The sequence below is a fragment of the Solanum lycopersicum genome, chromosome 4 (assembly GCF_036512215.1).
Source record: "Solanum lycopersicum chromosome 4, SLM_r2.1".
Taxonomy (NCBI): Eukaryota; Viridiplantae; Streptophyta; class Magnoliopsida; order Solanales; family Solanaceae; genus Solanum; species Solanum lycopersicum.
This window is the reverse complement of record NC_090803.1, coordinates 54,314,182-54,386,270: the sequence shown is the minus strand read 5'-3', so window position 1 is coordinate 54,386,270 and position 72,089 is coordinate 54,314,182. Positions and strand designations below refer to the sequence as shown.

At 31.2% G+C, this 72,089-nt stretch overlaps 5 protein-coding genes across 6 annotated transcripts; 3 read left to right on the top strand and 2 right to left on the bottom strand.

Moving 5' to 3' along the window:
* The first annotated feature begins 14,365 nt into the window (after positions 1–14,365).
* Positions 14,366–19,211, top strand: LOC101267799 (sulfate transporter 2.1-like). Its single transcript, NM_001287374.1, has 12 exons — positions 14,366–14,785; positions 14,854–14,902; positions 14,972–15,179; positions 15,268–15,439; positions 15,524–15,592; positions 16,385–16,615; positions 17,104–17,230; positions 17,850–18,136; positions 18,214–18,407; positions 18,544–18,635; positions 18,738–18,814; positions 19,068–19,211. Exons 1-12 carry the CDS (start codon positions 14,366–14,368, stop codon positions 19,209–19,211), a joined length of 2,070 nt encoding a protein of 689 aa, NP_001274303.1.
* Positions 19,212–21,878: 2,667 nt separating this feature from the next.
* LOC101257464 (protein NEN4) lies at positions 21,879–23,519 on the bottom strand. The gene is made up of 6 exons (XM_010321449.4): positions 22,987–23,519; positions 22,864–22,910; positions 22,717–22,780; positions 22,547–22,624; positions 22,295–22,474; positions 21,879–22,208 (listed from the first exon to the last, which is right to left on the bottom strand). The coding sequence occupies exons 1-6, from the start codon at positions 23,437–23,439 to the stop codon at positions 22,122–22,124; spliced, it is 909 nt and encodes a 302-aa protein (XP_010319751.1). The 5' UTR covers positions 23,440–23,519; the 3' UTR covers positions 21,879–22,121.
* Positions 23,520–25,465: 1,946 nt separating this feature from the next.
* Positions 25,466–31,580, bottom strand: PAT (prephenate aminotransferase). The gene is made up of 10 exons (NM_001247680.1): positions 31,444–31,580; positions 28,928–29,162; positions 28,736–28,829; positions 28,554–28,657; positions 27,656–27,904; positions 27,439–27,552; positions 27,216–27,299; positions 26,697–26,867; positions 26,403–26,516; positions 25,466–25,606 (listed from the first exon to the last, which is right to left on the bottom strand). Exons 1-10 carry the CDS (start codon positions 31,578–31,580, stop codon positions 25,466–25,468), a joined length of 1,443 nt encoding a protein of 480 aa, NP_001234609.1.
* Positions 31,581–40,784: 9,204 nt separating this feature from the next.
* LOC101268093 (general transcription factor IIH subunit 2) lies at positions 40,785–52,971 on the top strand. 2 transcript variants are annotated; one of them, XM_026030744.2, is made up of 6 exons: positions 40,789–41,019; positions 42,078–42,142; positions 44,409–44,673; positions 45,631–46,092; positions 46,307–46,679; positions 51,936–52,971. In XM_026030744.2, exons 3-6 carry the CDS (start codon positions 44,413–44,415, stop codon positions 52,082–52,084), a joined length of 1,245 nt encoding a protein of 414 aa, XP_025886529.1. In that variant the 5' UTR covers positions 40,789–41,019; positions 42,078–42,142; positions 44,409–44,412; the 3' UTR covers positions 52,085–52,971. The 2 variants fall into 2 exon arrangements, with proteins under 2 accessions (XP_004237420.1, XP_025886529.1); XM_004237372.5 differs by lacking the exon at positions 42,078–42,142 and having other exon boundaries at positions 40,785–41,019.
* A 10,241-nt stretch (positions 52,972–63,212) lies between these two features.
* AO (ascorbate oxidase) lies at positions 63,213–65,599 on the top strand. Its single transcript, NM_001247900.2, is given in 5 exon segments — positions 63,213–63,562; positions 63,657–63,749; positions 63,840–64,052; positions 64,142–64,321; positions 64,478–65,599. Coding segments are annotated over 5 exon segments (1,737 nt in total). The 5' UTR covers positions 63,213–63,268; the 3' UTR covers positions 65,435–65,599.
* The last annotated feature ends 6,490 nt before the right edge of the window (positions 65,600–72,089 follow it).

Here is a 72,089-nt window from a genome sequence, read left to right as displayed (position 1 = left end):
TGCTAGTCATTAATATATATTTATAATAATCAAGTGGGAAAAAGGTCTGATATACCCCTCAGCTTTGTCATTTAGAGCTGATATACCCCTTGTTATGAAAGTGACACATATATACCCCTACTTGTAAACAAATGGCTCACATATACCCTTTTCCTCTAACGAAAATGAAAAAAAAATAATTTTTATCTAAATTTTTATTATTTTTTTCTAAAAAATATAATCTCATATGAGTAAATTTAATCCTCGTCAAACATATTTTTTTTTGACTTTTTTTTGTTTCAATGACTAATTTATAATTATTATTTTGATAATCAAATTTATTTATGTTTCACTAATATTCTTGTAAAACTTATTGTAGATGATCAAATTTTTTCTTCGAATACGAAATTAAATTATAATACACACACAAAAAAATAGTTTAATTTTTATTCATTAAACTAAGGAATGAAAGAAAAAAATAAAATAAGAATAAGAAATTCAAATAATTATAATACAAGAAGTCAAAAAATAATTTATGTATGAAAAAATTAAAATATACCTTGAATTTTGATAGAAGAATCATATATACCCCTATATAATTTTTTTAAAAAAAATTAGAAGTAATAAATATGAATTTAAAACTAATTTTTTAACTTCCGTTAAATGAAGGGTATATGTGAGCAATTTTGTAACGGTAGGGGTATATGTGAGCCGTTTGTATAACGGTAAGGACATATATGAGCCACTTTTATAACGAGTGATATATCAGCTCCAAATGACAAAGTTGAGGGATATATCAGCTCTAAATGATAAAGTTGAGGAATATATCAGACCTTTTTCCCTAATCAAGTTGATTACTTATTATTATATTCTAGAGTTGATATAGTTCATCCATAGTGGAGATGTGTATAGAGACTGAAATATGGGGAAGATGAATTAGTTGGTCATGATTTGAATAGGGAAAAAGCGAACACCATTAATTTAATGGAGAAATGTGGTAGGTTGAGGAAATCACACGACGTGAAGTGGAATATATAGTATTTAAACCTTTTGGAGGAACCAAATTAGATGGTCAATTTGTTGCTTGTACTATCAATTTACCTGTCATCATTTAATTTAACAAACAAATTTGAGAAGCAATAATTTTTTCGTGGTCCTAAATAAATTTTAGACATTTACAAGTATAAATCATTTCATAAAGAATAAAAAAAGTCATAATACTAAATATGATTTTTAATTTGGCTTTAGTCGATAATTATAACCTTTAATTTTATTTTTTTGATATATATAAATAGACATTTAAATTAATATAAAATTGAACAAGTAGACACATTCATCTTAAATGATAATTCTGTGTTCTATATGGGCATCCTACATGTATTATCTTATGTAGGACATGTGTATGTACTTGTTCAATTTTATAAAAGTTCAAGTGTTTATTTGCGCACACTACAACAAAAATAACTTTTAGCGACATTAAATATCGACATTAAACGTCATTAGAACCAATGTCACTAAATATTTTAGAACATATACAAAGAGTGTTAATTGCTACTAAAAATTAATTACCGCTAATAGTCATTTTTAATGTAGTGACACAATCAATATTGAAGAGAATAGATATATGCAAAAATAAAATTAAAAAGCATATTAAGTGTTATACTTTTTTTAAAAAAATTATGTCACATAATTGGGACAGAGGGAGTACTATTCGTAGATTCTTTCTTCTGGTAAACCACAAGAATAGAATACCATTACAATCGTGAAGATACCTCATAATTAACCCTAGTGGGTTTTTTTCTGGCTTTTACGTATTGTTCAGTATCCATATTGGAATTTGATTATTTTCGATTGGTGCTGCGTAAGGCCTCACTAAGGGGAATACACTCTCTACGAAAGATCTTTTCATATCCAAAACTCAAACCTGAGACATCTGATTAAGAAAGAAACTGTCTCATCCCCTACGACACATCATTTGATGGCATAATTAACCCTAGTTAAGTCAATCTAGCTCATATCTCCAAATGCTACAATTATCCCTCAATTAGCATGTAGGTTTGGATAAAGTTGACTAAACCCTTGGTATGTATAATTAGTTCTTCTCTTTTTCTCAAAAAAAAAACATTATTATATACAGTCTACCATTAACCTTGTGAAAATCATGCTACTTCATCCATGACATATCACATCATGACCAACCTTAAAGAATTGGTAAATGAATAGAGCCTGTTCAATAGGCAAGGTGATAATAAATCTTGTATATGGACAGGATATTTGGCTAAATAAGTAACATAGGGTTCACCAATTCCACAAAGTAAAATAGTTGTCCTCTGACATAAAGGTATTTTAACTTTTCATTAAACTAGTAGCACTTTAAATTATTTATTCACTAACTAATAGCGTCATCAGAATATTGTGGACCATGGAACACCAAAAGAGAGTTGATTTTAGAATAGTTTTACTCATACATGTACTAGTGATTAATAATTGAGCACAAACAACAGTCAATTTTTAAGTGCTATATTGTTATTTGAAATGTAGCTTCGGATTATGCATGTCTATGTGATCTATTTTGACTTTAAAGAAACACCATCAAATATTTGTTCCTTTTATCATTATATATTCTTCGTGAAATTATATATTGAAGATATAATCGGAGTATCAATCGATTAGGATTGTGATAGAATGGTAAGTACTTTTCTTTAACCAGTTTGAGTATATGAAGTTGTCTTTATTAGAAAGTATTTTACCTGAATATGAAATTTTTCAAGACAAATTAGAATTTAGTCGGACCCCATCAAATCAAATGAAAAAAAAAAAACAATGCAACATATTTGTTATTTTTCTATATCCTTGATCAGATTTAAGAAAACAGAATTTGCAATTAAATAATAGCTTTAAATTAATTTTGAAATTACACTTTGTGTACTTTATTTGTCTAATGTTGGGACTGATTCCTCACATGATATCGAATGGAACAAGTAATTCTGTAATAGCGGTACTTCAAGTTAACAAAATTTTACTGAACTCAAAGAATGATGCAAATCACACTAAACACTTTGACTTTATTTTTTTAAAAAATATAGAAGAAGAAGGGAACAGGATTTCAAATCCTTTTTCAGTGAGTAAAATTCGAGATAAGACCTCTAAATCAATTCCTTCATTCTTCATTCACACTATCAAACCATCCAATCCTTTTCTTTTTTTAGGAAAAAAAAATTTGAAATATATTCGAACTTTGATCGAAATTGCTATAATAATTTCAAATTTTGGGAACCTTTTACCCCTATACTATTTAATAGTGTATTTTAAAGGTATACATGTGTCCACGTGGATATCATAAATATTGCATCATTATAAATTGTAACTTGCCCACATAGACACATATATACCTTTAAAATAACTATTAAATAGTGCAAGGGTAATAGGTCATGCTCAAAATTTGGGAATGTTACAACGATTTCGGTCAAAGTTCAAATATATTTCGAAGCTTTTTCCCTTTTTTTCTTATATGGTGCGCATTAGTTAATAACCCTCCATGTTTGTAACATTAGAGTACTTTTATCTCTCTTTTCAACTTCTCTACTGTAGGATTTTTTGTTTATAATCAACAAAGAGAGAGAACTAAGCATTTCATACACTAGACTGTGGAGGAAATCAATGTTAAAAAATGACTAACGTTTGGAAAAAATCAAATTGCAAACATGGAGATGTTATTAACATAATATATACCATGTGAACGAACAAAGATGACTTTGAGTATAAGCTCAAATATAAGAGACTATTTCAAACCTTTTCTCCAAATATTACAAAAAAATGTTTCTATAGATGCATAGCATTAGAAGTGCAAATACTTATTCTTAGTCCTTCATAGTTGTAGCATACTTTTTTATGAGCAAGACAAGAAGATTAACTTGAAACTTGTTTCATGTGTGCTTAAGTTTGAATGAGGAAATGGTAGGACTAATTGGACAATAAAAAACTTTAAAGGAGATAAGAATTCGATGAAGCAATACATCAATATCCAAATGAAAGAAGCAAAAATTGAAGCATTGCATCATTATCCCTTGGTGACCTTTGCATAGTTGCATTCTAGGCACTAGTTAAGTTGGTAGATGGTACCATTACTATATTGTAATTAACATTTTGTGGGTGGAGAATATTTCACTTTCTTATAAACTTGTAGAAAAATAGAAATAATAGAGAGGGTACACTTCACCTTTTCTACATTTTTTCTAGGATTGACTACCTCAAATTCACGCAATGCATCATGAAGACAATATTACATTCCAAGTGCTCAACATAAGTCGAAGAATGAGTTTTTTCAAAAAAGACGAAAATGTACTACCTACTGAATATTTTGTTGGGTTGGTATATTGGATACAATTGTTTGTTTCACAATTTTGAATTTTATTATATTAACTAAAGGAAGGGTTAACTTCGATCGTACAATTCTATTTATACTCTATATTTCTTTCACTCACACTTTAAAAATCTTAGTGTTAGAACGAGAAAGATTTTGATAATTGACAAATAGAGGAACAAATGAAAGAAACAGGTTGCGCGACGTGTTTCTTTCAGACCGAATCCGACTTGGATAAGGAGAACGTCAACCACGCGAATTAGAAGTTATAAAGTTGTGAAAGTATTGCTTTTTCGACAAGCAACCAGTACAGAAAGTTTTCTTTTATAAAGAAGTTCGCAAGCAAAGTAGTTTTCTTAATCAAATAAGCGTCCTAAATGAAGAAGGAAATCTACACAAAGAAAGATTTAGCGACCAATAAAGTTTTCTTATTAACTTAAGGAAAACTGCTTTGTTATTTAATTAAGGAAGAATATATGGAAGGTTTTCTCTATCCAAATCCTACGTGAAAAAGGATTTCGAGTAAAACAATGTTAGAGGCATTTCGAGTAAAACAATGTTCGAGGCAGTGAAAACAAAGTTTGGTTTGAACAAGGAGTTGAAGATGCGGCAAAGTCAAGTTCGAGTTGAACAAGACTTTGAGGGGATTTTTATCTACAAATAGGGTGTTAGTTTCACTTGAGAAAATTACGCACTTACATAAAGAGAAGATCAAAAACACAATCAAGAGTTTGAGATAGTTTTGAGATTTACTGGGAGTGTTGCCTGTTTGTAAGGAAAAAATTGTAAGATTGTAATTAAGAGTTTTGATTACAATTGATTGTGTGTAGGATTTGTCTAACAAGTTTGAGAAGCTTGACGGACAGTAGAAGACTTAAACCTGGGGTTTTTTGTCGTGGATAGCTAGAAATTAGAGTTTATAATTCCTTAGGTTACATAGGTTTGTAATCATTTGTTGAGACTTGGAGTTTAATAACGTAGAGTTAAATCCTACAGAGGTGTAGGTCGTAGTTTTTACCTTTCATGAGTTGGGTTTTTTCGCGATAAAATAATTGTATCATTATTTTACTTGCTTCACAAAATGTAATTGTTGTAATCACTAAAAGAAAACTATGAATTATATAGGGATTTTTCTATGAATTAGTATGAAAATTTGCAAGAAAATAAATTTCCTACGAATTTTCATGCTAATCCCCAGAAAAATTCCCATGTAATTTACAGTTTTTTTTGCGGTGAATCTGTAAAGAAACATATAGAATATATGTGTTCCTTTCGCAAATTTGGGGGTCAGAATTCCAACACTTAGTGTAACACCCCCAAAATTTTTAATTAAGTTAAGATCCGATTCATTCTTCATTTATGAATAAAATTGTACCGGATGATTCCTAAATTGTTTATATATGTAAAAGTATATTCTTTAGTGTGTGAATGATTTTGGATATCAATTAAGGTCACTAGAATCTTGTAGCACAGAGTTGAGTTGAAAGTTTTCTTGCCAACTAATTTTTGATGTAAGATTCTAATTGGGTTAACTTTAAATGACCATATGTCTTAGTTACGTGGTCGATAACCTATCACAGTAAAGATATTTAAATCTTCTTTCCAACGCCACCAATTTCGCAACGATTCAAGTTTTGAGTAAAAAGTTAGGACCATTTTAGTAACTTGATATAGTGCAATGACGAATTAGCAGATGGGAAAACATTAAAAGAGATCCTTTTTGTATTTTTAAATCCTAAACGAAATTCATGACTAGTTATAGACCCAAAACAATCCGGTTTTCATCTCTTAATTCATCATTTTCTTCTCTCTCAAACCCTAAGGAAAAAAACAAAGTAGAAGACTCCATTCAACATTCTTTCAATCTTCTTCAAAAACCTTATTCTTCTAGTTATGTAAGGCTATCATAGTGTTGTACTAGTTCGTCCTCACGTCCTACATCTATTTTAACATCAGTGAAAGAGTAATCTAGGATTCTACCCCTAGATTTTAGTATCTTTGAGATAAGTTGATTTTGAGTTCTTGAGTTCCTAATTCTTTTTGAAATTCTGCTCTAAATTATTGAATTTCTATGAGTTATGCATTAAGATTTTTGACAAAAAAATTTAATGTCTATATTCAACATAAACCCTAGGAATTGAGTATTCTTGAGATGAGGAGTGTCCTTGAGTTATTGCTTTTTTGAGTTCTGAATATTGAGTTTTCATATTGCTATTAAGGCCCCAGAGTTGAGTCATTCTTGTCAATAATTTTGTATGAACCCTATGAATGAGTTATAAATTTTGAGAATTTTTTTCAAGCCAACATTTAAGTTATAAACAGAGTTTTTTTAGAAAGTAAAGATTAGTTTTGAGAAAGAGTTTTGTGTAATATGATTAGTATGATAATCCAGTTTGTCATCAATGCATGAGCAATATGGTATCTAGATATTGTTGGGAAAGACAAGGCACTAACAAAGAATGTCTGACAGGATAACAGCGGAAGAATACCCAAGTCTATACTTTCCCTTTTTCAATTTGAACCAAGAGAAGACAAACAACCACAAGCAATATGATAGTAAGGCAGCAAGTAATTCAATCAAACAAATATAACAAGACAATAATAAACCAATCACACAAGACACCAAGATTTACGTGAAAAACCCTTCGATGTGAAGAGTAAAAAATCACGTGACCAAAAGCTCCACTATAATCACCAAGAGTTACAATATTGTTCTCCAAAATTGGCCACAAAACAAGTGCCAAAAAACGAGCAACTACAAAATAGGATTGCACCAAATCTAGAGAATTAAAGGAGCAAAATCACCAATTTCGCAGCTACTGTTCACGACAAAAAAATTGAAGCTGCAGGCCACCAAATCCAACTCTGTCAGTTCTAATCAAAGATTGAGATGAAGATAATATGCTGTCCAAAAATCAGCTCAATCAGACAAGAAACGAAGCGGGAATCGCAATTTGAAGTTGGCTGTTAGGGCTGAATTTTGACTGCGAAAAACTGCTCTTTTTCTCTCTTTTTGGCTGCTGAAAAAAACTCTTTGTGTATATGAAAATAAGACCTAAAATAGGCTTATATTTGCCTAATAAGAATAGGCCTATGGGCAAAAATGGATTGGTCCAAATTGGGCTTTTATTTATCCACATAGGAAGGGAAAAAAGACACATAACCCAACAATTCTCCCCCTCACGACTATGTAGAGGAGACCGCCATCCCGGCGACCATGCAACAATCTTCAAACTTCCTTCTTGGCAAAGCTTTAGTCATCATATCGGAACCATTGTCATTTGTTTGAATCTTTTCAAGCTCAAGCAACTTAGAATCCAACACATCTCGAATCCAATGGTATCTCACATCAATGTGTTTAGACCGACCATGGAACGTAGAATTCTTGCCAAGATGTATAGCACTTTGACTGTCACAATAAAGCACATACCTCTCTTGAGCACAACCAAGTTCCCCCAAGAATCTCTTCATCCAAAGCAATTCTTTACAAGCTTCAACGATAGCAATAAGCTCAGCTTCTGTAGTAGATAGAGCAACACATTTTTGCAACCTAGATTGCCAAGACACAGCTCCCCCTGCAAAAGTAACCAAGTACCGTGAAGTAGACTTGCGAGTATCAACATCACCAGCCATGTCTGAATCAGTATAACCACAAAGAATATGCTTCCCTGTACCAAAATACAAACTCAGACTAGAAGTGACACAGAGATATCTCATAACCCACTTCACAGCATTCCAATGTTCTCTTCCCGGATTAGAAAGAAAACGGCTAACAACTCCAAAAGCGTGAGCAATATCCGGTCTTGTCCAAACCATCACATACATCAAACTACCAACAGCTGAAGCATAAGGAACTTTCTTCATATCTTCCTTCTCATCATCACTAGAAGGACACCGTTTCGTGCTCAATTTGAAGTGCATAGCTAAAGGTGTACTGAAAAACCTTAGCTTTGTCCATGCTGAATCTGCGAAGTACTTTCTGAATGTACTTCTCTTGTGATAATACCAATTTCTTGGCCTTTCTATCACGGACAATCTGCATTCCAAGAATCTGCCTTGCTGGTCATAAGTCTTTCATAGCAAAAGACTTACTCAACTCTTGCTTCAACTTCTGAATCCTGCAAGTATTATGACCAACAACAAGCATGTCATCAACATAAAGCAACACAATAATAAAGTCACCATCAGAGAACTTTTGCACAAAAACACAATGGTCCGAAGAAGTCTTCTTGAAGCCCTGCTGACTCATAAAAGAACCAAACTTATTGTACCACTGCCTGGGAGCTTGTTTCAAACCATACAAGCTCTTCTTCAATTTGCAAACATAATTCTCTTTTCCCTTGACTTCAAAACCTTCCGGTTGCTCCATATAAATTTCTTCATCTAAGTCACCATGGAGGAAAGCAGTTTTAACATCCATTTGCTCAACCTCTAAATCTAGACTTGCAGCCAAGCCTAGAACCACACGAATGGATGACATCTTCACAACTGGAGATAATATCTCATCAAAATCAACTCCCCCTTTTCTGATTAAATCCCTTGACAACTAATCTAGCTTTGTACCGTGGAACTGGATTACCATCTTCGTGTTTCACCCGAAAAAACCCACCTGTTTTTCAAAGCTTTTCTGTCTTTAGGTAACTTAGCCAAATCAAAGGTATGATTATCATGCAAGGATTTAATCTCATCTTCCATAGCATCAAACCACCTTTCTTTTTCTTCACTTTCCATGGCCTCATCAAGACTCTCAGATTCTCCCCCGTCAGTCAAGAGTACATACTCATTGGGAGAATAGCGAGATGAAGGAATTCTCTCTCTACTAGATCGTCTGAGAGAACTCTCTGGAGCATCTATAATTGGTTGTTGGACAACCACATTATCTTGCACTGGAGCATCAACAACATCATGCCGGTCATTCTGAACATGATCACCATCTTCATTATCAACTTGATTTTCATCATTATGAAGATTTTCTTCCGGTGTAATAGTCAAAGGAACTGGATCAACATCAACTAAGCTCTCACTACTCTGAAAATCAGCCTTGTCAGCTTTGTCAAAATCTTCAATTGTTTGGTCTTCAAAGAACACAACATCATGGCTTCTAACAAGTTTCTTCTCAACATGATCATAGAAATGATAGCCAAATTCATCTTGACCATAACCAATGAAGATACACTGCCTAGTTTTAACATTCAACTTTGACCTTTCATCCTTAGGAACATGTACAAAGACTTTACACCCAAAGACTCTAAGATGATCATAAGAAACATTCTTACCAGTCCAAACTCTGTCAGGGAAATCACCATCTAAAGCAACAGCAGGAGATAAATTGATAATATAAGCAACAGTATTAAGTGCTTCTACCCAAAAGGAATCTGACAACTTAGCATCTGAAAGCATACATCTAACCCTCTCAACTAGAGTTCTGTTCATCCTCTCTGTTAAACCATTTAAATGAGGAGTCTTTGGAGGAGTTTTCTGATGCCAAATACCCTGCTCTCTGCAATATCTATCAAAAGGACCAATATACTCACCACCATTATCTGAGCGGATGCATTTCAATGTCTTCCCTGTTTGTCTTTCAACCAAGGCCTGAAAACTCTTGAACACATCAAGTACTTTATCCTTGGACTTCAAAGGAAATACCCAGAGTTTGCAAGAATGATCATCAATAAAAGTCACAAAGTAAAGTGCACCACCATGAGATCTTACCTTAAAAGTACCACACAAATCAAAATGTACCAACTCCAGCAAATCAAGCTTTCTTGAAGGCGGATGACTCTGAAAAGAAACTCTTTTCTGTTTACCGGCTAAACAATGAACACATTTCTTCAACTTTGCTTGTTTCACTCCAGAAAGCAAATTTTTCTTAGCCAAACTATCAATCCCCTTCTCGCTAATATGACTCAGCCTTCTATGCCATAACTCTGATGAAGTATCATTCTCCACCAAATTTACTGAGTCTCTGGACATGGAGCCCTGAAATACATACAAGTTAGACAACTTGTCACCACGGGCCACACCCATCAAACCTCTAGTAAGCTTCCACTGGCCAACACCAAGTGTATTAACATAACCCTCATCATCAAGATATCCCACAGAAATCAAATTCAAGCGAACATCTGGAGCATGCTTGACATTATTGAGAACTAGTTTGGAACCATTGTTACTTTCCAAACAAACTGTCCCAATGCCAATAACTTCAACTTCATGATTATTGCTCATTTTCAACGTTCCAAAATTACCTGGAGTATAAGAAGAAAATAATTCTTTCTTTGGCGTGACATGAGAAGTAACACCAGAATCCACAAACCAGCTAGACTCATCACGAACAAGATTAATGGCATTTGCATCACGAAAAACAAGAAGATCATCATTAGCAACAACAGCAACACGATTTTCATTATCGCCTTCTCTCTTTTGTTGTCTCATATCTCTCTTGTGCTTGTAACAATATTTCATGATATGCCCATTCTTGTGGCAATAGTCACATGTAATATTCTTGTATTTAGACTTTGACTTGCTTCTACTTTTACCTCTATCATTCTGACCTCTGGACTTGTTTCTCCCCCTATCTTCAGTAACCAAAACATCGGAGTGTGAAGCTGAAGAAGATGAGGCTTGAGATCTTCTTCTCATTTCTTCATTCAAGACACCACTCTTAGTATATTCCATAGTTACAACACCACTGGGAGCAGAATTAGTCAAAGAAACTCGAAGAGTTTCCCAAGAGTCTGGCAGAGTATTAAGAAGCCAAAGTCCCTGTATCTCATCATCAAACTTTACACCCATTCCGGACAGCTGGTCAAGAACACCCTGAAAATCATTAATATGATTAGAAATAGAAGTGTCCTCTTTATACCTGATATTCATTAATTGTTTCAATAGGAACAACTTGTTGTTGCCAGTCTTCGAAGCATAAAGTGTCTCGAGCTTGTCCCATAAACTTTTGGCATCTGTCTCATTCACAATATGATTTCTAACATTATCTTCAACCCATTGTCTAATATATCCACAAACCTGTAGATGCTCAAATTCCCATTCTTCATCATTCAAAGACCGAGGCTTATTAGAAGCAAACACAGGTAAATGCATCTTCTTGACAAATAGAAGATCTTTCATCTTACCTTTCCAAATATGATAGTTACTACCATTTAAACACACCATTTTTCTCATATTTGCCTCCATCATTCAAAACGACAATCAACAATAACCAATGCTCTGATACCACTTTGTTGGGAAAGACAAGGCACTAACAAAGAATGTCTGACAGGATAACAGCGGAAGAATACCCAAGTCTATACTTTCCCTTTTTCAATTTGAACCAAGAGAAGACAAACAACCACAAGCAATATGATAGTAAGGCAGCAAGTAATTCAAATCAAACAAATATAACAAGACAATAATAAACCAATCACACAAGACACCAAGATTTACGTGGAAAACCCTTCGATGTGAAGAGTAAAAAACCACGGGACCAAAAGCTCCACTATAATCACCAAGAGTTATAATATTGTTCTCCAAAATTGGCCATAAAACAAGTGTCAAACAACGAGCAACAACAAAATAGGATTGCACCAAATCTAGAGAATTAAAGGAGCAAAATCACCAATTTCGCAGCTACTGTTCACGACAAAAAACTGAAGCTGCAGGCCACCAAATCCAACTCTGTCAGTTCTAGTCAAAGATTGAGATGAAGATAATATGCTGTCCAAAAATCAGCTCAATCGGACAAGAAACATAGCGGGAATCGCAATTTGAAGTTGGTTGTTAGGGCTGAATTTTGATTGCAAAAAACTGCTCTTTTTCTCTCTCTTTGGCTGCTGAAAAAAACTCTTTGTGTATATGAAAATAAGACCTAAAATAGGCTTATATTTGCCTAATAAGAATAGGCCTATGGACAAAAATGGATTGGTCCAAATTGGGCTTTTATTTATCCACATAGGAAGGGAAAAAAGACCCATAACTCAACAGATATACCATCAATGTTTATTCAGTATGATTTTCCGAGCCACCATAATCATATTAAAATTAATTTTGATATGTCTTTTAGAAAGAGTTTTCTAGTATAAATTGAGTAAGAGCATAATGGGATCATGTATTTTCAGAGCTGTCAATTTTTACATTGATAAAAGAGAAACTGAGATTTCTAAATGAGTTATAAGTTCAAAAGATATTTCAAGAACAGTTACCTCTTTTAAGAGAGTAGTTTGAGCTATTATCTCAAACAAGAGGAAGAGTAGTGTTTTTAATTAAACATATGAACATGAATATATATTATTGAGAGTAGTATTGAGCATTAATATATGATGAGTCATAAACCATGTATATATGCCAACTTGGGTAAAGGACCATACTTTTTGGATGATTCTTTATTATTTTTTAAGTATAACTTAGTGGATCTACTTAGTTGAGGTGTCTTATATCCCGGCATGGTACAAAACAGTTCTGACAGTGTGGGCAAGGCGTTGTATTATCATGTAGCTCATTGTGATGGTTGTCGGTTAGAGAATCTCCCAATAGAGTTAAAGTGTATTGATATATATCACTTATTATGTTGATTTTAGAGATGATAAAGTATTTTGTAAAGCTTTAAATGATTTAAAGCCTTTATTTCGTTACATTCAGTTTAAGTACATTACTATCTATCGCAGTCTTTCCTTTCAGTTATTTGTTATTCAACTATATTACACATTCAATGTAGTGATGACATTTAACCTGCATCTTTTAATGATGCAGATACAAGTTCTTAGGATCCTGAACAAGAGTTTGTTGAGATCACTTCATCCGCCTGTCTGCTGAGTGAAACCTCATTGCTTTCAAAGTACTCTAGTTTTATGAGTTGTTAGTAATAGTTCTTTTGAAGAGTTGTAGGTCTTGTTCCAACACTCATCTTTGTATATTAAAGGCTTCATAGAATAATAGTTGAGAGTCTTTCAGTTTTAGAGGTTTTCTTTAAAACTTATATTTCATACTTAGTATATTCAGTAAAATTTTGAAATTCAATAAATTGTTTTAAACGTTTCTTTAAATTTGATGTTTGTGTAGGCTCAAGTTAGTCTTCTGCTTGTAGTCAATCAGAATGAAGATTCTCTTGAGGTATAGGAGTGGTTCTCGAGTGCCGGCCAGGTGTAGGCTCGAATTGTGACACTTAGCTTGTTTGATGCTCTCTAGTATTTCTCACTTTATCTCTTCTTTTTTTTTTTTTTGCTTATTTTGTTAACAACTAAAATATCTATTTTTATTTATAAGTGGTGATGAAAGTATCTAATGAGAAATATTACTTTTCTTTGGCAAATGGTGTATCGTGTTTCGCAATTCACCATGTTTTTTTTTATATAAACTAGGAGCAAGCATAACGTAAAGTAACAACTGTGCTAACCATTTTGTAGTAAAAGCAGGTGAAACATATAATAACTAGTTAAAATTAGGCATAATAGATAAACATGACTTTTAACTTGACTTCAGTTGACAAGTATAAACTTTAACTTTGGGTGTGACTAGTAGACACTTAAATTTGTATAAAAATTGAACAAAGGGATACATTCGTCCTACATGAAAGTCTTTTGTCTTGCATGACGTCCTACATTTATTATGTAACATAGGACACGTGTGTGAACTTTTTTCAATTTTACACAAGTTTAAATGTCTATTTATGCACACACAAAAATTGAAGGACATAAATATCAGTTAAAGAGCATATTTTTCTTATTTGTTGCGGTAATTTACCTTGCAACTCATTTCTGTTACGCGCAAGTCAAATCCCTTTACTAGCCCTGAAAGGATGCTAAAGTAAAAGAAAAAATACGTTTTTTTAATAAGTGAAACACTTTTGTTTAGAATAAATTTTATTCAGAAAATTAATAAAGCTGATGAAGCCTTTTAAATAGTTGGAAGGTATGGTCTGAAAAACTTGAGCTCTGTTAAAGGTTTTCAATTCACTTTGAAGCCTTAGCAAGCTATTAACTTCATCTTGCAACTTATATTTATTGTGTAAATAGAAACGAAACGAGACGAAGAAAAATGGCGGTAACAAGAGAAGGTGAGACAGAGTCTTCACAGTTTACACCAATTACTGATCCATCAAACACAAAAGAGTTCTCCGGAACACTTCAGTCTTTTGCTGATAGTGAGAAAGTACAACTTTCTGTGTTCTCCCAAACACTTCAAACACCCGTTGCTTCTGATAGAAGGCGCGATTGGGTACTTAATGTGCCCGAACCACCAGGACTGTTATCTAATCTGAAAACTTCATTCAAAAAAACACTACTCTGTCCTCTTGAAAACAAGATTCAATGCCTTGGAAAGCATCCTGTTTCTGCACTCGTTTCGATTCTGAACGTTATATTTCCACCACTTTCTTGGTGTAAAGAATATAATGTCACAAAATTCAGAAGGGACATCTTGGCTGGTTTAACTCTTGCAAGCCTTTGCATCCCTCAGGTAAACTTAATTTACTCTAATAACATCTGTCCTGTTTCAACATATTGATCTTTTCGTTATTCATGTAGAGCATTGGCTACGCGACTCTTGCAAAACTTGATCCTCAATATGGCCTGTGTAAGTGTGATTCTTTATGGTTATGAATTTAGACTAAAAACATATTACTCACAATTAATTCCTCATCAGACACAAGTGTTATTCCGCCGCTTATCTATGCTATGATGGGGAGTTCAAGAGATATAGCAATTGGACCAGTTGCTGTTGTTTCATTACTCTTGTCCTCAATGGTTCCGAAACTTGAAGATCCTACTACTAATCCAATTGCATATCGAAAACTCGTGCTCACTGTTACCTTCTTTGCCGGTGTTTTTCAAGCTGCTTTTGGACTACTTAGGTAAAAAGAATTACACTACATATATAAGGTCCAAAATACTTTTTTATGTTTACCTCCAAATTCTGACTCGGCCACTGATTAATAACAGGTTGGGATTTTTGGTTGATTTTCTGTCACATGCTGCTATTGTTGGTTTTATGGCTGGTGCTGCTTGTGTCATTGGACTACAACAGCTCAAATCACTGCTTGGGATTTCAAATTTTACAAACAACACAGATATTATCTCTGTCTTGGCTTCTATTTGCAAATCAATCAACACTGTAAATTCTCAATTACAATATTTTTTATATTAGCTATACAATATATTAGAACAGCTAATTTTAATGTTTGTGTTTTTTTGGCAGTTGAATCTTCATAGCTTTATAATTGGGAGTTCATTTCTGATCTTCATCCTTTCTACCAAGTACTATCTGGCAAGTAGCTATATCCTTTTTTATAGCTGTAGTTTCACTCACCCTATTTTTGAATCCGAATATAATTATAAAATTTTAATAAATTTCAGTAAGAAAAATCTTAAAAGATTAACTCATAAAATTTAAATTTTGAATCCGACTCGGATCTTATCTGTTACTCTTAGTCCATCACAGACTGAACGAAGAAGCTCAACTTCAGCGGATTAAATGTAAAGTTGTGATAGTATTGGCGTAATTCTTAAAAAGTTGTAGGAAAAAAAAATACTATCAAAAATTGTGATAATTTAGTTATTTGGAATAGGAGCAGGGATAGAGTTGATCACGAGTTGGAATGAATCATTAATCTTTGCTTAAATTTTGTATTTTTATTTAAAAAATCACTCTATATTGTGACTATATGTGGCAAATTTAGAAGGAAGAACCCATAAACTTTAATGGGTCGTTGTGAAAATTTCAAGATTAAGTTTGAGATTAAAACTATACTTTGTTTGGTTGAAAGTATGAATTTAGTCTGGGATGAATTTATACATTCATCCAAACGTGTAGGTACAAATTTAATCCCAACCTTAATCCTTAATATCCCACCTTATCGCACTCAACTTGATGTTATTAGTCCAAAAATTATAATATCAGGAGTTCAGGACTATAATCCCCGAACAACTTTGTCCATCAATCAAATGGCCCCAAAATTCTGGCTTCGCTTCTGACATAAAATATTATCTACCTTGTGTTTTGGTCTATATATACTTGAGAACATTTATCATTTTTCGAACACAATGTTGATATTTTCAGGCAAGAAAGTACAAGAAACTGTTCTGGTTAGCCGCAATGGCACCACTGCTGTCTGTAATAATGTCAACATTACTAGTTTTCTTGACAAGAGCAGATAAACATGGAGTTAAGATAGTGAAACACATCACTGGAGGGTTGAACCCAAGTTCACTCCATGAGTTGCAATTCAATAGTCCACATACTGCTGAAGCTGCCAAAATTGGGCTAATTGTTGCACTTGTCGCACTCACGGTACGAAGCATTGTTTTATTAAGATTAAGATGCTTGAATCTGAATATATATCTATATGTTAAGAATTGTCTACTAAAGATGGTTTGTTTTTTCAACATTAGAATGTGCAAAAAAAAAAATATATTTATTTAAAATTTAATAAATACTACATTAATTGATAAAATATTTTCCAAAAATTATATGGTTGTTGATGGTGGTTAATGGTTGTGAGTGTCAATTTGAAATCAATGGTATTAAGTATTGACTAATGGTGGTGTTCTGGTGTTGATAGTACTAACTTGACTAACATTAGTGGTTGATGATAGTGATAGTTAGTGATGGTGGTGAATGATGACAGGCGTAGTTGGCGATAGTGATACTAAATGATCATTGGTGGTAGTTATTGTGGTAATATAAGGTGGTTATTGTAAATGATGACTAGTGATAGTGAAGGTTGATTGTAGTTTTGTAGTTTGTTAAATTTCTAAAAAATAATGTTGAACGTACAGGAAGCTATTGCAGTTGGACGATCATTTGCAACTATGAAAGGATACCGTCTTGATGGAAACAAAGAAATGTTGGCAATGGGTGTTATGAACATTACTGGATCATTAACTTCTTGTTATGTTGCAACTGGTCAGTTTTTTATTTATACTTATTATTATTACTATTATTTTCAAACAACAATGTTTGTAATTGTTCAGTAATATTTTTCCTTGATATTTGTTACTTACCAAAATTTGTCTAGTCCCAACTTCAATGAAATGCATAATCAAGATGATTTAAATGTAAAATTGCAAAAATATAATACAAGTACTTTTAAGGGAATTTTAATGATATAGCAAACATATTGTATTACGTATTTAATAATCACAGTTATATTTTTTTTAAAAATTACATTCTATATCTATACTTCACTTTTTAAAAAATTACTACATTGTATCAACCTACTATCTTGTATTATTTTGTATTTTTATACTGTGAATGAATATATACAATACAAGAGCTAATGATATCCAATTTAATCGCACTCACTTACATTAGTTACCTAATTTAAATAATAAATGGAGGTGATAATATATGTTAATAACCATAAATAGTCATGACCTTGTAGAAACAGTTTGGGCTAGGACCTTTTGTTAGGATACATGGGGTAAAAATTAGGTGTAGATTCATTGTATCCAAATAGATTCATATGTATTTGTGATAGATACAATCTCGCTTGGGTCCCTAAAAAGTTGCATGGTGCATGCAGGGTCATTCTCAAGAACAGCAGTGAATTTCAGTGCTGGTTGTGAAACAGCAGTGTCGAACATAGTGATGGCTATAACAGTGCTAATATCACTTGAATTTTGCACTAGGCTATTGTACTTCACTCCAGTAGCCATATTAGCTTCTATTATTCTGTCTGCTTTGCCTGGACTCATCAACATAAGTGAAGCAAAATACATATGGAAAATTGATAAGATGGATTTTCTTGCTTGTGCTGCTGCTTTTCTTGGTGTTCTTTTTGTATCTGTTGAGATTGGCCTTCTACTTGCGGTATGTAATGTAAGCTTTCTTCGATAATCACAAAACTAAGAAACTTGTGGTGTTTTTAAATAAATTTTTTGATTCAGGTTGGTATATCATTTGCAAAGATAATTTTGAACTCAATCCAGCCTGGGACAGAAAAACTAGGAAGGCTTCCAGGAAGTGATTTGTTTGGAGATATGGAACAATATCCCATAGCTACAACAACTCCTGGGGCTCTTATTGTTAGAGTCAAATCTGCTTTGCTTTGTTTTGCAAATGCAAACTTTATTAGAGGAAGGTATGCATGCCCCAAAAATATTATTTACAAGTGTTATTATAAGTATATTGACACTAACAAATAGTAACAAGTAAAGAATATAGTTGCCATTAAATGTCTGAGATCTAATGCCTTCAATTTGTTGTTTATTTTCCAGGATATTAAACTTGGCACTGGAAGAACAAGATACAGGTGCCATAGAAAGTGCTAATCACAATAGAGTGCAACTAGTTATTCTTGACATGTCAAGTAAGTATTGTCCAAGCTAAAGTGTAATTTATAATGGCATAAGTTATTGTCTATATATAGTTCTTGACTAACGTTCAATCAATTAAATGTTGATGGATGTAGATTTGCTCAACATTGACACATCTAGCATAGCTGCTCTTGAGGACCTGCAGAATGACCTAGAATCAAATGGAATGCAGGTGACCATCAATCCTCTTCAATTATATGTCTAAAAAAAATGAAAAATAAGTATGTATGGTCAAATCTCTCCATAAAATTCATCCTCTATAACAACATTTCACTATAACAGCGTCAAGAATTCTTTGAAACCGATTTGACATGTTACATCTATAATTAACATTATTTCGTAGTAGCAACCAAAAAATATCTGAACATATGACATTGTTGAATATACACAACATGAATGAACTATTGTTTATGTTTGTTTTGCAGTTGGCACTAGCTAACCCAAGGTGGCATGTGATACACAAATTAAGGCTAGCCAATTTTTTGAAGAAAATTGAAGGGAGGATCTTTTTGACCATTGGTGAAGCCATTGAGGCGTGTTTGACTAGTAAGAACATGCTTCCTATTTGAAATGATCTGCCCAAAGTTAGAACACCACAATGTTCGTCTTTTTGAAGTTAATGTTCTCAATGGTGAATCGATCAATAATTGATTCTCCTTTTGCGTGTGTATATTCGACAGGACACTAATAATAAGGAGCTAATACTATTATTGCTCCCTGTCATTGTATTGTAAGAACAAATTAAGTTGTGGTGTTCAATCTAGCTTGAATTGAACACTATCATATCATGTTGTAATATGTGTGTGTTTGAAGTTTCAATCGGTAATAGATGCTTTGAGCACTGCTCACTGTGCACTTCTGCTGAACATATTGCGCTATACTTTCACAGTGACAGAGCATATATATATAAGATCAAAAACCATATATCTGAATTCTGATGTTGATCAATAGGCTATTCAACATGGGAAAAACTCCTTGAAATCGTCTGTCATAAAAAACTAAATCAAGTATTCCCTAATTATTTTGGTTCAATCATACAACCAAAATAGGAAAAACAAAACAAGAAAAATGGTAAAAGTTCCTTTAGTTGAAATGAATATGCAAAGAAAAATGGTAAAAGCTCCTTTAATTGTTTTTTTCAAGATTGGTTCAAATGGTACAAAATGTGAAATTCATGTGTAGAAGAAGCAGGCAGCAACAGAAGAGAACAAAGAAGAAAAAAGGAGGGAACTTTTTAGTATTTTCCATTAAAGAGAATTTTTTTCTGTTACTAATAAGAGGGGCAATTGACAAAAGGGATTTTGACTTGCAAGATCTAAATGTGGAGTAAGCTATAAGAAAGAAGAAGAAAAAAAGCATATTAATAATTGTTGCAAGTAAAATAGACTTTAAGGTAGCTTTTGGTGCATTATTGAGACTCGATCTGAGGGAGTAATAAAAAGCTTTGTGAAGATATAAAGACTGTAAATAAGAACAGGATTTTTAATGCACACTAGGCTACTTCTTGCACTTGTGTAAAGACATTTAAGGCCACTTGGATAAAAAGTCTTGAGAATCATAATGCACAACTAAAAACAGTAATTCGACTGAATCTCAAGATTACAACTACAAAAGGTTTCAATACATTTTTGCAGTCTAATAATATAAATACATTATATATATATTAATTTAGTATCAATTAAGCAAAATTATCAGCCTTAATGATATTGATTTAGTATCAGTAAAGCAAATTAGTTGGTGTTACATAGTGTAATTATGTAGTGGTTTGTGAATTAAAGGGGTTTAGGTTTGTAATTTTTTTTTACATTATGGGGTATTTGCTTAGTTTTCCCTATATTATATGCTTAAAAAGTTATAAATAAGAAGATGATTTTACTAATTCACCCCAAAAAAAGTTTCTTGAAAATTTTATAAATAAATTTCAACACTTACAAAAGAACTAACTGCAAGAATAATATGGGAAAAATCAATAATAAGAGACGATCAATTTTAATATAATTATCAACTAATATGGGCCAGGAATTGAGTGAGTAATAAAAAGTTTTGCAAAGATAAAAAGATGGTGATAAAAATAAGATTTTTACTTTCAGAAAAACTACATAAATGGGTTATAAAACTCAAAATAATTATATGTACATACTCCAATATAAAGTAATTCAAAAAAGAAAACTCATTCTCTCAAAACCAAATTACAATTCATACCCCTCATTTATTATGACTGATAATTTTCGCTTAACAATATCATATATTGTATTAATATCATTAAGGCTGATAATTTCGCTTGACTGATACTAAAATGCATAAGATGTGTTTATACATACTTTATATATTCGCAAAACATTTTACAAACTTGTATAAAAACTGGAATTTGGCCTCTTATGAAATTCAACCCTTGAAATCCACCAAAATTGGTCAAGAACATTGCCAAATAGTTTAAATATGCGTTGAATAACTTTATTTTAACGACAACTTCAAAATGACATCCTCAATCGTCAATTCTAAATGTTGATGGATGTAGAGTTGCTCAACATTGACAAATCTACCATAGCTACTCTCGAGGACCTGCAAAATGACCTAGAATCAAATGGAATGCAGGTGACTATTAATCCTCTTCAATTATATGTCTACAACGTGAAAAAGAAAAAATGAAAAAGAAGTATGTACGGTCAAACCTCTCTATAAAATTCATTTCTCTATAACGACATTTCACTATAACAACGTCAAGTTTTCTTTGGAACCAATTTGACATGGTATATCTATAATGACATTTTGTTGTAGTAAACAAAAAATATCTGAACAAATGATGTTGTTGAATATACACAACATGAATCAGTTAATGTTTATGTTTGTTTTGCAGTTGGCTCTAATCAACTCAATGTGTCATGTGATGCACAAATTAAGGCTAACCAATTTTTTTGAAGAAAACTGAAGGGAAGGTCCTTTTGACATTAGTGAAGTCATTGAGGCATGTTTGACTAGTAAGAACATGCTTCTTGTTTGATCTGCCAATGTTAGAACACCATAATATTCGTGTTTTTGCAAGTAAATGTTCTCAATGGTGAATCGATCAGTACTTGATTCTCCTTTTGTGTGTATGTGTATGTTTGATGCTTCAATCTGTATCATATGTGAGTCAATTTCGCCTACATTGGGGCTCAGTTACATACATCTAATGCCAGTTTAACGCGATCTTTAGAACGTTAGCTAGCTTTTCACTTGGCTCAAATCAAAGAATATCAGCTGAAATTTATTCATTGAGAGGTACAAACATTTACAGAGAACTCCACAACTTGAAGAATCAGTTACCAAAGAATATAGATTCGTTAACTTGGAACTGAGTGAATTTTCCATCAAGAGGCACATAGTGGACCAAAAAGAATTCCTCCAGGCATTTTCCAAGAAAGTGAACTTGTAGGTATATATGCACCCCTTATGCTTGAATTCCGATAAATGAGAGAAGGATCGATTCTTCTTGTTCATCAGAAGAGAGTCTGCGAATGCTTTAGTAAAGTATTCAGAGGCTTGTTTTGAGCTTTACACAACAAGTTCCTCACACCTGCAGTCACCTAATGAATAGTCCAATAATTCCAAAGTCAGAAAATGAACTAATACCATCATATGCATATAGTAAAGAGTTAAACGAAAAATGAACCTTTCCCAAGCTCTGTCTTGCATAAGGAACAGTTCTTTGATATCCAACAGCACTTGTCGATGGAGGAGATTTCCGGCTTGTTTCTTCTCTGCACGGAAATTTCCCTCTGCTACTACTCCTTGTTGTTATTGAGGAAGGACTACTCTGCCACTTATCGATCGGAGAACTTGGAATATTTTGCTGATAAGAAAAAATAACCTCATAAGTTTTCTTTTCTTAGATCAATTTAATTTGATCAATATGCATACATACCACTTGGCTTCTACTTCTTGTAGTAATGCTGGTTGTGCCTTGACAGTTCCCAATTGACAAATCTGGTAGACTTGATTCCTAACAGTAGAAATGAATCGCGATTAAGCAAAATATATATAATCAAACTTGGAAGTAGTTTTGCCACGATAAGATAAGTTACAAAAACATACAAGAAATAGAACTGTTGCACAATGTTTTAGGACTTCCAAATTCATCCGAACATCGTCTAAGCTCCTGCCATTCACGTTAAACAATCCAAATTAGGATCCATTTTCATAATTTTTTTTAACCATAAAGTTTAAGCTTTTGAGTCTAACCTGTGTTTTTGCTCCCCGAGATCAAAGTAAGCTGCTAACGAAGCCATCTACAATAACGAATAATTTAAGAAGCAATAATCATCAAAACTGAACTTTATATCGAGTGAAATGTACATGGTGTACCTTCATGTTTCCAGCTCTTTTACCAAATTTCTCAGATAAAACACCTAAGGAATCGATAATTCCAACAGGCACAGGTGCAGGGTAACCAATTTCAGCGAAAGCAGCTTTAATACGAACACAATCAAATCTCTGTATGTTATGACCTGCCCAAATCCTACCATCCAAAATGTTGAAGATCTTTTGTGCAACATGTTCAAATGAAGGTGCATCAGCAACTGCTTTTCGCGTAATACCACCGACTCTCCCTGACTTTAATCCAACAACTGACAAATCCCCTGGCCTAATAAGGGTGCAGTAGCTCTCAAGTTCAACGAGCTTTCTTGAACAAACTACCATTGCACCAAACTCCAACACCCAAAATTTCTGTCCAGGTTTCGATGGAACGTTTGTTTCCAAGTCGAAAAACACAATCTCTGAGGACCTTTTGTTGATTGATATGTTAGGAGTTGCCATTTTTTACTCTCTTTTTTTGCCTTTTAGGGGTTGAACAAGTTGTTATTTGATGAAAGTGATGGAAATGATGGTCCATTTGTGTTATATATATATATATATGGAAAAAAAAATCAAAGAATGTAAAGATTGAAGAATATTCTTTCATGACATTAATTGGTAGATTGTATTGTAAATCAAGTTAGATTAAGTTTTGGTGTTTGTACAAAGTTGTCCTTAGCTTCTACTTGATGATATCCTTTTAAAGGGAATTCCAGTTAGATAGGTATCATTCCCTCTCCTACTCTCCATGGTTTTGTCAACCTGATAGTAGTTTGGAGAAATTATTACGTATTATTTTATAATGTAACATATTGTATTGTTAATTTCATGCTTCTTATTTTATTCTTATTGAGAAATTTGATTTCATTATCGCACAAATGTTATGACATGTTTAAGATCGCAAGTTTCAATACTTTTATATATAGTCACACACAAATGTTATGTCATGTTTTATATCAAAATTTTCAAAAATCATTTCTTTGTTAAACTCTTCGTCAATTCAAACTATGTCACATGCGGAAGAAGTATAGTACTTCCTCTGTTTCAGAAAGAATGTTCATGTTTTCTTTTTAGTTTATTTCAAAAAGAATGACTCATTTCCTGTTTTGATGACACTTCAACTTTAACTTTTCATGTGGCATGTTTAAGACCACAAGATTAAAAGGCGTTTTGGTATATTTGACATAACTTTAATTTAGAACCACAAGATTAAAAAGTCTTCTTCCTTTTTTTAAATACTGTTTCAAGTCAAATCAGGTCATTCTTTTTAAAACAGAGAGAGTATAAAGAAAGTACAACTTTATAAAAGTATTTCTGAAAAGTTAAAAATGTTTGGTTAGGCTAAATAAATTTTAACTCGAGAAAGTATAACTTTACATTGGACTCAAAATGAACATAATAAGAAAAGAAAGATTACACGTTTTGAATAGTAATATAAAAACATTCAATCAATATTGCCTTTTTGGGGGGTTTAAAAATATTAAAATAGTTTTTTTTTCTTTTATCAATTAATGAGAAATTGAAACAAAAGGAAGTCCAATAAGATAAGTAATCCCCTGTTCCCTTGCGTTAGTTAACAGAAAAAGTTGGCAACGCATGCTCACATGGTACCTTATCACACGTTAACTCTTTTTTGATCCGTTAAATTATGTCTAAATTTTTTATAATTCATAAAACTACTTCCTTTAACGAAATATAAGATAATAATAAATAAAAATATGAAATATATAAATTACATCTATCAAATGAGATGTCGTCAATTGAATTTTCATGTCACACCACAAAAGCTGTGGGATTGAATAGGATTTGGCAACTCTTAATCAAAGGTCTCACGAGCCTTATGAAAAAAAAATAGTAAATAGTGGTGAAAGTGAAAAGTATTTTTCATATAGTTTTTGAATGTCTCACATTTTTTTGAATGTCTCACATTTTATATTAAGTAACCTAATTTAGCTTTAAGAATTTGTCAATTTAACTTAAGAAATGCACAACATCACATCTACGAAGGAACAAAGGAGTACTATATATATATATATAGAAAGAGAATTGTTCTCGAAGTTAATAGGTGCGCGTGACCCATTCCTCGCCATGTCGCATGTCGGTTCTGCTGGTAAGGAACCTTCGGACACTATAACGCCCCAGCATGAACATAATTAGAAAGCTACAAGGTTGAAACTTAAGAACATATCTAACACGTTTAAGGGCTACGAAGGGCATAGTTAAGTACAAATTAATAGTTGAGGGGCAAGATTGTGACTAATTCTACATCACTGACTCATAAATTTTTTTAGAGATAAATATCACTCGATTATTTTCATTTTCAATCATCAACTGAGAAATTGCACACAAATTAACAATGTCAGTGTACAGGAATGCACTTAAGAATACATAAAATGAGAGAACATGGAGGGTTGGGTCAGACTACATATTATTTATGCATGTTTGGCTGTAGCACATCCCAAATAAGCAAATATTAGTAATTCATGTTTTACACTGGGACAGGAGGTCTGAGAGTAACCAATGCTTTCTTGATTCTCTCCACAGCTGCCTGCAAGGTCGAAAGCGATGCTGCATAGGAGATACGGATACATGTGTCATCCCCAAATGCATCCCCGGGGACAAGCGCAACCTGTTTAAGGTAAGAGTGAGGCACATGCATTAGGGAAATGGAGAATAGAAATGAGAGGCAAGGAGCAGGGGCGGAGCTAGAACTTTTTGTCAATGGATTCAAAGAAGTAACAAGAAGGGGAGCCTTGGAGTAACTCATAAATCTGCTGCCTCTTGCAGAAATGCAAGGTAAGGCTGCGAACAATAGGCCCTTGTGGTCGGGCCCTTCCCCGAACCTTGTGCATAGCGGGAGCTTTTAGTGCACTGGGTTGCCCCCCTTTATTCAAAAAAAAGTAAAAAGAATATTTCTCTAGAGAGAATCGAATCTGCAACAATGCGCTAAACATTAAGACCTCAGCTGCTGAGCTAAAGTTCATATTATGTGAAGGGGATTCAAAACTTAATATCTATACACTGACAAATGAATTGACCTTATATATACCGTGTAAACTTTCTAACGATTAACCCCCATAGTTCTGCCCCTAGTAAGGAGCTACAGCAGTCAGATTTTTCTAGGATTGTCTTTCTGGATTTTGACCAGATTATATTTGCCTAACAATCGAGAATGACATAGTTAAGAAGGAAAACTTTTCTGCAGAATCCACAGGTTAGATGCTCAAGTAGATAATGCTCTCATGGTCAGTATTAAGAGTTGTTTGAAAGCTGCAGTATCCATATTTTCTGAACCAAGGTCAAGAGAGTGTATCCTCAAATTTATTTTTAGTGCAAGCAACTTTGGTCCTATAGGTAACTAAAAATCCTGCTCATACATTGTTTTGTGGCTATGCTTATTAAAGTTCATAAATGATGAATCTTACTTGAGATTTATCCAGCAAATATCGGCAAAGAGATTCTGAGTTGTTGATGGTGCCAAATCCATCAACCTCTACTCCGTAATAAGAGCTTAAATCAATAAATAGATAAAATGCTCCCTGCAAAAGAAAACAGGAAGTTTGGGCTCAATATATCAGGGGTAAGAGTGCAAAAAGGAAAAAAGTGAGCAGAGTTTACAACTACTCGATGCATATAATCCTGTTTCTCTACTTTTGAAGTCCTCCGTGAAGAAAATTTATTATTAGGTACACTCATAATTCATACAACTGGACTGTTACCCGAGGCTCTGAAATTTTGACACCATCAATTTCCCCAAAGCTCTTGACAAGGAAATCTCGCCGCTCACGAAATGCTTTTACCATAGTTGCAACTGCTTCTCCACCAGCATAGCCCAGTCCCAAAGCAGCCACAGCTGCTTTTTGTGAGATGCTACTTGCACCTGACGTGAACTGCAACAGCAGAGAAATATATTTAGAAGTGAACTCTCGCATAGGGGGAATAGACACTGGATAACTGTTATTTAGACACACTTCTTTTACTATTATCCATGGGTCTATATTGAATAGGTATATATTCTGGTCAAATAAAAGACCACATTCAAGGAAAGTACTTCAACGGATACATTAGACACACCAAAATAAGTATGGTCGGATGAAAACTGGTTTTGTCAATCATGTTAAACAAAATCCAACGATGAAACTCAGTTTCCAGACCAGTTAACTTGTTAACCAGAGTTCCTAAGGAAAAATACCACATTCATTTAAGTCGATAAACTTATTAAGAACAAAATATATTACCTGGCTCTGTAACTTATTACATGCAGAAACAAAGTGTTTAGGACCAGCAATATAGCCAAGTCTCCAACCAGTCATCGCAAAGGCCTACAAGAATGCATAAATTATAAGGCACACCTCCAGAAATATATTCCCATAATTGTAAAAGAAATAGTCATTGCCAAGGAATTCAAAAGCAAGGGAGAACTAAGGAATTATAATGTTCATATAATAAGAGCTGCATTACCTTAGAGAAACCATTTACAGTGAGAGTCCTATCCCACATACCAGGCAAAGATGCAAAGCTGGTATGAGTTGCTGGTGCATAAATAATGTGTTCGTAAATTTCATCTGATATCACCTGCAGACCAGAAAGTATTTTTTGTGGGGCGGGAAGGGGGTAGTTCAGATTCAAAGAACAGATTCGGATCATATTTAGGACGAGTTAGACATGATGAACCTACAAGAAGCCTCGGATGCCTAGCCACAATCTCAGCAATCTCCTCAAGCAATTTCCGAGGGTAAACAGACCCTGTTGGGTTGGATGGAGAACAAAGAATCAGAAGTCTTGACTTTTCAGTCAGTTTAGATTCAAGAAGCTTTGGATCTAATAGAAAATCTTCGGATATGCTGGTCGGAAGAATCACAGGCATTGCATCTGCCATCCTTGCCATTTCAGGGTAACTCACCCAATAGGGAGCTGGAATAAGAACCTGTGCCGTGTATGTGCATTAATAAGCCAACAAACTTCAGAAGTGAAGTACTTATATCTCAGAGCTAACAAATATAATCTTCATTACATAAACTGTCACTATGGCAATACTAATTGAGTGATTATTATTATTGTAAAATTCCATCTTAACATCCATATTTGAGGAGGAAAAACGAAAGAGTATCAAACCTTATCTCCTGCATCTGATACTTTAAGATAGAGAGAAGACAAACGGAAGATAAATGAAAGTTTTCTTTTCAGGGGGGGAGGGGAGGAATGCAGCAAACTGATTTAACTAATGGTACTAACATTATATTTCCCATCACAATCAAACCAGCTATAGTATTTTTCTACCAAGAGATTAAACAATAGACAAAAGGTGAAATATGCTGGCGCTTCCTTTTATGAAAACAAAATAACTTTTTGAGTTAAAATTTTGTATCCATACAATGAGTGCAGCAATCAAAAGAAAAAGAAGCTTTGCTTAAAATCAAACAGTTATTAACTTTTTAAGTCATTCACCACCAAAGTAAAATTGTGGGAAGACCCGTTATAACAAAAAAAAATTATAAAGAAGACATGTTATAACAATTCAACATGGAAATGACAATTATGTGGAAAGTTAATAGTCCTTGGATGTGTAGATTTACCTCATCCCCTGGAGAACAAACTGCAAGCACTGCCTGAACAATACTTTGTTTTGCCCCATTGCTTACCACAATCTGATCAGGAGTGTATGATAACCCATTCTCCTCTACATCAAGAAATCAGATCAGAAAAGCAAATAGAAACAAAAACCTGTGTAATGAACATAAACTAGAGAAATTAGTACCTTTTAATTTATGACAAATAGCCGACCGAAGTTCCATTGTACCTGCATTTGGTGTATACCTGGTATGACCTTCACGAATTGCATTTATGCCAGCCTGAATAAGTGAGACTAATTTAGTGAACAGAGAAAAGAGTAGAATATTGATTTCCTCAGAATAGGTATAGATCAGGTTACGTGATTAAGAAGTATTACCTCTGCTATTGGGGCTGGAGTATCAAAATCAGGTTCACCAGCTGCTAATCTAATAACAGGTACACCAGCTTGCACGAGGGCAGTTGCCTGATCAGTTATAGCAACCGTTTTTGAAGGCTTTACTGAATTTACCCTGGGGCTGAGAGAGAGATCAACCTCAACTCTGTCCATGTTCTGTGCTATGACAACTGAACCTGTTCCACGTGAGTATAGCTGTCTCTTTGCCCCTGAAGATCTGCCAGACATATATAAACAAATATTCTGATTCAGCAAAAACATAGAGGGGGAGTATTTTTTACTGAATTCTTATCAAGGTTCAACGTCACATCGCTTATGTCATGTTATTAGAGAAAAGCAAATATATGAAAGTCCATGTTTTTTTGTCTTTGTCAGAGAGAGGATGAAAACAGTGAAAAGACATCTCTTCAAGCTCATGTTACCTTTTGATAAAAATGATATTTGTTCAAGCTCTCTCTCTCTCTCTTTCCTTTTCCCTTTCTTTTTTTGACTGGTATAATAAGTTTAAATAATAAAAGTAGCAAATCACAATTACATGTTCATTCAAACATTTCAATATCACAACTTTTGTCTCTTCCGGTTAAGTTAACCTTCTTAGGATGGCCTAGAATGAAAATCAGGTAATATACCAAAAATTGACAGGGAAACACTATTTTTGCAATTGGAAACATTTTATAAACAGAACCAAGGGTAGCTAAAGATTGAATGTCAGAAAAAGAAAAAAAAAACTCTAGCACAGTAGATTAGAAAAACATTAGTGAGAGAACAAAAGGAAAAGAGAAGGCTTGTCGTCCCCAATAAATAAGAAGAAAGATGAAAGATTACACATACGTCATCATCATTTAATAATGGTTAATTGGTTATACTTGCATTTCTTAATCAAAAAATAATCATACTTAAGATCTTTACCAAAAAAGGATTATTCTTAAGGATCTTTATCAGAAAATATTATGCTTAAGATTCTTCATCAAAAAATTAAGCTAAGATTCTTTATCAAATGATGATTGTACTTAAGATTCTAGCAGTGTCTCTCTCTGTAGCATTATCTTCTTTCTTAGCCACAAACTAATAATTAGAAAACTAATAATAGTGATGACATTAATTCTATGTTGCTCGAACTCTTCAAAAATGTCGACCAGTGTCTCGGATCCTCCAAAAATAGTGTATTTTGAAAGATCTGACACCGGTGCGGCAACATTTTTGGAGAGTCCGAGCAACTTAGCATTAATTAGTTCTGTGGCCCACGGTTTCATAGAGTGTCAATTACTGTAAGAGTTTTTGACCAAAATCATCCCTATTATTTCACCCTAACTTTCATTACATCCTTACACTATCCTACTTAACCAGCAACATCCTTTAGGTTTTCCAAACTTCACCAAAATCATCCTTCTGTAATCTTTTCAGTCCTTTTGTAACAGAACCCTTCTTTTGTCATGTGGACCTCATACTTCTTTTTCCTTATTAATTTCATACAAGCTAGCTCTTTAAAGAGCAGAAACAATGAACGCTGATCGACATAAAATCAATAACAATATAAAATTTTCTTCTCCAATTTTTTTCACTCTTAGCATTTTCTCTCCAACAAGCCTGATTCCTTGATGCTACAACTCTGCAGCAAATGCTGGAGTGTTGCACAAATCTTTTTAAGTTCCCTCCTAGTTTAACTTTCATGATCACCCATTCTCTTTTCTTTTCATACACTGTGGGTATTCCTATTTCCAGCTACAGATCTTTCAACAACGTTGGAATAGATCCTCTAGTCGGAGAACCTGCTAAATTACTTTGCGAATCTTATGATACACAATTCTTTCTCCAAGAGAAGTTGAGACGATACATAGACTCCAACTCCGAAGCAATTGACGTCATTTTGGAGATTGAACACTTTTAAAAGGAGATGAATACAAGATTAAATCTTTTAAAACCCCAGTAAGATATCTACATGTGCAAGGAATATAGGTAGCTATCAGGAGTCATAAGAAACTAGGCTATTCTTGTGTGTCGGGATTCTGCTATCTCATCTATCTTTCTGCTGTATTTCTCTTCTCAACTCCTCTCTATTTCATTCAAACTTTGTTCACTGTTTCATTGCTATTAGTGGCTTGTAATTCTGTTTAGTTAAAGCTAATTTATTGATTTGTTTGGGTTATTACACACTGACTCCAACTCCGAAGCAATTGACATCATTTTGGGGATTGAATACACTTTTAAAAAGTATATGAATACAACATCAAAAAAGTTGAACCAACCCCAGTATGATATCTACATGTTCAATGTAATAACCTTCAAACTGTGACCTCCTATTTCCTTCCTCCTCCCAAGAGATCGAACCTCTACTTCATAAAAATCGAAACTTTCACCATCCCAAGCATTTTCTCAAGTCCAAAAAACATACTAACAATAAGATTCCTCTAACTAATCAACCAACTTCATTATTTTGTCAACAATTCAAAATTCTTTGAGGTAATTAGAAGAAACAACAAGGGGATATAGAAAATTACCTTAGAGAGAGACCTTGTAGGTTAGAAGAGAAGGAGATTGATGTGGGGTTGAGTGAATCTGAATGAAGTCCAGAAATGGTAGGTCCTGAACCAATTCTTGATGAACCCAATAGAGAAGAAGATGAAGCAGCAGTCATTTGGTGGGTTCTATAAGCAATTTCAAAGTTGGGTTTTCAAGTGGACGATGAAACTTCATTTGGGCGATGGAATAAATATGTTTTTATATATAGTGAGTGAAACAGAAGAGGGTTGGTAAGATTAGAAGAAAGAAGCCTAATTGTTGTTGGAGGCTGCTTTCCTCTTTGGTTGGTGAAGTAGTTGTCTTTTTTCTTTCATTCTATCGTATGTTTAAATTTATCGTTAGCTAACAATTAAAAGACACATTTTATATAAGGATTGATATTTTTTTTTTAAATTTATAGTTAATTACTATGGTTTAATAATTATATGTCATTTTTTACTTTACATTTTTATAGCATATCTATTGCATATACCTTATTTTTCTTATAGGTTTATTATTCAAACTAGGCTAAAGTATTTATCATCTTCTAAACTTGAAGTTTTTTATTTGTTGTACACTTAAACTATATTCTGTTTTAATTACCTTCTCAAATTTGTTTATTTCACTATCACGTACACCTTTTTGTCTATTGCTCCTAGTGTGACTACACACGCGCGTCAGCTGGCAAAAATAGTGATGATGTGGATTTCCACCCGGATAAATAATAGCCACCTAGATAAATTAAAATAGCAAAAAATAAATATCATTTCCAACTCTTTCCTCGGTCGCCGTCAATCTCCACCACCAACCACCGTATCTCCTCTTCTCATCTCTCTTTTCGATACAAAATCAATTCTTCACTCTAACCTCCTTTCCACTGCAAAACAACACGGTTTCTTCCAGCTCGCGTAACACTCCATCTCCTCTCACCTTGCTCAATCAGCTGAATCGGAATCCTTATCCATTTTCAACGATGAGAAACAACACTGTTATCCGAAGAACTGGCCCTTGGGCTTCGATAATGATGATGACGACGACGGTGATGTCGTCTGTGGTCGGTCAATATTTTTTTTAAAAAAATAGAGATTTTACATTTTTCTTACTGTTCTAGCTTTATGACGTGGCAAAAAATCACTTCCTCACGCGCCTAGTAGAGTGTGATTTCAATTTCTACGCCAGGTGGACAAAAAAAGTGCACGTGTTGGATGAATAAACAAGTTCGGGGGAGGGGGGTAATTCAAACAAAATAAAGTTTAAGTGTACACCAAATAAAAAGCATCAAGTTTAGGGAGATAATAAATACTTTTGCCTTCAAATTATAAATATATGATATTATATAACGATTGAAAACGATAATCTATTCAAATACTACAATATAATACAATCAACACAATATAACATAATATAATATATTATAAAACAATACTTCAATACGTAATTAGCTAAGAGAGTTTTTATTTTATGAAAAAAAATTAGCTAGGACAAGAAGTGCGCTTGGGTTGTATGCTTGTAAGTCAAGGGTATGGGAACCATCTTAGTAATTCCATTGTTTTACTAATTTATTTGTTTTACTTTTCTTTTCTATATTTTACTAAGTTTAAATTATTTAAAAAGAAAAGTAACATACGTCATAATTAATAACTTAAAATATTTAATTATATATAGTTTTAAAAAAATTACGTTAAAAATATTATAAATTGAGATAATTAACACCTTAAAATGTTTTTAAAATATCTTAAAAATTTAATTGGCTCTCGCAATTCTACTAATGCTACGTAAGAGAAAAAATAAATATTATTTAAAAATTACAAATTACAAGAATTAACAATTTAAAAACGTATAAAAACATTGATTGGATCTCTAAAATTCATTTGTGTCACGTAAACTGAAACAAGCGAGTAATATATATTATTTAAAAATTGACATAAATATTATAATCAATAACTTCAAAAAGTACAAAAAAAATTTAATCGACTCTCTAAATTTCATAGCTGTCGTACAAAAAAGCTAAAACCTTTGGATAATTTTTTTGTTAAAAGAACAATATCAAATTCAAAATCTATTGTAATTAGTTGATACAATAACTCAAGTACTCAAATGCTAATTTGTTCTCTGTAATTATCAAAAAAATAAGTTTCAAACATAGCAACCAAAGCCATTCTTAATCAATCGGCGTTAGTTGTAGACAACTAGATTTTGAAAGTGTGATTTCCACAACATTTGCTTTGTATATTCAATAGTCAAATCTAGAGTTCTAATGTATCATTAATTAGTAGTAATAATTTAAATTATTAGAAATTAGTACATTATATTTTTCTCTTCTTTCTCTATTCTTGATATACGCGTAGGTTAGGTTAGCATATTTTTATTTATTTATTATTTACCAAACAATCTCAAAATTATACATTTTTGTCATTATTGGTAACATTTTCAATTGAAGATATGCAGAAATTATTAAATCTTACAAGTAGTAGTTAAAAAGAGATATATATTTGTCTGAAATTTATATTGTTTTGTCTGATGATATTTTTAAAAAAACATACATAAGTAACCCTTAGAAGTAGAAAAAACACGTTCACTATCATCATCGATTAATTTTGTGATTTATTGCAAGTTGAACTATCTTGAACAAAACTTTAACTTTGCTAAAGAATTTGATTATATATATTTTAACTTTTAAAACGACATAATATATCAATATAAAAATTCTGAACGTCATTACTCTAATAAGTACTATTATAAGTGTATCCATTATATTACAAATTTTAATAACCAAAGTAGAATCAAATTATGTCCCTACGTTAGCCTTGTTTGATCATAGATTTATTTTTTTTCTTTAAATTTTACTCTGAAATTTTATTTGAACATTAATGTAAATTTTTTGAAATTCAAAAAAATAATTAAAAAAATTTACTCGCAACTCAGAAAAATAATTTTAATTTATATTAATGTTCAAACAGAACTCCAATTTATAAATATCAAATTATTAGGGCCAGGCCAAGTCATATTAAATAAGAAAGTATATAAAAGAATTCAATATTATTTTTACCATAATTTTACTAAAATTGTATTTTATTAAAATTAATTTTGTTAATAATTATTTTGAAATTTTAAATTTGACTATTATTTAAGAGAAATATTTAATACTAAGAATAGTATGAGATTTTTCTTCTTCTTAATTTTAAAAATAAAATAAAAAAATTAAGAAGCCAAGTAAATAAAATAGAGAAAACAAAAAGTATTCTACACCAAAATATAATAAATATCTAATTAGAAAAGTTTTTATGAAAATTGAAAGCAAATAAGTTAGGACCTTTTCTCAACCCCACGTTGCCATTAGTGAAAAGGGAAAAGGGCACGTAGATACAGTTTAAAGCAGTGTATTAACAAAAAAGACCTAACGTGAGGCGATACATGTCACGATCCACGATCACAAATTGTGATGACAATTATATTTTTAATCTATATTTGAATTAATTCAATATTTTTATCAATTTAATTTAATATTTAAAGTAGAAAGATATACGAAAACACAATATTCAAACACTAAGTCATTTACAAATATGAAATGCGGAAACCTAAATTACTATAAGTACAAGAGCTTCTAAAATATGATACAAGTCTGGAAATAAATGACAATCTTAACGTGAGAAACATCATGTCTAAATACTTAAATAAAATAACAGTGTCTAAAGACAGAGACGGAGGTGTGGATCACAAAACAACTAAGTAGCTCACCGCCACTCAAGATAATTCAAAACTCAGCTCTAAAAGCTCCACGAAATACATTCGAAATTAAAAACTAATCTACATCACAAAAAAGTACAGCAAGTGTAGTATGAGTACGAAATCACGCGTATCCAATATATCTAATAGACCGATAACGAAGAAGTAGTGACAGGAATATATAATAAAATAATTCTTTACTTTTACAATGTCATAATATATTTATCAACCAAGTTTTCATCAATATGGACAATCACAATTTTCACGTGTGCCCAACCACCAAATAAGCACATTATCAACAAGTGTGAAAGATGTAATGAGATGCAATGCAATATGAGATCATGAAATGAATGCCTCAGATGTCAAGTACTCTCTCAACTGTATATACATGATACTTATCGAAAATACATCGAGAGTTCATAACCCATGGGGGATTTGTGAGGTCCATATACCGACACAGACGATCTCTACGTGTTTGTGCGGACAATCTCAACGCACTATCACAAAATTAAATAATCCTCAGCAAGAACAATCTTCACGTGCCCAACTTATAATCATAATCAATCACTCGCACTGACGATCTACACGTGCCCAAGTTATAATTATAATTCGATCTAAACATGGACGATCTCCAAGTGTTAGACCTTTATTCATACTCAATCTCATGTCAGTGCATGTGAACGATATGATATCAAAAAAAAGGAATGATGCAACATCTCAATAAATCAAATGTCGCTATGACATATATTCACCTCAATCATCACAATTATACGGGTTCAATAAAAAAAACACAACTATATAAAAGAAATGAAGTCAATAAATACATCAGCTATGCTCATATACTTTGGCATTCTCGAATTACAATCTATCATATTATAATAATACATTTTTTGTTTAATAAACACCGGTACTAGTATCAATGCCCGTCACACCATTGGTACTAGACCCCCATCTTTCATCCTTATTGTCTATTTCATTTTTAATCTTTAATTAGGAAAACGTTCTTCAACGTAATCTAAAAGTCTTAATATACCTTAAATACCGAACACATGTCACGAATTCTTAAGATTTTATCTTTTTCTTTCGTAAAACTTCATAATGTTCTCAATATATCAAATATGCATTATTCGTGAGTAAACAAATTTGTGGACACTCATATTATTATATCTCTAGCCTAGACCCAACATTCATTTCAATCTATCATTAAACTCATAATTATTGGTGCCAACTAATATATTAAGTCTCATATTCTTAAATTTTTAAGTCTAGGTTTAAGTCTTAAGTCCTCTAAATATTATAAATTTAATAGTATTCATATTATACTATACAATTAATACTTAATTACATATCTCAACATTAAAAATTAAATTTATGATATGAAACAAATAATAATGTTTGAAACTAAAGCTACTAATTAATTTTAAAACAAAGGTGACAACCATTAAACTCAAAATTGTTGACCACCGAATTTAAAATAAATGTTCATCAATGTAACAATTACACCAAATTTTCTTCTTAAGGGCTTAACCTAAAATTTTCATATCCTTCCAAATTATTAAGAAATCATTAATTTCTTATGTTGTTGCTATTTTTGAATAGCTACTCAATTTTTTTGCAGAAAAAAACACAATTTCAATTGTTTCCACTCCATTAATATAATATTGATATTATTTGATAACCTACCTCTAGTAATGACAAAATGTGCTCCCTTAAATCTTTCCACCCTAAAAGAAGTGACCACACAGTGGTTGATTATTAGTAGACAAAAGTAATGGTATTAATTGATTTTCTTCATCAACAACTATAAAAAGATAACATTAATAAAGAGAGTATTAAACCATAAATCAATCTGATCATTGAAAGACTTAGCCAAAAATCTTACCTGAAGGCAGAGTAATCACATATTCCTCTTGCTATTCGTAATTTGATGCCAAAGAGGATTGTGAGTTTCCATTGATTAATTTTACATCCCCTTTAACTCTAATTTTAATTCATACACGGGCCAAGGGATTAGGATATTAAGTGAATGGAAAATTAGTAAACTAGTCAAAATTCCTAATATAATTATTAAAAATATCTACATTTTAAAAGAATTATTTAAAACATCAATACGTCAATATTTATGTAAATAAAATATATCTTAATACATTTAATTTTCTTTCCTTTTATTTCTCAAATCAATCCCACATTTGAGTCCATTTTGACTCCACTATCACACTAAGCATTATCAACTTCCTCTCCCTCTAGGGTTTTTGTACTCCAAATCTCTCTTTTTTTCTCTCTCTCATGCATTCTTCACCATGTGAAATCTCTCTCTTTCTCTCTCTCATGTGTTCTTCACCATGCGCTATAGAGCAGTCCAAAAAGAAGAAGAATTATGGGTGTTGAAGATGTTGATGAACAAGTTGAAGTTCAAATAGATAAAGAGATCTTATAGAGCATATCTGAGCATCTACATAACCCTATCCGCATGCGAAATCCTCCCCCAGTTCGAAATATGGATATCACCAACAAAAGAAAAATTACATGTACTTCATTTATAACAGCGAAATCAAAATAAGAAAATACAACTTCTTGAACATCAAACTTGTATGTTTATTCATTCTAGTTTTCATGTTATATTTTATATAATGAAACTTGTATTTCTTTATCAGTTTGTATTCGCTCCAATATGTATACCAAATTGCTTTTTGGATTTTTGATCAACAAGGGGGACAATGCCATGTAGTTTACTTTTGGATTCGTAGCTGATGAGAATTTTAAGTAAATATGTTCATTTTTTAAAATAATTTTTCCCCTAAATTACTCCTTTTGTTATTAAATAATTGTATTCTTTCAATTAAAACAAATAATAAAAATAGAAATCAGATACATAACAAATTAAAATATTGACATTTTAAATAAATATTGAAAGTGTTGCTAAGAAGTTTTATTACATGCTAAAATATTGACATTTTAAATTTTTTTCCGTAAATAAATTATAGAGTTGACCCATTAACCACCAATTAAATTGCATATTTAGAATCTATTTGTTAACTAAATAGTCTTAGTTAAATGAACAGCCTAAAGTTACCAATTTTAATTCACAAAAGAGTTAAAATAGTTATATTTCTCAAAGCAACCTAGCGGATCGTTACAAACGTTTTATACAACATGGGGTGAGGAATAAGTCTTGTGATACAGATATATATTTTATAAATCTACATGCCATATATTTTATGATGTCCAATTTTATAATTTTATTATTAAGAAAATATATAAAAGTAAAACATTCAACAGTTCTAAAAATAAATTTTATGAAATTATCATTAATATAAAAAAATATATTATACTCATCTAGGACATATGCCTTATAAATCTACTCTTTAAACTTGCAATAAGGGTTGGCATGGTATGATGCAGTATTTTAAAGTTTTAATACTGTAATTTTGATATTTGATTTTTAAAAACATTATAATATTACATATCAATTTAATTCAGTATGATTTGATATATTGAAATTTGATTTCGTGTGTGATTGTGAATACCGACCTAAAACCAACTGACCTCAAATGCAAGTCGGTTATTTCCGACCTCTGGAGGTCGGTATTGTTAAAAAGAATAAAAACAACTTTAAAAAATTGACTACACGGAGTCGATTTTTATGCAAAATAAAGCGGGAAAATCAAAGACTGACCTCTTTTTTCCCGAAAAAATGAGTTGCAATAAAACTGTGCTCTTGATGTCGGTACTAAATATAAATAAATAAATAATAATTTTTTTTCAATAAAATATAAAACACAAAACTGAGAAATATTTTGAATTAATTTTATTTAAATCGCCATCCGGAGGGCGATTTGTGTAAATTAAAAATAAAAAAAAATATAATATCGACTTACGAAAGACGGAAAAACTAAATAGTATGTAATTAAATTGATTTTCATTAAAATATTATAATAATTTCTAGAAGTTAATGAATTAATATTTTCAATTAACTTTAAATAAATCGTCCTCCGGATGATGGTTTTAGATAAGTTAAAAAATAAATTAACATATAATACCGACTTTCTAATGTCAATATTGTTTAATTAACATGAGATTTCTTATTAATCTTAAAATTTGATGTGATATTGATATCATGAGGTATGTATTTTTTATTGAATCTAATTACTTTTAATAAAAGCGATATCCATAGGTTGGTTTGTTTAATATATTTCTAGTAATCATAATTTTGCTATTGTACGTAATACTAAATTTTCATCTTACACCTTCAACTAATTGTTTGAAAAAGTATAACAATTTTGTATACTTTTGAATAAAAAGTTAGAATTTGTGGAATAAACAAGATAACATCGATAATTCATATTTAGAGTATAAAATTAGGTTGATATGAATTAGCAAATAGTTATACTTATATTTAGAAAGTAATGTACAAATTCTCTCAGTTTGTCGTCAAATGATCAAAGCAGGGACCATTTATTAGAAATAAAAGGAACAAACATATCATGTCATGATCTTGTCCCAAAACAAACTACTTTGTCCAAAATCAAAATACAGAAATGAACAACCAAAAGAGTTGGTCGTCTTTGAGCTTGAACTTCCATGGAGGATGAAGAGAAGGTGCTGCCTTGGAGTGAAATCCATCACATGCAGCAACCAAATTTGCATTTTGCATTTTTTAGATTCTCAAATTTGCAATTTTCTCTATGGTCCGAGAAATCGACCTCTCCATTGAAGGTAGTAGTGAGAAGAGGATAGAAGATAGTTCAAATGCCTCCAATATATAGACATAGATTGTAGTGGATCCGAATTAGGACAAATTTCATTGGAGACACTCATATAATCATGTAGAAGTGAAGAACCAACCTATAATCTATTCGAGTATAAATGCGAGATAATACTTGTAGAAACGTCATGATAACTATTTATTAATTTTATATTTATAATTAGTTGTTTAATTATTTGTACGTATAACCTTCAATGTCTTCTCTCGTTTTATGAAACAGATTATAAAACACCGTGTATCATTGTACAAAGCAAGTTCGATTAAGATTATTATGTTCGATCTTGAATGGTTGTTAAGTGTAGTGACCATATCGTAGAATATGGACATGTAAAAGATAATTCTTCGTAGTGTGAAATACATTAATTATATACTCCTTGAGTAGTTTAACAAATCAAGTCTTATAGATTAGTGGTTCAGATATGAAATATGTTATCAATTAAAGAAGAGATATCGATGTTCAATTTAAGGAGATTTATATATTGATATCGATAAACTTCTATCAATCGATAAAATTAAATTTATATAATTAAAAGATATATAATTTAAATTTATAACATTAAATTTACGTTGATGTAGTTAAATTAAATTTATTATAAATATATATAATTTTAATTAATATATTCGACCTCTTAAGGTGAGTTTATATTAAAATTGATATGTTTAATTATTATTTTATTTAAATAATATCAACTTCATTATGTCCATATTTATTTGGAATAAAATGTTTATAAATATAAATAATTATTTTAAAAAAGAATGATAATCTCTAAAAAAAAAAATATCAACTTCATTATGTCCATATTTATTTGGAATAAAATGTTTATAAATATAAATAATTATTTTAAAAAAGAATGATAATCTCTAAAAAAAAAACCTTTTAAGTTTTAAGTCTCTCTTTCCCTTCTAAACCTCTCTCACGCCCACCCATACTCGACCCAACCCCGACCGGCGCTGCCTCGATCAGCAGCAGCAGGAGGTCGCGCTACCTTCCCTGACTCGATCGTCAGCAAGTCGCAGCAGCAGCAGCAAACTTCGGCAGCAGCAACAGAAAACTCTGGTAGCAGCACAAACTCCGGCAGATTAGGTAATGTAATCAAGCTCTTCTATTGTATCTTTTTATAGGGTTGGATTATATTATTAGTAGTATGTATAACTGGCGTTTGAATAAAATCAAAAAATAAGTGTCATCAATAGGTTGGGTTGGACAGATTGAAGGGGTCATTTAATTGAGTTTGGTTGTTGTTCAATGTGGATCCTTCGATTGAGTTTATACACATTAAAATTTGAACACTTTAATGTGTTCAATTGAGTTTGGTTGTTGACATGTTCTCTTTGATTTACTGTCAAGTGCCAAACTTTCCCCATAAGGATGTAGATTTTGGCAAGTTGGACAGTCAATATATTGAAAACGGTAAGAGAATGTTAAGTGCATGTTGAATTTGTGTCTAAACCAGTATGCTGTTGTTACATATTATCTATGTTTCAGTTGCTCTAATAAACTAACCAATACAACACATTCCCATATCATCATATACAATTCTACCTTCCCAATATTGGACAGATATACCAATAACATGTGTATGCCTTACAATTTGATGTCAATATTGATTTATAATACTGATTGTACTTTAGAGATCTCATATATGTACAACTATGAACTGAAAACTTGTGTTTGTGCATGGAATAAAGGAGTCTGCAAATACTTCAAGGTGTTGTAAACTCAGACTAAAGCACTGAATGGATTTGACTACATACTTCAATTGCATTAGTATTGCTTCTAGTAAAGTATAGCATCCAGTTGAATCAACTACAGTCTAAATGTAATAATCTGAAATTTGATGCAATATGAAGAGACTAAAGTTACAACTACAGTTTGGTTGTTGTTTATATACATTAAAATTTGAACATTCTTGTTGGAATTCTTGGTTTCTTAACCCCGGACACAATCATGGTAACATATACATTACAATAACTAGTGGAAAAAAGAGAGGAAGTATTGAAAATAGGAGAAACCTATTTTGAGTTATCAAGAAAAAGAAAAAACAACACAAACTTGTTTACTAACTGTCAAACGCTAATAATCACTAAAATCTCTCTATAATGACCACTAAAGAAATTTTCAATTGTTTCTTTTCGTGGTAGGCAACTAAGGAAACTCAACGTCTAAAAAAGTTGATACAAGACTATATTGCTACTTTAATTATAAGGTTTGGTGTTTCTAAATTTCTAAAGTTCAAGTACAATTGTTTTTTATGATGTGTTTGTGTCCATCTAGTGTTGATATTAAGCTTTAATTTAAGAATAATGTGTTTGTTAAGCATAAGCACTAACATTAGTTGATTCTATTTTCTTTTTTTTTTGCAAGATCAGTTTGTATCCATCTAGTGTTGATCTCAAATTTTAATTTAGGAATAATGTGTTTGTTAAGCATAAGTACCGATATGATATTTTAAATATCAAATACAAAAAAATTAAAAGATATATCAATATACAATGATATCAAAATCATGATATTAAAAATTTTGATATAGTATGATATTTTGATATATACCATACCATGTAAACTCCTAATTTGCGCCTCAAAGCATTTCTTGAACACTCAAATACTTGTCACAAAAATGCCTTTGAAAACACTGATTTAAAGAAGATACCATGAAAAATTCAATTGGTCCATAAATTCTGTAAATTCCCAAATAAGCCTTTTGACCTCAAGATCCTCTCTATTCACTCTTATGATATAGACTAGTTACAAAGAGCCCGTTCAATTGTGCAAGCACAAATTAAATATACATAACTTTATTTATCTCAATAAATTTTTATGTGAGTTTTAAATGTTATAAGTTGTTTAATTGTTGTAATTTATAATTTTTTTTATGTAATTTACAAATAATATATATAAATTTGTCTCAGTTTATGTGGTACAAGTGAAATTTAAAGAGTCAATTGATTTAAATTTCAAATTATTAATTATTATCATCATTTATAATACTATGTCTTTTGTAATTTCTAAACACATAACATACGAAAAAGAAAAATAAAACAAATTGAAAACTTTAAATATAAATCGAGAAAATCTTTATTTATAGTACAATTTTTTAATACATAACATACTAAATAAATGAAAACAAAGAAAACACACTACATATAAATAGTAGAGGAAATTCAATGAGAGTGTAAAAGTCACAACTCAAGTACATAGGGTTCATCAAGAATTGGTTCAAAACAAAGTGCGGATTCACTCAATCCCACATCAATCTCTATCTTCTAACCTCCAAGGTATTTTTCTCTAGTAAGTTTCTCCGTACCCTTGTTTTTTTTGGTTGTTAATTGCAATTACTCAAAGAACTTTGAATTGTTATCAAAATATTGAAGTTGGGGAATTAATTTTTGTTTAGTTAGAGGAATCTTATTGTAAGTATGTTTTGTTGACTTGAGAAAATCATTGGGATGGTGAAAGTTTTGACTTTTATCTAGTAGGGGAAAGAGAGTTCCGAGAATATTTCTAATTTTATGAATGCGAGAATTAATCTGTTAGTGTTTCTTTGTTTACTTGTTAGAATGAAGAGCATTTTCAAATTCCTTTTATCAACGAAAACCTCTGTCTTTTGTAGTCTCAATTGTTTTTTTTTACGTCTAGTTTCCTTGTACAAATATTATATGCATTTTCTTTATCAATGAAGCTTCCTCTCTTCATTTTTCCAAATCGTATTTCTACATTAACACCTAGCTTCCTAGCATTAATTTTTACTTGTGTCACTTAGATTAATACAACTACTTGAATCTTTAATCATCTACATCAGTTAAAATTATCTAGCTTAAGCACTTAAATCCCACCTAGTTTGAATTTGTAGGGAACCTAGTTGTGAACCTTGTATGATGCCTATTACTTTTCTTTTGAGGTGATTTGAACTCTTAATGATCTCAGGTTGTGGAGACTAGTAAATTGAATTATTTGCAATTAGTTGTAGTAATAGGTTCCCTAATGCGCAAGAGGGGTGTTGGAATGAAGTGGATTGAGAACCCTAAGGTCGTTGCTTCAAATCCCAGTAGAGACAAAAAATAAGGTGATTTCATCCCATTTGTGGACGTTACCTAGTACCTCTTGGTAAGAGGTACATGTATCCCATGGAATTAATTGGCCCGGACACCACAATTATATTAAAAAAATTAGGGTGTTCTAACACACCTTAACCCAGTAGGTGATAACTCTTCTCTTTAGCTCATTAAAAGAGTTGTCACATGTTGAAGCCCGCTTTTGCGAGAAAATGGGGCGTGACACACTTAGGGGGAAAAGTGAAGCATAGAAATAGCAAAGGACTAGGTACATATTGGAAAATAGTGCATGTAGTAAGGATGTGTAATGCAAGGAACTCAGAACACCTACATACAGTATCTTGTACTAATACTGAGTTTGTACAATTAGTTTCTCAAGTATCTGGTTATCTTATTAAGAGTTGGTATTATATCTAACAGGGAAATGAACACGGAAGAAAAAAGATTTAATCAAGAAGAGGAGGATGAGGAAGAAAATGGGAGAGGTCGAGAAGCATGGGAAAGAACTTATGCAGATGAAAGATCATGGGAGTCTTTACAAGAGGATGAATCAGGACTCCTTCGTCCAATTGACAACAAAACTCTATCCCATGCTCAGTATCGACGACGTCTCCGCACTGCAACTGCTGCACGAATTCAGAAGGGTTTGATTCGGTACCTCTACATTATCATTGATTTCTCCAGGGTATGTAAAATCCTGTATGATTGCAAAATAACTGCAGTATTGTAATTGGTTACTGACATTTAAAGGTTAATTTTTTTTTTTTTTTGCAAAATATGAAACAATTATTTAAGCATCTATAGTTATCTGTTTGTAAATGAGTTATCTCCGGAAGAAGTTAATCAGGTCCAATTTCCCAGACAATCTGCTGATCTTCTTCTGATGCTAGCAAATTGTTTCTTATGAAGGAACACAACAGGGTCCTTTTTAAAGAACCAGCAGCTCTTTGTTTTATGGATTTCTATTTGCATCTAGGGCTGAAGATTTAGTGATTGCAACTGGTTGATTATGCTATAAGATATTGATAAAACTAAGCAATTGGGTCGTCTTCGATCAGTTTAATGAATATTCAAGTGTATACCTACTTTCTGTTTTGATGTCACCATATTTCTTTAAACCACGTTTTGAAATTCTAAAATTGTGAATTGAGTTTATAAGACAATTATTGCATTTTGAAAATGTCCCTTAATTGGGTTGTGCTTATCACTGCATTGGACGTTTTCTTTTATCATTGACAAGGTGCTTTAACAGACAATCTTAAACATTTGCATGTAAGCCTCTGGCTGATAGTTCTCCTTTCAAGATGTCAGCATCCTTTTCCGTGACATTTTCCTAGTTTTCTTTTTTTCGCATTGCTCGAAAGTTTTTGTGAGCATTGGTTGCATCTACTTGATACTTTTCCTACATGCTTATATTCCGCAACACCCACGCCAACTTGGAAAGCTAGAAGAAAAATCAAAATGCTTTGAATACTAGAAATCTCGACATAATAGTAGAGACTTTTAGCGTTCATTTCAATTAAGTCTGGATGACTTTAAAAATGACTTTTTGAAAGAGAGAGAGAGACAGTAATGTCTCATAATATCTTGGACTTTTACATCTTTTGAGTTTGTAATTGCTCACCTGAATTTTGAATTTTAGGCAGCTGCAGAAATGGATTATAAACCAAGCCGAATGGTTGTAGTTGCTAGACAAGTGGAGGCTTATATAAGAGAATTTTTTGACCAGAATCCCCTGAGTCAAATTGGCTTGGTGATCTTGAAAGATGGAGTAGCTCATTGCTTAACAGATCTTGGTGGCAGTCCCGAGGCTCATATCAAGGCATTGATGGGTAAATTGGGGACCTCTGGTGATGCATCCCTTCAGAATGGCCTAGATCTTGTGTGTGATCTCCTAAATCAAATCCCATCGTATGGTCATCGTGAAGCCCTTATCTTGTATTCAGCTCTTAGCACATGTGATCCGGGGGATATACTGGAAACCATCCAAAAATGCAAAGCGTCCAAGATAAGGTGCTCAGTAATTGGTCTCTCTGCAGAACTCTACATATGCAAGCATCTCTGCCAAGAGACTGGTGGAATGTATTTTGTTGCATTGGATGAGGTAAGGAATTGAGCTCTGAAGTAGTGGTAATACCAGAACTTGTGAAACAAAAACTAATAGAATAAGGAAATCTTTTGCTGGAAATTTAGGATAAATTTGGTTCTAATAGCCTACTATGTAAAATGTCTCATTGAATGATATGATTAATAATATGTGGCAAGCATAATATTGTTAAAACGTTTTATGATTTGATTCGTTGTTATTGCTCTGTCAGCCTCATTTAAAAGAGTTGGTATTGGAGCATGCCCCACCTCCTCCAGCTATTGCAGAGTTCGCTGTTGCAAATTTGATTAAGATGGGGTTCCCCCAAAGAACAGCAGAGGGTGTCATTTCAATTTGTTCATGTCATAAAGAGGCTAAAGTTGGTGGTGGATACACTTGTCCGAGATGCAAAGCGCGCATATGTGAGCTGCCTACTGAGTGTTGCATTTGCGGACTGACCCTTGTATCTTCTCCACATTTGGCAAGGTCATATCACCATCTCTTCCCAATAAGGCCATTTGATGACGTTTCACCCTCAGCTCTGAAAGATTTTCACAAGTTACCAAAGAATTGCTTTGGTTGCCAACTGAGTCTTCTAAATCCTGGTAAGAGCACTCTTCTTATTTACAAAATCGAAACTATCTTGAGGTAAAATATTTATGCCGAAAAACAAGGAAATCTGTCTTATTTTTTTACTCTTCAAGATTATTCTATAAATAACCACTGAAGTGAATCTGCGATCCAATGAAGCACTTGGTCACACAATATATTTGTAAAAACGACTTGCAATTTTTTGGTTCAGAATTGAAACTTCCAGTGGTAAAAAAGATTCATGCCAAAATGATGGAATATGTCTCTCTGTTTGCTGTCAAGACTGCATCGTAAGTAACCTTTAGAGTGAATCTGGGACCCAAAGAAGCACCTGAGCTGGTATTCCTTATCAAAATAAATAAATAAAAATGGAACACCTGAGATTTGCATTTTCTTTTGAAACTGGTAACATTGTATTCCTCAGCATCCTTAATGCTGGCCATCAGTTTTGCAGATATTATCATTATCTATGTATATGCTAGGATGTTCGATAATTTGATAATTTTCAAGTAGAGTAGTTTATCAGATTAACCGTGGGTACATAACCCTGACCTGAAGCATCTGCTGTTGCTAAGGATGTCAATGAAGTTCCTTTCTTTCTTTTTTTTTTTTGAATTGGTAAAAGTTGTGTTCATCAGCATTCAGGGCTATGCTGGCCTCCTCCAAAATTTACAAAAGAGTCATGGATAGTTACAAGAAATAATATAAAATCCACTAATTGGATTTCTTCTATATTCTGTTCTTTACGCCAAAAATCTAAAGTAGTATGAAGTTCCTTTCTTTAAGTTCATAGCTGCAGAGAACTGTAGAAGGCATTTACATAATTGTTTGTCATCTGAGATATCTTGTATGTGCATTTTTCCGATTTGTAAAGAACGAACGAAAGAAAAAACACGCACTAATCGTAACTGAGCTTTTGCTGAACTGAAGCAAAAGAAATGTCTCTAGTGTTCTACAGAAGAAACAAGATGTTTAGTTTCTAGAGCTTAAATTATTCACGTCCAAGATAATAAGTCTTTTGTGTTACAATTCTGTGCTTCTCGCTGGTTGTATCTAATTATGTCCTTTGAGGACTGTTTTGAGGCAAAACTTCAAAGCAATGTTGAAATTTGGTCTTTTAAGGAAGTAGCCTGTTGAACTAAGTGTTTGTATTCAGTCAGATTTTTTTTTTTTTGCCAAATTTCTTGTAACTTGTGATGATATTAGGAAATTATTCTGTAAAATGAGTTGTTCTTGGACCAAACATTAATTGGGATCATAAAATCTGGAAAGGAAGCAATTTGTCTCTTCTTAATGCAAGTCCTAATTCATAGACAACCACTTAAAGTTCCTGCGGCTTTTCATTTAGACACCTTAATTGAAGCTGTTACGCAGCAAACACCTAGGGTGTGTTCGGTATGATGGAAAGTGTTTTCTTAGAAAATGTTTTCTAGGAAAATAAGTGGACTTCTTACTTTTTTTTAGATGAAGTAATTGATTCAATTCATATCGTCAAAAAGATGCAAAGTAGTTACAGAAGAGTGAGTGTGTTCGGTACGCAGGCAGAATTTTTTATCCGAAAAGCATTTGTATATAATTTGAACAATACTATGAGAGGTGAAGGTGAAGGGTAGGGTGTGCGGGGTGGTGGGTATGGGGGCTACAAGGGTGATGCTGAAGATGAGGTGTGTTGGTAAGTAGGAAGGACACTATCAATGTGGAATCTCACTTGTGTAACTTGTTTACATTTTCCAAACAATGTGTTCGTCCATACCGAACAAACCCCCTAATGAGTAATGTATATCTAAAATGTGCCTATTGAACACGTCATGCTTAGCTAGTAAAAAATAAAATGTGTGAGCTTACATGTGAGGATGTGGCAAATTAGCAAATTGAACAAAACCACGTGACTTTAGAATCCAACTAATAAAAAAAGGAAAAAGAAAACACTAGTTTTTGTATTCAGCCTGAATGTTTTTTTTTTCCGCCAAAGTTCTACTCACTTTTTTCTGAATCAGTCGATAGTATTAATTGAATTAGAGCAAATTTCAATAGTTCTGAAACAAGCTTCCACCACATCAGAACTTACAAAAAAGAACAGGCACTACTACTATAGCAGAAATATATACTCTACAGGAACCAATTAATAATGATGATGGAGATGTATTGCGGCCTTTTCCTGTTCATCAACTCAAACCTCATGCTAATTACACCATAGTTTAACCACCACACCAAGCAGAATCCCATATCCTTTACCAACATTAACATAACTGCTCTTCTTTTCTTGACAGCAAGACTTTTTCAGACAATTCAAAACTCAGAACCAAACCTCCCCTCAACCCCCAAAACCACAAAAAGTCCTGTTCTGTCTCTTGAGAGCATCCCGACAACATCCATAGCAGTCACCCTCTTCCTACGAGCATGCTCAGTATAAGTAACAGAATCATGAATCACATTCTCCAAGAAGATCTGAGCACCCCCTAGTCTCCTCATAGATTAGCTCACTGATACACTTCACTGCCCCTCTACATGCCAAATGCCTAATGGCTGACTTTGTGATTCAGTGAATGTTATCACAGAGGACCTTACAGTGAGTGTTAGGAATGCGTTGGAAGTTATTAATTCAAGTATTTAATTATTTATTTAGTGGCTTTATTTATTATTCTAGAATAGGGTTTATACTTCATAGTTTTATAAGGATTAGGTTAAGTTATAGTTATTAGTTTGGAATAGGATTTAGGTCTCCTACTTTAATAAGAATTAGAATTACTACTGATGTAATAAGACTCCTATTTAAAGGGGCTTTGGATGAATAAATCAGTAAGTCATAATTCAACAGAAATTTAAGAGATCAGAGTTCTCGCTTATAATGAATTCTAAGGTTTCAGTCTCCCTTTAACGAGCTGATTTATATATTGCCCTGTGAATGGATCCTTCCCTAAATATTCATAACAATGAGCCTTGCTCCTCCCTTCCCACGACCTGACATGTTCAGTCAACCTTTAGTTTCTCTGAAATTGGAAGCTTCTGAATTTTTAAGACTGTAAGGGAGACGATGATGAAGACAAATTTCTTGTAACTTGTGTGATGAATTAGGAAATTATTTTGTAAAATGAGTTGTGCTTGGACGGCACATGCTTGGGATAATAAAACCTGGAAAGGAAGCAGTTTATCTCTTCTTAATGCAAGTGCAAGTACCTAGACAACCTCTTACAGTTGCCGTGGCCTTTTATTTACACATCTTAATTGAAGCCGTTATCCATCAAACACCTAATTTATGTCTAAAATGTGCCTATTGAACACGTCATGCCTAGTTAGTAAAAATTAAATGCATGAGTTCACAAGTGATGATGTGGTAAAATGGAAAGTCGAACAAAGTCATGTAGATTTTGAATTCGACTAATTGAAAATGGAAAAAGAAACACTATCTTTAGAAAAAAAAACCTCCCACCTTGTCATCTTCCCAACCTCATCCTTCACTTGTCTGATTTCTCTCCAGTTCATTCCTCCATTTTCTTCCTTACCCATGAAAATCTCTCCATAAATTTGCTCTCGAAATACCTCAAAAAAAATAATAAATTAGAAATACGTCACTCTATTTTAAACAACACTAATCATGCCTATAAATATCAAGTCATCCCTACCTTACTCAGCTGCCCAACAGTACAACTAAACCTCAGTCCCAAGCAAGTTGCGGTCGGCTATAGAAATCCTCACTAACCATATTACTGCAGTTAAACCATCTCAGACCAACATTATATAAAGTAATAATAATAAAATAAAGCAATATAAAAAGTACTAGAAGTTCTCTATCTTTGCTACTGTCATATAAATTTCTGAAACGATAAACAACTCCGATTAAAGTATAGGTCTTAGGACATAAAGTAAAAGTGTTGGCATGATTGGAACATATTCTTAATTAATAAGTATCTCCTACATACATCTTTTTCTTTCATTGTGCCCTATCTTTCACTAAACCTTGCATGAACCTCACTAGATAGTAAGTCTTTCATACAACTTCCTTCCAAGCGATTTAGGTACCTCTTCCCTTTTTATTACTTTCTCTCACCACATATCTACAAACCGGTGGATTTGAAGTTCGATGCAAAACATAAACATGCCATCTCAAGTGACCTCTTATTTTTTCCTCGATGTGTGCTACTTGAACCTTCTTGTGAATGCAATTGTTTCTAATCTTGTCTAGTCTTGTGTGACTGCCCGTCCATCTTAGGATCTTCATTTCCACGCCACTCATCTTGATGCTTTACTTTAGAAATCCAACTATAGAGTTGTCTTTTCTCAGGCAAAGTTATATAAACCACGTTTCAAGGCTACAAAATCACCAATTGTCAATGGATGCTTTGTTAGACTGAACTAATGAGGTTCATCATCTTCTTTTTCTTCTACTTGTTCATGGGTTGCTGTCCCCTTGGTTTCGGTAGATTCAACTGTTGATACAATAGTGGGTGTCAGGGGTTTTGCTTGAAATTGGAAGGCCGTCAATCTGTGGGGTTGGAATGGCGTAGTGAATCACCATTCACTACACTGGGTATGTTGTTGTTGAATGGTGTAGTGAATCACAATTTGCTACAACGAGGTATGTTGTTATTGTTGAATGGTTTAGTGAATTTGCACTGGGTATGTTTTTGTTGTTGTTGAATGGTGTAGTGAATGGATGATGTGCTGTAGTAGTAAAAGCTGGGTGTTCTATTTATTAATGGTGTTCTCTCCATCGATGAGTTTTGGTTTCTGATGGTATTACTCTTATTGGAAACTGAAGGATGCTAGTTGGTATTTTTCGCTGGTGGGATTCTATTTAGGAGGGAGAGTTGATGGCTGCGGTGGTTTTTGGTGATTGGTAGTATGTTCAAACTGATGTGGGGAGGTGGTGGCAGCATCAGAGAGGAGCTGGAGGAGAAAGAAGAAAGAAATAAAAAAAGTATATTACATTACAATTCATGAGCTCAAAATTGTGAAAGTCACTCATTCTGCCACATTTCTGTGAGGTGTTCAAACTTAAAACGTCATATTTTGGATATGCGTTAAGTTGTCTAAAAGACAATAACCTCAATCGAGGTGAAGTCGTGGCTACATTAAGATTTAAGGGGGATGTCCATGTGTTTGGCCTAATTCAAACTTAATATACAGGAGTCTCACTTTTTGGTTGTTCCACTTTTCTTATTATGCATCAAGATATTCTCACTTTTTGCTTGTTTCCCTTTGCTCTTCATTCATCAGGATATTCTCACATTTTGCTTGTTTCACTTTTTTCTTTATTTGATTTGATGCAGGAAATTTGCCAGGTCCGCAGGTTGCTTGTCCAAACTGCAAACAACACTTCTGCCTTGATTGTGATATTTATATACATGAGAGCTTGCACAATTGTCCAGGTTGTGAGAGCTTAAGGAATTCCAAGACCATTAGTGATATGGAAGAATGATAAGGATGTATATTTCTGAAGTGGTTTGTTCCTCAAACGGAACAAGCTAAATGGCAAAATGTAATGTTATGTTGGATGTCCTTTCCAAGTACCAGAAATCTTGTTTTACAGCATGTCGTGACGAAAAGTCAAGCTGGCTGCTTTCATAGGATTTTTACTGTTGGATCCAAGCCAATTTTTATGGAACAGCTATGGGAGACACCACTACTAATCTCAAAGGTAAAACTTCTATGGTCTAATCCAACGATTTGTAGCAATGCAGGATCACGGCATACTGTATATCATTCATATGTCACAAACAGATTGTTGTTTCTTTGTACCCTCAAATTCTGACTTAAAAAGAAGAAAAAAAGGAAGACAGTGATAAGATGTGTTTTACCTTTGAGCCTCAGGATTTTGACATTTATTTATGGGACAATCCATTGGTGAAATCACTTTTTAGTGCATTTCAAAGGGTAGAGGCCTTTACTACGGGTAGATGAGTATAATTTATCAGCGATTGTTAAGCCAAGAGATATGTTCAGGACACTTAACATTACATTAGCTCTTATGATATGTTATGGCCATGCCACCACCGAGAATGACACTTTTGCTGGAATACCGATGCTGGTTTTTGCATACTATAAGTTGATTTAAATCAAGCACACTCGAGCCTGCATCGGTTTTATTGGGTTCAATTCAATTTTTGTTGTTCAGTTTCAGCTCAGTTATTTGGTATGGACTGGTATGCAGGGATTCGAAATCAAGTTAGTATTTATAAATTTACTTTTGATAATTGTGATATTCAAGTTCACAGTGCTTGATAACAGTGACTTGCTGGATTACACAAGATGCCATTGAATTTGCTTGTGAAAAATACATTTATGCTATGTTGATATTGGGCTTCATTCTGTGTTTTCCTTTTCCCTTACTTGGTCTCTCTAGTTCACTTTTATCTTTTATGATTATTAGTGAAAAGGGGGATAGGTCAGTACTTTGCCCCTCTACTATTGAAAATTTTAAAATATTATATATATATATATATATATATATATATATATATATATAAAAGGCGAAGCCCGTGCTTCGAACAGGCCCAGTAATTTTTATTGAAAATTCGTAATTTTTAGTTGTGATATTTTCAATTTTTAAAATATAATAATATTTGTTTTTTCTTAATATTAATATTAACATTAGAAATCAAAGAAAATTTATGAATAAAAAGGTCGATAATTAATAAACAAATTTATTTCTTAGTTAGTAATAATAAAATATGATAGAATATGGATAATTAAATTAAAAATTTAAATTGAAATCATAGGGATACTTGCTACATTTGAAGTATTAAGTTCTTATTTAGTATGAATTTTTTGATAATGTAAATTCAAAAACAAGCATTATCAATGTATGTATTAATTATAAAATATTATATATTATTTTATGTAAGATAGAAGATGGAATAATTAAAATATAAATAATTGACATTAAAATAGTTAAATTTTCATAATTAATATTTATTTAAAAATTACATAGTTAGTATAGCAAGGTTTTTTTAATTTTTTGTATTTTATCTTCAACATTAATTAATTATTTTAAATTATTTAAGTATATGTCAATTAATATAAATATTGTGGTAAAATAATTATATTCATTAGAATTTAAGAGGCATATACCATTTAAAAATTAATAAATGGAAGAAATTGGAAGGCAAATTAATTAGAATTTAAGAGGCATATAACATTTAAAATTAACAGTTGGAAGAAATTGGAAGGAAGTCCAATTATTTTTGCCATGTAAATATATGTATAAGCAGTAGTAATACAATTAAAAAGTAATAGGGGTGGGCCCACTTTTGTGTAATTGTGTAAGCAATACTAATACAATTAAAAAGTAATAATAGTGGGCCCATTTTGTGCAATACAATGCAGATTAATAGAAGTGGGTCATTTCTGTTTGAAATGTGAATAAGCAAGCATGTTGACGGAGCGCTGCTTGCTATTCACATTTCTTATATAGTAATATAAAAGATAACTTTCACATATAGCAAATAAAAAATTTATATTTGTATACTATAGTAAGTTTTACATAATTGCGTTTCATAGCAAATATAAAACTGTATAATTCGCTATACATATACAAGTGTATAATTCGTTGGCCTATTTCGCTGTAATTGTATAATTCGCTATCCTATTTTACTGCAATTGTATAATGCACAATTGTATAATTCACTACCTATTTCGCTGCAATATAAAGTGTATAGCAAGAAGATATATATTTTTGTCTCGCTTTATACAAAAACAGAAACACAATATATACACTTCTGTTGTATAAAGCTAGAGAAAATTGTATTTCACTGCAATTGTATAATTCGTTGACCTTTTTCTCTGCAATATTTTTGAAGTAAAATGTTTGTAAATTGTATAATTAAGTGCATAACAAGAAGATATATATTTTTGCATGTGTATATATAATTTTCTCTCGCTTTATACAAAACAGAAACAGAATTATACACTTCTGTGTATAAAGCGAGAGAGGTGAGCGAGAATGGAGAGTGGCGATCGAGATTTCTGGGAGAGAGATGCTGGCAAATTTTAGCTAACATTTGCTATGAAGCACAATTAAATCAAATCCTAGCTATTCCATATATTTTAAGTTATTAGTTTGCTATTATATACAATTTTCCCCAATATATATGTGTCTATCGTCATATAAATGACTACAATTTTTGTCATTTTTTTGTTAACCTCATCTATTTTAACCATGTGGCATGCCAATTCACACCACCAACCTTTTTCCACGATTATTCAGAGTCATCAACACTTTGATATAAGAGAGAATCCACCAGCTAGATGAGCTCGGAGAATATTATTGACTATCATCATTAGTATAAATCATCTAACGATCTTTCGTTTTTTTCAAAGACAATTCTTTAAAAAGGTATTGAACACTTTATGTCCAAGTGATTTTCTCAGATTATCTTTAAAACATCATATAATATTGCTTTTGGGAAAAAAGGGAATTCAACTGGAAAACGCGTTAGATTAATAATTTGCTAGATATTCATGGGTATCAATTTTTAAAGGTCTTCATAAAGAGAAGGAAACATGAAAGAATTTACTTTACTAATTATATATAAATGATCTCATAATCAAATGCCTATTTAGACCAACTTAATTATTTTATTTTCTAATAACTTGCCTTGTAAAATTTAATATAATACATACTGGTCCGATTTAAATTCTTTGACCTAGAACTTATTAAATGCACACATACTTTGGTACTACTTATCTACAGTTTCTCTATATAAAAAATTTACTTGACTTTGTAAATAGTTGAACTAGTCTTTAACTTATAATTGAATTTTATGTTAATAATAATAAACTTACATAATCAAGAAGCTAAGCTAATCTAAGAGTGACATAAAGTTCAAAATTCTGTGAACGCAATGTATTATTATACTTGTACTATCAATAGAAATATATATGTACATAAATGTTTTTTTGATTAATAGATGAGAGTATGTCGAATACTTCTTGTCTATCTCTACATATCAGGTTTGTGTCACACCATCACGAATCCAACCATATAATGCGTAGTTTCTGTTTTGATCAAACAAATCTCACAAAATTCAATTTCTCAAGTTATATATGCCATTATCAAACCATAAAACATATATTCCCTCCGTTTGTGTTTGTGACACTTTTAGAATTTTGAGATTCAAACAAGTCTATCTTTGACAGTAAATTTTTCATAGTTATCAATTATTATGATTTATAGTACTTTTTACGTGGTTTACAAATATATAAATTTTATTTCAAAAGAATTGAAGATTTCATGTGCAAATTCTCGGTCAAACTCAAACTTTTGACTCTAAAAAAATGAAAAATATCACATAGATTGAAACAGAGAAAAAGAGTATGAAGCTTGTCAGCCAAAAAATCTATCGATCCTTCGCTTTAATTTGGCTTTGTCGATGACATCTCCTACTTGGATATATCCAATAATCCTAAAATTATATTGTCCCTCAACCTTATCAATTATATGTTTGACCTAACTAAAAGACCTTGTAAATATATTCTAGTATGACTTTTTAGTTAGGCCTATAATAAATTTAGACAACAACTTGAATTGTAAGGACCAATGCAAATTGCTATACTTTTAAACAAGACTTAAATTCTTCTAAATCAACTTGAAAATTCATTTAGTATTTTAATATACTCGACTTGATTGCAATTGCTAAAATAAATTAGACACGTTACTATATTAATTAATTGTATCATGAAATGAAATTCAGTATTCATAAAAAATCGTTACCTGAAATAAGTTAGGCTTTAGTCTTTGTCACAATGTGGAATTTGTAATATCCGAGATGTAATATTGTAAATCACTTTTTTAGAGTGATGATGATGTATATAAGTTAAATTTTTTTTCGTAAACTTTTTTCAGGCAAAAAAATCAATATTTTCAATGAAAAGACTTGCGTTTGAATGTTCATGTTTGCTTAAACATCTGTATAAAGATTACATTGAATAAATCAAATTGCTTGCCATCAAGCTAACAGTTATTTTAGAAGTATTCTACTTGTAGATCGTTGAATAAATTAAATAGCTTTTACCAAATCCTTAAATTACATCAAAATAATTAGCTTAATTTTATGATTCTTAAAATTGATAACAAGTATGATCAAAGATAGTCGGAAAAAAAGGATTCTACTCAAGCCTCAAAATAACAAAATAGAGAAATCCTTTTGTTTTGTTATCAGAGGCTAAGTTAGGATTCAAAGTTTGAATATATAATATTAGTGCGAAAATATGGTTACCATCTTTTCTTATCAATCAATATATATAAAGTTAATGAATTTGTTCGAACCACTGATTCCAATTCGATTGTCAATTTAATGCAGTCCAGTCAAACTACTGATTAGTATTATTGTGGGAAAATATCTATGCATTTAAGAATAGAATAAGACAAAAATGAATAATGCACTTCATATTTGGCTTGGAAACCGATGTCAGAGAACCATTTTTCCAAACTATGTCCATGTATTGATTTAATTATAATTAAAAATAAAATGTCTGTACGAATGTTAGTTAATTATTATTTGACTTAGTATCCTATAGATTTTGAGCCAGCAAATTACTGTAAAAATTTATATTTAATAATAACAAATTATTATTATTAATTAATTGTTAATAAAGATTATTTTGGCATAGTGAAAAGTGTTAGTGCATGGGGGAGTACATTTTTTCAAGTCAACTTGGCAATTTGCAAGCGCATTATTGTGCCATAAACAAAATGTAGGACAATACCATCCTATTTTGGATAACTTTAAGTGCATAGTTGAATAAAATAAATTGTGGTGCTGTGGTGAAATTATTTTATTTTTAATTAGAGTTTTGAGTTTGAAATCTGAGTATGGAAAAAATTCTATTGATAGTCGCAAAGCGTCATTATTAAATGGGTCATGTACGCTTCAAATTTAATAGAAACTAATACGAGCTCCAAATATCGAATAAAAATAAAAGTGCAAAGTTGATCCTTTTTTTGGGAAAAAAATAAAAATATCATTTCTCAACCTAGAGCTTAAGATCTAATTCCCTCCTCTCCACAAAATTAAAACCAAAGACAAAGAGTCAATATTAACATTGAGTTAATGTCTTCAAAAATGTAATGACTAAGATATTTGAGGGTTGAGACTCTATCAATTAATAAAAAAAATTATGATAAATTTACTATATCAATTATTATTTTCATAATTGATATGTCTAGTAAGAAATTGACAAGTAAATCAAAATAGAGAGGATAAGTAATTAAGTTATGAATACTCCCTCTGTCCCTATTTACTTGTCCATATTTCCTCTATTAGTTGTTCCTATTTACTTGTTCATTTTAACAAATCAAGAACGGACAATTTCTTTTTTCCTATTACACTTTTATTTAAACTTCTTGAAAGTTTTCAAGTTTTTATTCTTCAATTTTAAAACGAATTAATAAGAATAAAATTATAATTTCATTATGCTAATTATTACTATTTTAATATATATGTCATTTCTAAAGTGGACAACTAAACAAGGACAAAGGAATTATTAATTAGTAAAGTTGACAGCGAAGTTATGAACCCAAGAATGTTTCCACTACCAATATATAAAAGGGATTAAGCACACAGTTCCCATAAATATCCAATAAGTTTAAGGATAATTTAGTCATTTTAGATTTATTATGAATGCTTGTAAATTAGGATTCTCAAAAGGAAAAATTAGTAAATTAGTCAAAATAAATAACATATTTAGTAAAAATATTCATACTTTATAAATATTAGCAATAATGTCAAAAATGTCATTATTTTTAAAAATTTATGTGTCCCAATTTTCTTCCTATTTTATCTCTCTTTTTCAATTAATTCTATATATCCTTTTTTTAGAAAAAAAAATTATTCTCTCTCATATTTATCTTTTCAAATTGTTAATTCTCTCTCCCATTTAATTTTTTTCTCTCTCATGGTTATCTTTTCTGATTTTCCTCCAACATTCAAGTTGCAAATATTTTTTTGCCATATATTTTGGTTGTTTTTTTAATCCAAAATTGAATCAACAAGAAACCCTTTGATTAAGGTATCTCTAATCTTTATCCTATTTTCAGATTTTTTTTCTAATTTTATTTTTGTTTAAATCTTAAAAAATATTGTTTATATTTTTCAATTTCCATTATGATTTACTCTCTAATGGCTGAATCCAAGAGGCTTACTAGAGGTATTCATCTTAATCAACCAATTTCTGGTGACTTTTCATCCTTTGATTTATTTATTATTTAATAAATAGTGTATAATGTATGATCCGCTGCTAAAATGAGGGAAGAAAGAAGGTAAGAACATTTGCAAGACTCATTGGTGTGCAAAACCTTCCTCAAATTTAGAACGCAAATGTAGAATCTTTGTCTACTACTATCAATATTTATATTTATTAAAAATTTCATGTTGCATGGTCCCTAATTTGTATTCATCCAAATGTATGTCAACTAGTTATGTATTTTATTTATAAGAAGAACAACTTTCTATTAGTTTATTTGTATTCGAATACAAATACAAATAATAGACATATTGGAATGAATACGACTTAGAAAAGGAAACAAGATTTTGAAAAGAAAAATAAATACATAGTGAAAATATATATGAATACAAATGTATTTCTTAAATAGCTACATTTTATTTGACATACATATTGGAATGAATACAAACTAACAAAGGTATGTCAACTGAATTTGATATTTTTTTCTAATTTGTATTTATTCTAAAGGTATGTCAACTAGTTATGTGTTTTATTTAAGAATGAGTACACCAAATATTCAATTATTTCTTTTCAATTTTATATTTCATTCACTTTTTCATCATACTAATTTTTTGTATTTTATATATTATTATACAAAATTCTAAATAAAAACTAGAATAAATAGAAATACAAATAAAATACATATTGAAATGAATACATACAGGATTTTTGAAGAAAAAATTAACTATATAGGGAAAAAATATATGAAAATACAAATATATTTCTTAAATGACTATATAGATAAATTCGGCATACCTATTGAAATGAATACAAACTAATAAAAAACTATAATAAATATAAATAGAATATATTGTGGAATGAATATAATTTTAAAAAGGTAAAATTCTGGAGAGAAAAAAAAATTTAAATTTAATTTTGAAAATGTAACTGATGAAAAAATTAAGGATGCTTGCCTTTTTTTGAAATATTCCCCCCTTAATTTTCTCCTTTTTGTTATTAAATAATTATATTCTTTAAATAAAAATAAATAATAAAAATATACAAAACAAACTAAAATGACATTTTTACTAAATATTGAAATTGTTGCTAATGAGTCTTCAATGCTAAAATATTGACATTTTAAAAAATTTCCTTCTCAAAATATTATGTGTTGTACATATTATTTAAAATGTATGTTTAAAATATCATAAAAATAATTAACAACAAAGTTTATATTTAAAATAAATAAATAATATATATTGAGTCCGAACTTATCTTTTAACATTGCTATCTACTTTCACTTATAAAAGGCAATTAAAAGTCGTTAAAAATAAGAAGACTTTAGTGTTTGGTCATATTATATTCCTTTCAAATTTTCGAAGTCTTGATTGAGAAATGACAATTAAAGAACTTTCAGACTATTTTGAATTGGGATTTACGGTTACTATAATCGTTAATTTGTATGAAAGTGAGTTTCTCAAATTATAATTAAGGGAGCAAACAAAAATAGAGTGATCTTAGGAAGAGGTAAAAATATATATTATTACTTTTAATTTGCTACGCTGCTCTAAATTGAGCTTTTCCATGACAAAATCAAATAATTTAACGTATGGTTTATGTGAGAGAGGATTTGAAATTATTTTGAATTGAAGAGATTACGTTTTTATTGGTATAATTCCTATTTTAAAGTTTCATTATTATAATTGTTAAAATAATTATTTGAAGGTACGTAGTTATATTACTTTTAAAAAGTTGTAATTCCTCTATAACTTTTCCACCAAAATGTTGTTAGAGAATATTTCTCCACTGTTTAAAGCTTCAATTAATGTTTGCTCTTTTTCTTCTTTTTCCTTTTTAAATTTCAATTTTATTATTATACACAACTTAAAAGGTCAATTAATCATGTTTATAAAGACAAGGGACAAACGACCAAAAGAAAAGAATTCACGTTACTTAGATGAATCTTTTTCAATTTACACCTCGTGGACATGAATAAAAATATTTTACTTTTTGATGATTTATATTATGCTCTTTTTATTTCATATTAATTGGTTATTATGTTAAAATTAATTATATCATATTAGTTGATCATCTTATAAAAATTAAAAAATATATTATATAGATAACTCTTGTAATTAATTCTTTTTAAAATTATTTATAAAATTCTCAAAAAAAATTTAAGATGATTAATTAATAAAATTATAATTTCTCAAATATTGCCTGCCAAATAAAAAATAATTAACTAATATATCCTTTTACCTTCTCTGTTTACACACAACGCGGTTTCACATGGAAATCTTCCCTTTTAAATCAATTTTATAATTCCCAACCCCCAAATGCTATATATATATATATATATATATATATATTTCGATGTAATACTGTTTATGGCCAACTTTTCTATTTATTTATCATATTCTATTTTGATATTTTATATTTGTTTTCTACTCTTTTCTTAAATGTGTATTTTCAGAAAACTAAAAATATTTTGACCACCCAATTAATCACCTTCCTTTAAAACATTCCTTAAACTATAATTCTCCCTAGGGGTATATTATGTTGAGAGAAAAAATTCACTTGATTGAAAAATTCATAAGAAGTGTGACGAGTGTTTAAATGGGAAGAAAAATTATTTGGAGAAAGAATCATTCTGCTTATAAGATTAATATTCTATTAAATTAGGAAGAGAATAAGAGAGAATTATTCAAAAAAAAAAGTCAATTTATTATGAAATTCATATCAAATTAGGATGAGAGAATGAAGAACCTGTTTTGTGATTTGAAAGGAGACACTATTTCCTTCAAATTTTTAAATTTTTTTTTTTTAAAAAATTGTTTTACTAATTCTTTCTTCTTTTATTTTTTCTTTATGCATCTTTAATTAAAATTAAAAATATATATATATGTATATATATATGTGTATATATATATATACACGTTCAATAATGTTCAGTAACAACATAATATTTAGTTGTTGAGATCATTTCATTATTTATGGCTACTAAAACAATTAAAAATCTTAAAAAATTTAAATAAGTAAAAACAAACATAACATTTTTCATACACTTTCTTTTTTTGATTTTTTTTATTGATAGCGTTTCACCAATTATTTTATTTTGTATATGGGACTCATGGGAGATAGTGGGTGGGCCATTTTTCAAGCATCATAGTATATATACATATTTATATATATAAAAATTAAAAAATAACAACACTTCTATAGTATTTAGGTGTATTTATTTTACAAATTTAAAATCTTTTAAATATTTTAATGGGCTGAAAATTTTACCTTATAATTTTATATTTAAACTAGCTATATCTAATTCCTTCTTCATTAATGTTATTACTATTTTTTCTATATTTTCTTAATGTTATCATTAATGTTATTTATATCATAAAACTAAATTACTCATTTTTCTTTTTTTTTTCCTTCTCTATTTTCAGGTATAAACCAATGAATTTGCTATTATAACTTTATAAACATTACATTTTTCTTTCCTTCTTTTTCTTTATAAACTAATTGAATTCCTTATATACTTATGAGTCTTAAGTAAAAGAAGGAACTCACACAATAATAGAGGGTATTTATATTGATTTGGTAGTAATTTAATCATTATTTCAAATTTTTATTTAAAAAATCAATAAAATCACTACACTTTCATTTCTGCCCACCATTTAAATAGTTACTATACAACTATGAGTGCTAAATTGCATTCAAATTATTATTTTATATTTTTTCCTTTCAATGACGTCGATTCATTATGTTTAGCGTCTCTAATTCAAAGTCGAATATGAAATTTTTTATTTCATTCGGCTCCTTTATGGAGATAAGTCGATAGTATTTACTAGCAACAACATAATAAAGACAATTACTCAATATATATTTTTTGATGATCAATATATATATATATATATATCAGTAATTATTATTGTTAACTAACAATAAATTTAAATAATATAATATAATAAAATTTATAAATTATTTATATTTTATTAATGAGAAGGAAATAAGGAATATCCTGTGGATGATCATCATGTAGACCCCATCTACACACCACATTTTTAGTCAAATTTCTTCGTTAAAAATTTCAGAATCCCACTAGCTCCTATAGCAACTATTTTTTTCTTTCAAGTCTAAGTCACCTCTATATGAAACTTCATTGCTCTTTCTTTTCAGAATCCTAGAAAATTTCCAATTAAAATAGACCTTAGACAAATTACTTTTTTATTATAAAAAAACACAAACAAAAAGAAAAAACGAGTATATTACCAACTCCCATGTTGTCTTAGTCAAAATAACCTGCCATATTTGATTGACCAAGCCATTAAGAAACTACTATATATATATATAAATTAGATCCACAAACAAATCTTCTTAGACCAAAAAAAAGATCAAAGCAAAATAACGAAGTCATAATTTTGTTATTCAAGTTCAATCCAACATGGTTGAGCATGATTTTCATCAACAAACTCAAAGTTTAGTTAAGTTGGTGGTACTTGTATGTTTGTTATTTCTATCTGCTAGTATTTCAGTTGAAGCGCGAATTCGTCATTATCAATGGGAAGTTAAATATGAATATAAATCCCCAGATTGTTTCAAAAAACTCTCTATTAGCATCAATGGTAAAACTCCAGGACCTACTATTGTTGCTCAACAAGGTGACACTGTTGTTGTTGAAGTTAAAAATAGCTTGTTAACTGAAAATCTTGCTATTCATTGGCATGGAATTAGACAGGTAAATTATACATCCAAAAATAAAATAAAAATCCCTATGTTTTTTTTTTTTTTTTATCAATTTTTTAATTTTATATATGTTGTAAATATTGTAGATTGGAACACCATGGGCTGATGGAACAGAAGGAGTGACACAATGTCCTATTGTGCCAGGGGATACTTTTATATACAAATTTGTTGTTGATAGGGTAAGGTTTTTTTTTTCTTTTCTTTTCCCCTAAATTGCATTTAATCGAAACAACAGTACGATTATAATGAAATGTGTTTAATTTGTGCAGGCTGGAACATATTTGTACCATGCTCATTATGGTATGCAAAGACAAGCAGGACTACAAGGAATGATGAGAGTATCATTACCTGATGGAGTTTTAGAGCCATTTTCATATGATCATGATAGGAGTATTCTTCTCACTGATTGGTACCACAAGAGCACTTATGAACAAGCAACTGGTCTTGCTTCATTGCCTTTTTCTTGGGTTGGAGAACCTCAGGTAAAAAATACTATATGTACAACTTATTTCAATTCGTTTGTCTTATTTTGACTTAACATGGAATTTTTAATTTGTTTCTTTTTTTTCAGTCAATCTTGATTCATGGAAGAGGAAGATTCAATTGTTCTATTCCGACCATAGATCCTACTCTTTGTAATGCTACAAATCCTCAATGTACACCTTATTCAATGACTGTGGTTCCTGGCAAGACTTATAGGCTTAGAATTGGCAGCTTGACTGCTCTTTCAGCTCTAAGTTTTGAAATTGAGGTATTTTTCACAATGACAACCTAACATGCCCGACTCTCCAAAATTGTTAATGCACACTACTTTTGGAGGATCAGAGTCGGAGCATCTCAACAATTTAACTTAATAAACAAGTTTGTTTCTTTTTTTTTTTATTGATCCCATATTTTTGTGATGCAGGGGCATAACATGACAGTTGTTGAGGCAGACGGTCACTATGTGGAGCCATTTGTGGTAAAAAATCTGTTCATTTATTCTGGAGAAACATACTCAGTCCTAATTAAAGCTGATCAAGACCCTACAAGAAATTATTGGGCAAGTACAAAAGTTGTCAGCAGGAATAATACTACTCCAAATGGTTTGGGTATTTTCAATTATTACCCAAACCATCCTAGGAGATATCCTCCTACTGTACCACCCTCGGGGCCACGTTGGGATGACGTTGCCCCCAGGATGGCTCAGAGTGTTGCTATCAAGTCCCACAGAGATTTCATCCATGCCCCTCCTCTGACATCGGACAGGGTCATAGTCATGCTCAACACACAAAATAGGGTGAACGGGTATGTACGTTGGTCAGTCAACAACGTCTCATTCAACATGCCCCATACGCCTTACCTGATCGCCCTTAAACACAACTTGTTACATGCTTTCGAGCAAACCCCTCCTCCGGACAACTATGACCAAAAGAATTACGACATCTTCAATGTCGCGCCAAATGTGAATGCTACAACTAGCAACTCGATTTATCGATTGAAGTTCAACACAACAGTGGACATCATATTGCAAAATGCCAACACAATGAACCTAAACAACAGTGAGACACATCCTTGGCATTTACATGGACATGACTTTTGGGTCATGGGCTATGGTAATGGCAAGTTTAACCAATCTATTGATCCAAAGAATTACAACTTTGTGAACCCAATAATGAAAAACACAATCCCAGTCCATCCTTATGGATGGACCGCATTGCGATTTCGGGCCGATAATCCAGGAGTTTGGGCCTTCCATTGCCATATTGAGTCACATTTCTTCATGGGAATGGGAGTTGTATTTGAAGAAGGAATTGAGAAAGTTGGCAAATTGCCTACTTCTATTATGGGCTGTGGAGAAAGTAAAAGGTTCCACAGGCCTTAAATTCTATAACATTATTGTCCAAAACAGATTACTTTGGTTTAATATTATTTTGATTCTTTTGATAGTTGCCAAAAATCAAAGGCCAGTAAAAAATGTGTTCCTTTTTGTTGTAAAACCTCTACACTGTAAAAAAAAAAAAAAATAAAATTCACTCTTTTGCTGCTACTCATGTGTCATAATATTATATCCTTCTTTGTCTCATCATAATTTAGTTTTCTAGATTTACAATTCTTTCTGTGAGATTCCTTCCCTTAAAGAGATTTATTTCAAAAAAATAGAAACAGTTCACATCATAAAATATAATTTTATATTGGTGAAATAACTTTTAGCAGTAATAAGTAGGCATATTAACAAAGAGTGCTAAAACTTTTACAATATTACTTCATTGCTATTGGTCTAATGTCGTCGGTATAGCCTTTTGGGACATTTACAGAAGAATGTTGATTACCTCTAAAAAATATATTTAACGATATTTAAACTACGAAAAATGGCCTAAAATATCGTTGAAGTATTAGAAATGGTACAAAATTATCCTCTATCCACCTATTGGCTCCAAAATACCATTCTCATCCACCTATTGACTCCAAAATACCCTTGTCGTCCACCTTTGAGTTCAAAATCAACCATTTATTTAATGATTTAAATTTAAACTATTTAAATATAATTTTAATACACGACGCTCAACTATTTGTTATAATTTAACTTATTAATATAATTTATTAACCAATCTACTACCCACCCATTAATAATTAAACCACACCCAATAAATAAGTCCGCCCCATTACTAATGCACAACATGAAACCTACCAATGAGTGTTTCTAAAAATTTGAGGTAAAAGTATCTTTAGAAGTACATTATCATACACTATACAATAAAATTCGCGTCGAGAAATAATAATCAAGAACAGAAGATTATATCAACAATCAATTTTACTATTTCAAATGCGAGTTTTACAATCTCTATGATTTTCTTAATTTGACTTTTCAAATATAAATTCAAGGGCTTTAAAGCTTGTTTTTGAATCTCTGATGAACCTGAACTTGAACTTTATCTTGATCTTGACTTTTATTTGAATTCAAGGGCTTCGAGCTTGTTCCTGAATTCGATGGTCTTGATCTTGTTTGTCTTTGAACTTGAATGCTTAAACTTGTAGCTTTGTAGAGAATTAAATGGAGTTTGTACCACAAATTTTTTCTAGCTTCTTGTTTAGAATTGTTGGTTCTCTTTTTCTAAATTATGAGACCCCTATTTATAGTTTTAGAATAGAGGAGTTGAGATTGGAACAGGACTCTCTTCGACCAATCAGATTTAAGTGAAATATCATATGAACTTTATGGAGAGGGCTTTAATTAAATTCATATTTATCTGAATTTAAATAATTAAATAAATTATATTAATCCACAATGTTTATTTGGACTAATATATTCATTAATTTAATATAATCCGAACAACTTTATAAATTTATATTTAATAAATTTTAAGTGACTACACATACATTCAAGTCCTCAATCAAAATATATTATAATTCAAGTGTCTAAATAAAAATTATCGATAAACTTAAAAGTCTGACTATGTTCATCTTAATTATTCATTTGCCTTAATTATGTGATGTTACATAATAGATAACTTTTTTTAAAAAAGAATATATTAAAATTTTAATATTTAAAACTAATAATAAATATTTACAAATTATATTAAAAAAAGTGCATGAATTAATTCAAGAGGTGCTATTTTTTTACCTTTAATCATAAATTTCGAATTCTAGCTTGAAACAGAATCCTATTGAAAGTGTCTCCCTAAATAAGTGGCTCAACCTAAGTTTAATTGGGGATTCAATTTGGACTCAAATAATTTTGAATATCATTTTCAGAAATCGGAAATTTCATCGTGCTTTAGTAGTGGTTAGGGCAATTTTGATATTAGAAATGGTTTATTAATTGGGTGGGGCTTCAGTAGTAATGGATGAGTAGTGAGTTGGTTTATAAATGATATGAAATTAATAAATTACATTATATCCAATAATTGAGCGTCAAATATTTTTTAAAAAATATTTAAATAGTTTAAATTTGAAATCGTTAAATAAGTGGTCAATTTTGAACGCAAAGGTGGATGACAAGGGTATTTTGGAGCCAATAGATGGGTGAAAAGGGTATTTTGGAGACAATAGGTGAATAAAGGAAAGTTTTGTACCATTTTTAATATTTCGAAGATATTTTAGCCCCTTTTTTGTTTAAACTATTACAATTAATTTTCCTAAAAATATATTGGTACAGTGGCAATTCCTCCATATATCCTCATCCAACACTTGTTGTGAGGATTATTTTATACTTAATATCAGACGAATTCAAATTTGGAACATTTAGTCGAACTTTATCATAATTTATTGGGTTTAAAATTTATTATACATTTTTATTGATTGGGTATAAAGTTTTTAACAGGTTTATTAGATTTACTAGAAAACTTATGCTCTACACGATCAATAACTCTTTAGAGCATAAGTTGTTAAAAAATTATATGTACAGGGGAAACATACCAAAATCTTTACACTTACATGACTAATAGACTATCAAATCCATTTATGCTCGAAAACACATAATCTTGCTTATTCGCATAAACTTGCAGAAATTTAATTCAATAAATACCTCATAAAGTGTGAATAAATATCTTCAAGCAAATTCTCAAGTTAGACAGACCTTCAATAGTGAATCTACAAAATCTACAAGATAGCTATGATCTTTTACAGTGATCCCAAGTTCACATCTGAATTCTCTTAATACTTTGGTAGGCACGTATGAATAGAAAAGTAATCAATCTTTTTCTAGGTTAAAAAGAGAATTTCTCCTCCCTTAGAAAAATGTGATTATGAGTTCTAGTTAAATATGAGACAATGTAGGGACTACATAATTAATTATGAGGCTTCCTATAATGGAATTAATTCAAGATAATCAATTTGAATTACTCTTACAATAATAAATTACAAATCATTCCACTAGAAATTCGTAATTGCACTCCTCTATTTATATTTTGAAATTTCCCATCAAACACTTATGTAATTCCCCATGTTAAGATTTCAGATACTAATCAACATATTAAATTACTGACGAAATTAACTTAATGATTAATTTCCTTTATAACATTACTTAACTTATTTCATGTGTCAGATTCATAAATCCACTTGCAAGGGTTGACAAGATGAAACCTTATAAGTTTTTTCAAAAAGGCATATCAATCAATCTCTATACCGAGACATGAATTCCATCAACTAACTTATTATTTCACCAATATATATTATTATCATCTAACTTACCAGACATATTGACCCATCTCAACAATCTCACCTTTTAATACATCAAAACGATGATTAATATATATAGATCATAATTGTTATATCAGAATTAAGAATATAAGTACATTTAATAGTTTAGAGAATACATTTTTGTCAGTCAATCTAAAACACTATCTCTACCCGGCCCCGTTCAATACATACAAAATGACCAGGACAAGAAGTTGGAACTATAACGTTCACATAATCAGGATAAATTACATATAATCTTGTGCTATACTTGTACACAATGACATTTCCAATTTCCATTCTAGATTGAGAACAAAAAACTTTATACTTATGAGAATTGATGATTTAATCCTCCGTGTATAAGCTAAAATTCAACATACTAAATCATCTACTATATAAGTAAATAAACACCATAAACGAATGTATGATCTATTAAAACTAAATAAATATTTATTCTATAATAAATATTATATCTTAACATATGATTAATAGTATATATATCCAAACATAAGTATGCTACTCTACAACTTAAGCTTATGCAATTTAGGGTCAAATATTTGGATGGTTGGTCAATATTAGGGTTACCAAATTTATGAAACTAACAAGAATCGAAGGAGGCTACCAAAAAAAACCAACATGCATTTTTAGAGATGGATAAAGATGTATAGTTTACGTAGGAATCATCACTATTGGATAGAGCTGTGTCTTAACATATCACAAATTGAAATAGCTAGGAAGAAGCTTAAAAGTCTAATTAGTCAGTTTTGGAAAAAAATAAAATCTACAAATTTTCTTAAGTTAGGAAATAGTGAGTTTTTGGTCAACTTCAAACATCCATAACTTTTATCTTAGGATGGGTTAGGTATAGTTCCATATATGGCTGGAAATCACTTGGAATCATCTTTCCAACGCCACCGAGTTTGCGATATTTCGAGTTCGGATAAGTAAGTTATGCCATTTGAAAATTGGGTTGTTGGATTAAGGAAATGTCCAATCCGGAAATTAAAAGGGTAATTTGGTCTTTTTCTTACCAAATTATTAAATTCGTTTTTGTTAATATTATGGGAAAAGGGTCAAATATGCCCCTAAACTATTCAAAAAGATCTAAATATACCCTCCGTTTAAAGATTGGTTCACTGCCCTCGCCATCCAACTTTTGATCCAAATATGCCCTTATGGACGTTAGTTGTCATGTTGGACATATCAACTCATTTTTCATTTCTTTAAATGCCACATGGAATTGCCATGTCATTTTGGCCTTACCACATAACATTTATATGAAAATGGAAAGATACTCGGACTTATAAACACCTAATCCGACCCATAAATCAATCCCCTTTTAAATAAATTATCCGACCAATTTTCAACAATTTTGTTTAATTTTTATTTTTTTGATAAATTACAAAAATGAGTAATTGATTAATAAAAAAATAAGAAAATATGAAAAAAGTATAAAATTAAAGCCAAAAATTCATAAATAATTATAGTAACCTTAAATTCAATTTAAACACTTTTTTTAAATTTTTTTATTTTTTCGATAATTTCCGAAATGAGTAATTGATTAATAAAAAAATATGAAAAAAATATAAAATTAATGCCAAAAATTAAAAAATAAATACAGTAACCTTAAATTCAAAAATTTCAATATTTTTGAAAAATCCCAAAAATGATTTTATTAACAAAAAATATGAAAAAATATAAAAATTACGCAAAAAATTCATAAATAAAAAATAGGAAAATATGAAAAATATCAAATAAAAAAAATTGTTGAAATTATTGAATTTAAGTTTACTATATTTATTTGTGAATTTAGACGTATATTTTTTATATTTTATTTTCATATTTTCCCCCTTTTATTAAAAAATTACTCATTTTTGGGATTTGCCGAAAAATATAAAAAAATTTTAAAAAATTGTAGGTTGAAATGTTAATATATTTATTTATGAAATTTTGATGTTAATTTATAATTTTTTTCATACTTTTCATATTTTTTATTAATCAATTACTCATTTTCGAGATATTATCAGAAAATAAAAAATTTGAAAAAATTGAAATGTTAGATTTAAGGTTACTATATTTATTTGTGAATTTTTGGCGTTAATTTTATGTTTTTTTTTTTCAATTTTAACTATTTTTTATTAATCAATTACTCATTTTCGGGATATACGCAATAATAAAAATTAAATAAAATTGTTGAAAATGGGTCGGATAGTGTATTTAAAAGGAGTTGATTTATGGGTCGGATTAGGTGTTTATGAGTCCGAATATCTTTCCATTTTCGTATAAATGTTATGTGGTAAGGTCAAAATGACATGTCAATTCCATGTGACATTTAAAGAAATGAAAAATGAGTTGGATATTTCCAACATGGCAAGTAACGCCCATAAGGGCATATTTGGACCAAAAGTTTGACGACGAGGGCATGTGTGAACCAAACTTTAAATGGAGGGTATATTCAGACCTTTTCGAATAGTTTAGGGGTATAATTGACCCTTTTCTAAGGGTCTAAACTGAACTTGCGCATTTTGACACTTTTAGAGAAAGTTTATGGTTTTAGAGAAAGAACACAAGAGAAGAAGAAAGGAAAAATGAGCCAAGATCGTTGAGTTCCTCAAGAATAACTTGTGGATTTCGTGGGGGGGGGGGGGATCCCTAAAACGGTATGCGAGTCTTCCATAATATTGGGTTCATTTATCCACGTGCCATACATGTTTGATTCAGCGTAATGTCATACTAAAAAAATTAGATTTTTCAATGTTCTTGAATTGTTTTCCTTCTTGAACATGAGTTGAGATTTAGGAGTTCTTTGATGATATAGGTATTGTTCTTGAATTAATTGGGTTCTCTCCTTGTATACATGATATGGGTACATGAGTCAAAAGTGAATTTGAGAAAAAGAATCGAATTAAAATGATTTACTGTTAGAAAATGAGAGGAAAATTTGCCAGATTTTTGCCTAAGTAACAGGTGGAGCGACGTGCCCCCATAACGCCATGAGGGCTGGGGTGGCGTGCCAGCAGTGCGCTAGAATGATGCCTCAGTAAAGTGAGGTTGGCATGACCCCCCTGGACGCACCCAAAACGTCATTTTTCAACCAGTTTTCATTATTCTATCTGTTTAAGATTTTCTCAAGTGTTTTCACACTTCATATTGATTCTAACTACTCTAATTGACTTCTAAGCATATAGAAATCATCCAGAAACATGAATTAAAACTTTAATCCATAACTTCAAATCAAGGAAAGTTTAGAGCCAATTCTAGAAATTTCTTAGAGTTCTTTCAAGAAGTCTTTTACAAATGCTTTTAACTTTGTTTTAAGACTTAAGGATAAAGTTGAGTAAAGCGAAAAGATAATGATAAGA

Coding starts and splice junctions, on each gene's coding strand:
- LOC101267799 (NM_001287374.1), top strand. CDS start 14,366: ATGGCGGTAACAAGAGAAGGTGAGACAGAGTCTTCACAGTTTACACCA. Junction 18,636..18,737: donor AGTTATTCTTGACATGTCAA/GTAAGTATTGTC, acceptor TGATGGATGTAG/ATTTGCTCAACATTGACACA. Junction 18,815..19,067: donor TAGAATCAAATGGAATGCAG/GTGACCATCAAT, acceptor TTTGTTTTGCAG/TTGGCACTAGCTAACCCAAG.
- LOC101257464 (XM_010321449.4), bottom strand. CDS start 23,439: ATGGCAACTCCTAACATATCAATCAACAAAAGGTCCTCAGAGATTGTG. Junction 22,911..22,986: donor AAAGAGCTGGAAACATGAAG/GTACACCATGTA, acceptor TCGTTATTGTAG/ATGGCTTCGTTAGCAGCTTA. Junction 22,209..22,294: donor CAAGACAGAGCTTGGGAAAG/GTTCATTTTTCG, acceptor ACTATTCATTAG/GTGACTGCAGGTGTGAGGAA.
- PAT (NM_001247680.1), bottom strand. CDS start 31,580: ATGACTGCTGCTTCATCTTCTTCTCTATTGGGTTCATCAAGAATTGGT. Junction 27,300..27,438: donor CTGTAAATGGTTTCTCTAAG/GTAATGCAGCTC, acceptor GCATTCTTGTAG/GCCTTTGCGATGACTGGTTG. Junction 26,517..26,696: donor TCAAAATTTCAGAGCCTCGG/GTAACAGTCCAG, acceptor TTTCTTTTGCAG/GGAGCATTTTATCTATTTAT.
- LOC101268093 (XM_004237372.5), top strand. CDS start 44,413: ATGAACACGGAAGAAAAAAGATTTAATCAAGAAGAGGAGGATGAGGAA. Junction 44,674..45,630: donor TTATCATTGATTTCTCCAGG/GTATGTAAAATC, acceptor TTTGAATTTTAG/GCAGCTGCAGAAATGGATTA. Junction 46,093..46,306: donor ATTTTGTTGCATTGGATGAG/GTAAGGAATTGA, acceptor TTGCTCTGTCAG/CCTCATTTAAAAGAGTTGGT.